The sequence below is a fragment of the Plecotus auritus genome (assembly GCF_963455305.1).
Source record: "Plecotus auritus genome assembly, chromosome: 4".
NCBI lineage: Eukaryota > Metazoa > Chordata > Mammalia > Chiroptera > Vespertilionidae > Plecotus > Plecotus auritus.
The window spans coordinates 103,170,520-103,242,412 of NC_137775.1; the positions used below are offsets into that span (position 1 = coordinate 103,170,520).

A 71,893-nucleotide genomic window follows, 5' to 3' on the forward strand; every position below is an offset into this window, starting at 1 on the left:
CTGTGTGTTCCTTCCTACGTGTTCTTTATTTGTGCTATGTTGTTCTTTATTTCCATTTTCATAGTTACTATATCTTCTCTCATGCTGTTGAGCATCTTTACCATCATTATTCTGAACTCTATATCAGATAAATTTCTTATCTCCATTTCATTTGTCTCTTCTTCAGGAGAATTCTCTTGTTCTTTCATTTGGGGGTTGTTGTTTTTTTTTTTATCTCATTTTGGCTGCCTGTTTGGGTTTGTGACTATGTATCAGGTAGATCTGCTATGCCTCTCAATCTCTAGTGCAGGACAGTGTCAAACACTGTTTCTGACTAATTAGATCAGGCAGATTCAAAGCCTCCAAAGACTGACTCTGCCTGCAGACTTATTTGATTCTGTCTTGAGTAGCCCTCAGGCAATCGTCCACAGGTGTGGCGGGTTTTTCCAACAGGGTGGGGTAATTGCTTCTGCCTAGAGCAGTGGTTCTCAACCTTTCTAATGCTGTGACCCTTTAATACAGTTCCTCATGTTGTGGTGACCCCCAACCATAAAATTATTTTCGTTGTTACTTCATAACTGTAATTTTGCTACTGTTAATGAATCGTAATGTAAATATCTGTTTTTTTTCTGATGGTCTTAGGTGACCCTGCTAGCGGTTCTCAACCTGTGGGTCACAGGTTGAGAACTGCTGCTGTAGAGCCTAAGACCATCGGAAAAGAAAAACCCAGATATTTACATTACGATTCATTAACAGTAGCAAAATTACAGTTATGAAGTAACAACGAAAATAATTTTATGGTTGTGGGTCACCACAACATGAGGAACTGTATTAAAGGGTTGTGGCATTAGAAAGGTTGAGAACCACTGGCCTAGAGGCTAATTGTTATTCTCAGTCTCATAATGCGCCTCAGGAACTCCCCACTGTAGGGCAAGGTGTTTTCCAATACGGTGGGTCCACTGTCTTCCCCAGGCAAAACCACCTGGATAGCAAATGTCAGTCTCTATGTGGTCTCCACTTTCCATCCTTGATTATCAGGGTTCTCTCTTGCTAATCTTCAGTTGATTATTCAGGATTTAAAAAAAATTTTTTTTTATGTAATTCCAGTTTGGTCCTGGGAGCATGTCTGTGTAGCATCCACTTACTCCACTGCCATTTTTCTGACATTTAAAAATTTGTCCCTTTGCCCATTTAAAAAGATTTATATTTAAAATATACGTATTACTGATTTTATAGAGGAAGGGAGAGGGAGAGAGAGACAGAAACATCAATGATGAGATTGAATCATCATTTGGCTGCTTCTTGCACAGCCCCTACTTGGGATCGAGCCTGCAACCCAGGCATGTGCCCTGACCAGGAATTGAACTGTGACCTCCTGGTTCATAGGTCAATGCCCAACCACTGAGCCACGTCTGCCAGGCCTGCCCATTTTTTAATTGGCTTATTTGTCATCCTGCTGTTGAGTTGTATAACTTCTTTATATATTTTGGAGATTATCCCCTTATCAGATGAATCATTGGTGAATATGGTTACATGTACAGTTGGTTCTTTTTCATTATTTTAATGGTTTCTTTTGCTGTGCAGAATCTTTTTAGTTCAATGTAGTCCCATTTTTCCCCCTGTGTTTCCATTGCCCTTGGAGATATATCTGCAAAAATATTGCTTTGAGAGATGTCTGAGATTTTACTGCCTATGTTTTCTAGGATTTTTGTGGTTTTGTGACTTCATGTAAGTCTTTTATCCATTTTTAGTTTATTCTTGTGTGTTGTGTAAATTGGAAGTCTAGTTGCATTGTTTTGCATGTTACTGTCCAATTTTCCCAACACCATTTATTAAAGAGACTGACTTTACTCCATAGGAGACTCTTGCCTCCTTTGTGAAATATTAATTGACCGTGGAGGCATAGGTTGATTTGGGGGCTCTCTGTTCTGTTCCATTGATCTATATGCCTGTTTTTGTACCAGTTCCAGTCTGTTTTGATTACAGTGGCTTTGTAATATAACTTAATATCCTACAACTTTATTCTTCCTTCTCAAGATTTCTGAGGATATTTTGTGTCTTTTGGTTTCATATAAATTTTGTAATATTTGTTCTAGATCTGTGAAATATGCCATTGGTAATTTAATAGGAATTGAGCTGGATCTATAGATTGCTTTGGGTATTATGCACATTTTAATGATGTCAATTCTTCCAATCCATGAACACAATATATACTTACAATTATTTATATCTTCCTCAATTTCTTTCTTCAATTTCCTATAGTTTTCCGAGTACAGGTCTTCTACCCACTTAGTTAAGTTTATTCCTAGGTACCTTACTTTTTGTTGCAGTAGTAAATGGGATTGTTTTCTTAGTTTCTCTTTCTGAGAGTTTGTTATTGTATACTAGAGGCCCGATGCTCAAAATTCATGCAAGAGTAGGCCTTCCTTCCCCTGGCTGCAGGCACTGGCTTCCCTCCGGCACACAGGACCTGGGCTTCCCTCGCAGCCCTGGCTTCATCTGGAAGGTTTTCCGGGAGGACATCCGGTCTAATTAGCATATTATGCTTTTATTATAGATAAATATGCCATCAATTTTCAGATATTAATTTTGTATCCTGCTAGTTGTTGAATTCATTCATTAGCTCTAGTAGTTTTTTGGTGGAGTCTTTGGGATGTCCTACATACAATATCATGTCATTTGCGAATAATGACGGTGGTACTTTCACCTTTCCATTTGGATGCCTTTTATTTCTTCTTGTCTGATGTCTGTGGTAGGATTTCCAACACTATGTTTAATAAGAGTGGTGAAAGAGGTAATTCCTGTTTTGTTCCTGTTCTTAAGGGAAACAAATGCTTTTAGTTTTTGCCCATGAGTATGATGTTGGCTGTAGCTTTTTCATACATGGCCTTTATTATGTTGAGATATGATCCCTCTAGTTCTACTTGCTGCGAGTTTTTATCATAAATGAGTGCTGGATGTTATCAAATGCTTTTTCTGCATCTATTGGTATGATAATGTGATTTTTTTTTTAAATATATTTTATTGATTTTTTTACAGAGAGGAAGGAAGAGGGATAGAGAGTTAGAAACATCGATGAGAGAGAAACATCGATCAGCTGCCTCCTGCACACCTCCCACTGGGGATGTGCCCGCAACTAAGGTACATGCCCTTGACCGGAATCGAACCTGGGACCTTTCAGTCTGCAGGCTGACGCTCTATCCACTGAGCCAAACCGGTTTTGGCGATAATGTGATTTTTATCTTTTATTTGTTTATATGATATATCACAGTTATTGATTTGTGGATATTGTGCCAGCTTTGCATCCTGGAATAAATCCCATTTGGTCATGGTGTATGAGCTTTATAATGTATTGCTAGATCTGATTTGCTAATGGTTGAGGATTTTAGCATCTATGTTCATCAGGGATATTGGCCTATAATTTTCTTTCTTTGTAGTATTGTATCTGGTTTTGAAATTAAGATAATGCTGGTCTTGTAAAAAGCATTTGTATGTCTTCCCCCCTCTTGAATATTTTGGAATAGTTTTGGAAGGATACATGTTAGTTTTTTGAGTGTTTGGTAAAATTAGCCTATAAAACCATCTGGTCCAGAACTTTTGTTTGCTGGCTAATTTTTCATTACTTGTTACTGCTCTATTCAGGTTTTGTGATTCTGCTTGATTCCGTTTTGGAAGGTTTTATGTTTCCAGGAATTTTTCCATTTTGCCCAGGTTGTCCAATTTGTTGGCAGGTAGTTGTTCGTAGTATTTTCTTACAGTCATTTGTATTTCTGTGATGCCAGTTATTCACCTCTTTCATTTCTGCTATTATTTATATGGGTCTTCTCTCAATGTTTTTTGGTGAGTCTGGCTAACGGTTCATCAATCTTGTTTATCTGTTTAAAGAACCAACTCTTGGTTTAATAGATCTTTATTATTGTTTTTTGTTTGTTTTTTTATTCTGTCATTTATACCTGCTCTGATCTTTATTATTTCCTTTCTTCTACATTCTCTGGGTTTTCTTTCTAATTCTTTTAGGTGTAGGGTCAGATTGTTTATTTGAGATTTTTCTTGCTTTTTCAGAACTGCTTTCCCTATGTCCCATAGATTTTGGGTTGTTGTGTGTTCATTTTCATTTACTTCCAGGTAGTTTTTTTTTTTTCTTCCTTGATCTTATTGGTAACCCATTCATTGTTTAATAACATGCTATTCAGCCTCCCTGTGTTTGTGTTTTTTAGTGTGGTTTTTTTATTGTAGTTGATTTCTAGTTTCATGCCATTGTGATCCAAGAAGATGCTTGATATGATTTCAATCTTCTTGAATTTGCTAAGACTTATTTTGTGTCCTACCATGTGATCTGTCTTTCAGAATGTTCCACGTGCAGTTGGGAACTGCTGCTTTAGGTTGATGTTCTGTAAATATAAATTAAATCCATCTGATCCAGGTAGCTGTTGCCTTGTTGATATTTTTGCCTGCAAGATCTACCCAGTGATGATAGTGGGTTGGTTATTCAAGTCCCCTACTATGACTGTATTGCTGCAGATCTCTCAAAGTCCACCAAGAGTTTTTTTAATATGCATGTTTAGGTGCTCCTGTATTGGTTGCATATATGTTTACAAGGATTGTATCCTCTTCTTGGATTGATCTCTTTATTATTATGTAGTGACCTTCATTTATGGCCTTTGTTTTGATGTCTATTTTGTCAGATATGAGTATCTACCCTAGTTTTTGTTTTGTTTGTGTTTCCATTTGCATGGAATTTTTTTCCATCCCTTCACTTTCAGTCTGTGTGACTGTTTTATTCTGGATTGTGTTTCCTTATCCATTTAACTACCCTATGTCTTTTGATTGGAGCACTTAAGCCATTTACATTTAAGGTTATTATTGGAAGGCATTTATTTGTTGTCACTCTTTCTTTATATCTATGGTCCTCTATATATTTCTTTTTCCTAAAGCAGACCCTTTAACATTTTTTGCAATGCTGGTTTTCTAGTAATGAGATCTTTTAGCTTTTTCTGTTGTTGTTTGTTTGTTGGTCTGGGAGGCTCTTTATTTTGCCTCTATTTTAAGTGATATCCTTGCTGGATAGAGTAGTCTTGGATGCCAGTCCTTGCTTTTCATTACTTTGAATACCTCATGCCAATCCCTTGTGGCCTGAATGTTTCTTTGGAGAAATCAGCTAACAGCTTTATGGGAACACCCATAACTGGCTGTTTCTCTCTTGCTGCCTTTGATATTCTCTCTTAGTGTTTAATCTTGCCTATTTTAAATATGATGAATCTTGATGTGGGTCACTTTCGTTTCATCTTGATTGAGACCCTTTGTGCTTGCTGAACTTTGACTTTACTCCACCAGGTTAAGGAAGTTTTCTGCCATTTTTTCTTCAAATAGCTTTTCTATCACTTGCACACTTTCTTCTCCTTTGGGAACCTCTATGATAGGGATAACATATGTTTCTTATTGTCCCAAAGTTCCCTTCAACTATCCTCATTCAAAAAATTTTGGTTTTTTATTGCTCTGATTAGGTGTTTTTCCTACCTTTTCTTCCAAATCACTGATTCAATCCTCTGCTTCAAGCAACCTACTTTTAAATTATATATATTGATTTTAGAGAGGAAGAGAGAGATAGAAACATCAGTGGTGAGAGAGAATCATTGATTGGCTGCTTCCTGCACACCCCCTACTAAGGATGGAGCCTGCAACCTGGGCTTGTGCCCTTACCAGGAATTGGAACAATGACCTCCTGGTTCATAGGTCAATGCTCAACCACTGAGCCACGCTGGCTGGGCAGGTAAGGTATACATTTCCCACTGGTTCTTAATTCACAACTTCTGTCATTTTTCTTTTTTTAAATATTTCTTTATTGATTAAGAGAGGAAGGTTCAGAGAGAGAGCTAGAAACATCAATGACGAGAGAGAATCATTGATTGGCTGCCTTCTGCACAGCCCCTACTGGGGATTGAGCCCGCAACCTAGGCATATGCCCTTGGCCAGAATCAAACCTGGGACCCTTCAGTCCACAGGCCGATGCTCTATCCACTGAGCCAAACCGGCTAGGGCATCTTTTTTTTTTTTTTTTTTAATCCTCACCTGAGGGTATTTTTTTTTTTTCTTCATTGATTTCCAGAGAGAGTAGAGGGGGAAGAGAGAGAAAAAAACATTGATGTGAGAGAGACACATCAATTGGTTGCCTCTACTACACATGAACCTCTACTATTGCTGGGGAACCTGAAACTGAGGTACGTGCCCCTGACCTGGAATTGAATCTGAGGCCTTTTGGTCCACAGGTCAACAATCTAACCACTGAGCAAAACTGGCCAGGGCTCATTTTTCATCCTGATGTAGTTGCCACTAAGTTCCTTGTAGTTTCCATTAAGTTTTATGTAGTTCTAAGTACCTTGAGCATAGTTATAACCATTACTCTGAAGTCTATGTGTAATAAATTGCTTATCTCCATTTCATTTAGCTCTTTTTCTGGAGCTTCTTCCTTTCCTTTCATTTGGGGGTTATTTCTTTGTTCCCCATTTACTAGTAAGCTCTCTCTTTGTGTTTGTTTCTATGTATTATATAGAACTGCTATACCACCCAGTCTTTGTGGGGTGGCCTTATGTATTAAGTGTCCTGTAGGACCTAGTGGTGCAGTCTCTTTGATCTCCTGAGCTGATGCTCTAGGAATGTCCCTTGTGTGGTTTATTTGGGTACTCCTGTTGTCATTGGGTCTGAGTTTTGCTGTTCTGTACATTAGTGGCTCACCTTGTTGTGTTGTATAGGTGCTGACAGAAGAAACAAAACAAAACAAAAACCTACAAAAGACCCCAACAACTACAGTCAAAACAACCACAAAAGAAAAGAGAATTAGGAAAGAGAAAAGAGAACAAGAATAATAAAAAATACAAGAAGAAAAATTGGGGAAGAAAAAAATATGAAAGAATGAAAAGAAGAAAACATAAGTAAAGGATAGGAAAAGGAACACAGTAAAAAAGAAAAGACAAAAATATGGAAAGGAAAAAAGGTAAATGAAAAATGAAGTGAAAGAATGCAAAATAAAAAATAGAATAAGGAAAATAAATAGCCCTAGCTGGTTTGGCTCAGTGGATAGAGCGTTGGCCTGTGGACCAAAGAGTCCCAGGTTCGGTCCTGGTCAAGGACATATACCTTGGTTGCAGGCTCCTCCTATGTTGACTGAATTTGACTGTTTTGTATGCCTGTTCTGGGCCTCCTGGGAGGTACTTAGGTGCTAGCCACTGTCAGAAGCTGTCCACATTTGGCTCTTGGCAATCTGTTTGAAGCTTCAAGTGGCTGCCCCCGTAGGACTTGCTGCACAAGAGTGGCCAACCTGCACTGTACGGTCAGCTTGTTAGCATGGGGCCCAAGGGGATGTCAGGAAATATCCCAAGGCACCTCAGGATCTGCCTTCACCCTCCTCCACCTTCCAGCTGCCTGTCAGACTTAGTCACTGGAAAGGCTGTTTCTGAAAGGGCTTTTAGTGGAATCTGGCAGATGGAATCTCTGGGTCTCTGTGTGAGGGGGGTGCCATTTTGACTTCAGGGAAGATTGTAGGTGTGTTCCCCCATCCCAGAGCCACACATCTAAGTCTGTCCCAGAATATTTCCTTGACCTTGGCAGGGTTGAGCCTCCCAGAGGCCATCATATGGGGTCTGCTGGAAGCCTGGAGTTTCTATCAGCTCTCTCCCATGAGGGGGAAGTGCTAGTCAGGTTCTGAAGACAGTGAGGGGATTGGCCCTCCACCACTGATGCACCCTGAGGCTGCCCAGAGGTGTAGGCCTGGCCTCTGCTGCTGCCTCCTCAGCAGGGGTGGAGGTGCAGGGAGGGGAAAGTGGGATTCCTTAAGGGGGGATAAGCTGTATCCCTGAGGAAAGGGTAATTGCCTTTCCCCAGGCTGCTGCTGCTAGGCGGGGCTTGTGCTTCTCAGGAAAAATGGCTGCTGCTGTATCAGGAGTGGGGATGACCAAGCGCAGGTATCCTGGCAGCTGCCCCACATTTCTCCCCAATGCCTCCTACCCTGTCATCTCCTCAGGTCACTCCAGTTTATACCACCCTCCCTCTGCCAAAGCCCAGGGTGAGTGGCTGAGAATGAAAATCTTGTGCTTTGGTTTTTTTCCTAGGTGGCTTTGTCTTTGGCAAGCTCCGTCTCTCCCTGGTGGATAGAAGCACTGCCGCCTTTCACATATGGATGCTACATGGGTCACTGTTCCTGGCTCTAACACTCCAGACTAGGGGCCTGGACCTCACTCATCAGGAGAATCTTCCCCCACCTCCCCGCAGCTGCGATATCCCTCCTCATGCTTGGCCTGTCGCCCATGGGAGTGGATCCAGCCCCTCTCACAATCCATCCCTTCCTACCAGTCTCAAGATGGGTTCTGCCCTTCCCTTTTTAAAAGTCTCCTATTCAGCCAGTCTGCACTTGTTAATTCAGGATGAATCTTCTCCAATTTAGTTTTACTTCCAGTTTGTTTCTGCGAGGAGGTAGAAGAAAGATTCACCTACTCTACCGCCATCTTGAAATTTCACTTCCTAACTAACTAATTTTGGTGAAACATTGTCCATAGCTTCCTGAGAAGTGGTTGTGTGTCGGAGTACTTACTCCTGAATCCTCCACACTATCCTGGACCCTGCTCACTGCACCAATTGTGAGAGTACTTACTCCTTGATTCTGCTCAACTATGCCCACTGTGTGGTGCACAGGTTGTCCTCTGCCAGGAACTGGAACTTCATGGACGCCAGGGATTAGGCGAAGACATGAGAAGTCATCATTGCGTGTAGGAGAGTCTTTATTGCAGACCAAGTAGCCATTGCTAACAAGGAGCCATCAGACAAAACAGTTCTTCCAAGTAACTTCACAAAGCAGCCCAGCAAACAGGAGCCATTGCTAACAAAGCTGTTTCACAAAGTAGTCCTTGCGAATAACAGTACAAACACAGAAGCCATACCAAGCAGCTGCGCACCGGCTGGTCAACAACACATCTTTATACCAACACAGACAAAAGAGGCTTCTTGCCAAATAGTGACATCAGTATTTAGGTTATAGAAAAGTATGCCTGCACAGTTCACATATTGTAAGAACATCTGGCATACTCTGGACAGGGCCCCCACACTCAAATTGGCCTTGAACATCTGGCGTACTGTGATCAGGGTTCCCACAGTGTGGAAGTTGAATTTTTGAAATGTTAAATATCTGGGAATGTCTCCTACCTTCACACTTGATAGGTTTATTGAGTGTAGGAGTCTTGGTTGGAAAGAATTTCCTTCAGAATTTCAAAGGCATTGCTCCATTGTCTTCTGCTTCCAGTGTTGCTATTGACCTTTGATTCCCAATCCTGTGTGTGTGTGTGTGTGTGTGTGTGTGTGTGTGTGTGTGTGTGTGACCTGATTTATTTCTGTAAGCTTATAGGGTCTTACCTGTGTACTCTTAAATTTCTTGATATGCCTTTACATGATGTCCCCCTCCCATTGTGCTTAAATCAGTGAACTCTGTCATTCTATAAATTTATAACCTAAGTTCTGGGAAACTACCGAATATAACTTTTATTGACTTTTAGAGAGGAAGGGAGAGGGAGAGAGAGAGAGAAACACCTCTATATTAGAGTGAAACATCGATTAGCTGCCTTCCACAAGCACACCGACAGGGGATCAAACCTCAACCTGGGTATGTGCCCTGATGGGGAATTGAACCTGCGATCTTTCAGTGTATAGACTGATGCTCCAACCAACTTAGACACACCAGCCAGGGCCTGAATTATTTCTTGAAGCATTTTCTCTCCATTTTCTCTGTTCTCTCAAACCTATTATCGCCAGCCTTTTTTTATCTTGAATTTCTCTATTGTGTACCTGTGATGTGTCAAAATGTTTAGGCTACAGTAGTGATAAGGTAAGCAGGATTTCTGTACTCAAGAAGTTTAGGGTGACATCAGAAGAATGTCTGTGTGAGAATGCACCTTGTCCTCTCCCCCTGAAATGTTAAGTTAATCAACTATAATTCCACAAAGAAATCCCTGTTCAACACTGACACACATCTGAGAGATCCACACACTGAAACATCTGAAGATGGGCAAGCAGGAATAAATAGGGAGATAAGAAGGTAGGAAAGTGCAGACAGCCCGCAGACACAGCCCTGCAGTGAGAGCTTGCAGGTCAGCCTGGAGAGGTGAGGAAGCCTGTGGTAGCAGGTGCTTCCCTTGGCCAGGAAAAACTCCTGAAGAGGATGGAGGGCAGCCCAACAGGGCAAGCAGTGAGGGAGCAAACAGTGTCTGAGTCAGCAGATGCCTGACAGAGCATGGGGTTCTGCCATGCAGCTCTCCACTGTTGAGCTGAGTAGTGGTGTATCAGACAAAGAAACAGAACCACAGAGCCCTGCCGCCACTTGTACTCCTAAAACTTGCTTCCTGTTGCCCTTCGAGTCAGGTCCAGGGGCATATTATCTGTAAATCAACAGTTATTGCAGTTAGAGTCACTGTTTCCCTCTGTGCCTGATCCCCAGGAGGGTGCTTTGGGTGGGACCCCACAGAGGTCAGGGACCACTATTATGGTGATGGCAAAACAAATCCAACCCCCAAGTAGTGTGGCTGTACTGTATTACGGAACTTGTGGAGGTCAAGACTGGGAGATCACAGAGGTAAAAATCTTGCGATTCAACAACATGACAGGAAAATAGTAGGAAGACCTATTTAGAGAAAGCTGCTATCAACCACATATCTAGACAGAGATACATGCATAGGCAAAGGAGAAGAGCAAATACCATGAAAAAACACACTAATGAGGATGACCAGAAAGAAAATGAAAAATCCCCAGAAAGCAAACTGGAACACATGGAAATGTGTGATAAATGATAGAGATTTCAAGACTGAAGTTCTGAAAATACTCAACAAGATGTGACAAAATACAGAGAGGCAATTCAATGCATTCAGAAAACAAATCAATTTACCAAAGAGCTTGAAACTTTAAAAAAGAACCAATTAGTAATCCTGGTAATGAAGCATACAATTAAGGAGATTAAGAGTGAACTACTGGCCCTAGCCGGTTTGACTCAGTGGATAGAGTGTCAGACTGAAGAGTCCTGGGTTTGATTCCAGTCTAGGGCACATAGCTCAGCTGCAGGCTCGATCCCTGACCCTGGTCAGGGCATGTGTGGAAGGCAACCAATTGATGTGTCTCTCTCACATTGATGTCTCTGTCTCTCCCCAACCCTTCCACTCTCTCTAAAAATCAATGGAATAAAAATATCGTCAGGTGAGGATTAATAATAACAGAAAAGTGAAATACTGAGCATAGAAAACCGAGCCAATATTAAGGAGCTGTATGAGAACTACCTGACTCCATCAGAAAAAGCAATATTAGAATTATAGATATTCCAGAGGAGCAAGAAAGGGAGCAGGGAATAGAGCGTCTATTAAAAAAAATAGTGGATGAGAATTTCCCAAATCTATGGAAAGAACTAGATCCTTGAATCCAAGAAGCAAGCAGAACACCTTGTTACCTCAATCCAAAAAGGCCTTCTCCAAGGCACTTGGTATTAATACTGTCAAAAATTAATGACAAAAAATTCTCAAAGCAGCCAGAAAAAAGAAAGTGACTACAAAGGAAAACCCAATACAATTTTTCAGCAGAAACTACAAGCCAGAAGAGAGTGGAATCAAATATTCAAATATCTGAAAAAGAGAAATTTCCAGGCATGAATAATATATCCAGCAAAATTATCCTTTAAATATGAAGGAGAAATAAAGATGTTCCCAGACATACAGAAACTGAGGGATTTTATCACCAGAAAACCTCCATTGCAGGAAATACTCAAGGGAGTTTATTCTACATGAAACAAAAAACATAAGTTCACAACACTACGAGTAAAATCACCAAAAAACTTACAGCATAAACAGGAATAATTTGTTACAACAAAAACATTAAAGGAGAGGGAGAAAAGTCTGAACTGGCAAAGAAGGATGAAGATCAGATGCACTCAAAAGGGGAAAAAAAAAACTACAGTATAAATTCAAGTTTGTTTTTTTATAAACCTAATGGTAACCACACACACACATTCCCAAATCAGACACATAGCTTTTAAAAAAAGAGGAAAGTGAGGAAAGAAGTATGGAATACCACCAAACAAAAACAACAGACAGAAACACAAAAGAAAAGAACGAATGGAGGCCCAGAGCTACCAGAAAACAAAAAATAAATGGCTTTAGAAAATTATTGATTTATGACCAATAATTATCCTAAAAGTAAATGGTCTGAATTCGCCAATAAAGAGGGCCAGAGTAGCAGAGTGGATCAAACAAACAAACAAAAAAAACCCAACCTCATGCTGCCTACAAGAGACACATCTAAGCTGCAAAGACAAAGGTAGATTCAAAGAAAAAGGGTGGAAAATTATTCTCTAAGCAAATAACATCCACAGAAAAGCAGGTGTAGACATATTTATATCTGATAAAATAGATTCCAAGATAACAAGAGATAAAGATGGACACTTTATAATGATTAAGGGGACACTACATCAAGAAAGCGTAACTCTTCTTTTTTAAAAATATATTTTTATTTCAAAGAGGAAGGGAGAAAGAAACACATCAATGATGAGAGAGAATCATTGATTGGTTGCCTCCTGCACGCCTCCTACTGGGGATTGAGCCCATAACCTGGGCATATGCCCTTGACCAGAATCAAACCAGGGACCCTTCAGTCTGCAGGCCAATGCTCTATTCACTGAGCCAAACTGGCTAGGGCAGCATAATACTTCTTAATACATATGCACCCAACCAGGTAGCACCAAAATGTATAAAACAACTATTCACTAAGTAAAGGGAGAAACAGATCAAAACACAATCATAGTTGGGGACATTAATATTCCATTGACAACTCTAAACAGATTAACCTAGCAGAAAATCAATAAAGAAATATCAGCTTTAAGTGAAATACTAGACCAATGGAGGAGAGATTAAAAATGGTGGCAGAGTAACTGGATGCTGCACAGACATGCTCCCAGGAACAAACTGGTTTTAAAACTAAAATACAGAAAAACTTCTTGAATGATCAATGGAAAACTCGCAGGAGAGAACCCTGAAAGTGGAGACCACATAGAGACTGGTAAGGGGCAGAGGCACGAAAGGGCTGGCCAGGCACCCAAAGACAGCAACTGAAGTCCCAGAGAGATATCTCAGCTGTGGGGGGTTGCCACTGGGAACTCTGGGGTCTAATCCCCAAGCTGGACCCTGCAGCAGAGAGCACCAGAACTGAAAAGGGTGCCAGCATACCATCTGGCTGTGAGAAGCAGCAGGGTTGCTGTCTGCCAGAGAGAGACTGATGAAAATGCAGGCACCCTCTTCAAGGGCCAATGCACAAAATTCCCTGTGGAGCCACCCACCCACCTTGTGCTCCAAAAGAGGGAGGGTGAAGCAGACTGGAGCTGTGAGAGCAGAAGCCAGGGCTGGGGACTCAGAAGGCAGACACCCCAGGTTTCCCATCCTGAGTCATTCCCTCGAACAGTGGAGGACATCTTTCCCACATAGACATTTGCCTTGCCTGGGGGAAGACAGTCAGCACACTCTATTGGAAAACACCTTGCCCTGAGGTCATTTAAGAGATTAAAAATAACAACCTCCAGTCAGAAACAAATGCCCCACCCTGTTGAAAAAACTCTCTCCACACCTGAGGACGTTTACCTGGAGGACAATTCAAATCAGAATCCTGTAAGTCTTTAGGCAGAGGCGGTCTCTGGAGGCTTTGAGTCCATGCCTAATCTAATTAGTCAGAAACAGCCTTTAACACTGTCCTGCACTAGAGATTGAGAGCTGTAGAGGATCTACCCAATACATAGTCACAAACCCAAACAGAAAGCCAAAATGAGACAAACAACCCCAAATAAAAGAGCTAGACAATTCTCCAGAAGAAGAGATAAATGAAGCAGAGATAGACCAAATGGACATAATTGACATTTACAGAATCTTTCATCCAAGAACATCAGAACATATATTCTTCTCCAGTGCACATGGAATATTCTCAAGGATAGACCCCATATATTGGGTCACAAAACTAGCATCAACAAATTCAAGAAGATTGTAATTATACCAAGCATATTCACTGACCACAATTCCTTCAAATTAGAAATCAACTGCAAAAAAGGAAGTAAAACAACCTAAAAATACATGGAGATTATACAACATACTACTAAAAAATGACTGGGTCAATGAAGAAATAAAAGATAAGATCAAAAGATACATAGAGACAAATGAGATTGACAATACAACACATGAAAACTTCTGTGATGCAGCAAAAGCAGTAATACGAGGGAATTTTATTATATCATTGCAGCCTATCTCAAAGAAACCCCAGTAAACAATCTGAAATCACATCTTAACTAGAAAAAGAACAAAAGCAACCCAAAGTCAGCAGAAGAAAGGAAATAAAATTAGAGCAGAATTGAATTGAATAGAAAACAAAAAGACTATGCAAAATATTTATAAAACAATGAGCTGATTCTTTAAAAAATTTAATAAAATTGACAAACCCCTGGCTAGACTCACTAAAGAAAAAAGGGAAAAGACCATATAAACAAAATGAGAAATAAGGGAGGAGAATTTACCACAGACATCATAGATATACAAAGTTTCCTCCTAGAATACTATGAACGACTATATGCCACCAAATTCAACAACCTAGAAGAAATGGATAAGTTCCTAGAATTATATAACCTTCCTAGATTAAATCATGAAGAACTGGAAAATCTAAATAGACCTATCAGTAGTGAGGAAATTGAAACACTTGTCAAAACCACCCCCCACCAAAAGTCCAGGACCAAATGGTTTCACCAGTGAATTCTACCAAATATTCAAAGAATATTTAAAACCTGTCCTTCTCAAACTCTTTCAAAAAACTGAAGAAGAGGCAATACTTCCTAACACATTTTATGAGGCCAACATAACCCTATACCAAAAACCTGGCGAAGATAAGACAAAAAAAGAAAACTACAGACCAATATCCCTGATGAATACAAATGGAAAAATCCTAAACAAAATACTAGCTAATCGAATACAACAGTACATCCACAATTTCATACATCACGATCAAGTGTGGTTCATTCCAGGGCACAAGGATGGTTCAACATACGCAAACCTATCAATTAATACACCACATTAACAAAAGAAAACTGAAAATCATACGATCTTATCAATAGATGCAGAAAAAGCATTTGATAAGATATAATATCCATCTATGATTAAAACAATAAAATAGGAATAGAGGGAAAGTACCTCAACATAACAAAGGCCATGTATGATAAACCTTCAGCTGATATCATACTCGATGTTGAAAAACTGAAAGCTTTTCCCCTAAGATCAGGAACAAGATGAGGATGTCCACTCTCACCACTCTTTTTTTAAAAAATATATTTTATTTTATTTATTTTTTACAGAGGGGAAGGGAGAGGGATAGAGTTAGAAACATCGATGAGAGAGAAACATCTATCAGCTGCCTCCTGCACACCTCCTATTGGGGATGTGCCCCCAACCAAGGTACATGCCCTTGACCAGAATCGAACCTGGGACCTTTCAGTCTGCAGGCTGACGCTCTATCCACGGAGCCAAATTGGTTAGGGCCACTCTCACCACTCTTATTCAACATAGTGCTGGAAGCCCTAGCCAGAACAATGAGGCAAGAGAAAGAAATAAAAGGCACCCAAATAGGGAAGGAAGAAGTCAAACTGTCACTTTTTTGCAAATGACATGATTCTGTGATAGAAAACCCTAAAGACTCCACCAAAAAATATTAAAAACAATAAACAGCTGAAACCGGTTTGGCTCAGTGGATAGAGCGTCAGCCTGTGGGCTGAAAGGTCCCAGGTTCGATTCCGGTCAAGGGCATGTACCTTGGTTGCAGGCAAATCCCCAGTGGGGGTTGTGCAGAAGGCAGCTGATCGATGTTTCTCTCTCATCAATGTTTCTAACTCTCTGTCCCTCTCCCTTCCTCTCTGTAAAATATCAATAAAATATATTTTAAAAAAAACAACAATAAACAAATACAGTCAAGTTGCAAGATACAAAATCAATGTGCAAAAATCATTTGCCTTCTTTTATACTAACAACAAAACTTCAGAAAAAGAAATTTGAAAAGCAATTAATTTTGCAATTGCAACCAAAAGAATAAAATACCTAGGAATAAACTTAACAAAGAATGTGAAAAACCTATATGCTGAAAATTACAAATCATTATTAAAAGAGGTTGAAAAAGACAACAAAATGGAAAAAATATCCAGTGTTCATGGATTGGAAGAATCAATATAAGACACCAAGATGGTGGCATAGGTAAACACTTGAACTTGCTGCCTCGCACAACAACTTCAAAACTACAACTAAAAGACAAAACAGACATCATCCAGAACCACAGGAAGGCTGGCTAAGTGGAAATTCTACAACTAGAAGGGAAGAGAAAAGCACACTGAGACTCAGAGGAGCTATGGAAGTAAAGTGCAGAGTTACGGAGGCCTGCGAGCACGGAAAGGACTGGAAACTGAGTATGCGGCTGGCTTTTTCAATCCGGAGGGAGACATAAGCTCCTGACTGCTCTGAACTCCAGTTCCAGGCGAGACTCTGGGGACCCAGACTCATATGGGGAGAAACTGGACTGTCTGGCATCGGGCGGAACTCGAGGGTGACTTTTTCTCAGAGGTGCTTACAGTGATTACCAAGGGACACTGATACCCAGGGTCCTCTTAGGCAGGGCTGATGGGAAGCCATTGCTGTTTGCTCTGCCCTGAGACCCCACCCCACCCAAGCTGTGCACAGAGGCTTTTGCATATGAACGGTCTAGTCCTTTGAAATCTAAACTTATTTAACAAACTGCAGCTGAGTCAGAGAAACCCAGAACATCCAAAAGAAGGCCCAAGGCCCCACAGCAGCTTGCATTGCTTCACAGCTGGGCCTCATCTGAGCACCTCCAAACCCCCAAAAAAGAAGAGGAATCTGCAGATCTCTCTGTAGCTCCTGCTGGGTGGCCTCAGGCAGAGGCTAAATTAGCACCTCCTTGGAGATCCAAGAGCCAGTGTACCCAGGGGTCAGAATAGGACCATCAGATTACAACTCCTCAGATATATAAGGGACACACTCAGGGGGTAGACACAGTGAGCACCAAAGCCCCACTGAAGCAAGTCTTGCCTCATAAGGGTGTCTCCAGCACAGAAGTTCTCCCATCGTAGACACAGCTGATCCTCACAGCCAACTGGCCTGGAGGACAATTCCTCCCAGTGATACCAACAACAATCAAGGCTTAACTACAACAAGACTGTGCACACAGCCCACAAAGGGGTGCACCAAGAGTGTCCACCTCAGGTAACTGGGGAGGCTGAGCCACTGGACCCTATAGGACACCTAGCACACAAAGCCACTCTATCAACTCAGGGAAGCAGCCAAAATGCGGAGACAAAGAAACAAGTCACAAATGACAGAAATGGAGGAAAGCAAACTAATGGATATAGAGTTCAAAACCATGGTTATAAGGTTTTTCAAGAATTTTCTAGAAACCGCCAATAAATTTAGTGAGACCCTTGAGGATATGAAAAAGGACCAACTAGAAATTAAGCATACACTGACTGAAATAAAAAATAATATACAGAGATCCAACAGCAGACTAGAGGATTGCAAGAATCAAATCAAAGATTTTAAATACAAAGAAGCAAAAAACACCCAACCGGAAAAGCAGGAAGAAAAAAGAATCCAAAAATATGAAGATAGTGTAAGAAGCCTCTGGGACAACTTCAAGCATACCAACATCTGAATTATGGGGGTTCCAGAAGAAGAGAGAGAGCAAGATACTGAAAACTTATTTGAAGAAATAATGACAGAAAACTTCCCCCACCTGGTGAAAGAAATAGACTTATAAGTCCAGGAAGCACAGAGAACCCCAAACAAGAGGAATCCAAAGAGGACCACACCAAGACACATCATAATTAAAATGCCAAGAGCAAAAGACAAAGAGAGAATATTAAAAGCAGCAAGAGAAAAACAGTTAGTTACCTACAAGGGAGCACCCATACGATTGTCAGCTGATTTCTCAACAGAAACTATGCAGGCCAGATGGGAGTGGCAAGAAATATTCAAAGTGATGAATAGCAAGAACCTACAACCAAGATTACTCTACCCAGCAAAGCTATCATTCAGAATGGAAGGGCAGATAAAGAGTTTCACAGATAAGAAAAACCTAAAGGAGTTCATCACTGCCAAACCAGTATTATATGAAATGCTGAAAGGTATTCTTTAAGAAGAGGAAGAAGAAGGAAAAGGTAAAGATAAAAATTATGAACAACAAATACATATCTATCAACAAGTGAATCTAAAAAGTGAATAAAAAATCTGATGAACAGAATAAACTGATGAATATAATAGAATCAGGGGCATAGAAGGGAGTGTACTGACAATCCTCGGGGGGAAAGGGGTATGGGAGGTGTGGGAAGAGACTGGACAAAAATCGTACACCTGTGGATGAGGACAGTGGGGCGGGGTGTAAGGGCAGATGGTGGGTGGGAATCAGGTGGAGGGGAGCTATGGAGGGAAAAAGAGGAACAATTGTAATAATCTGAACTATAAAGATTTATTTTTAAAAAGCATATAGTTAAAATAGTCATATTACCCAAAGCAATATACAGATTTAATGCAATACCCATCAAAATCTCAATGTCATTTTTAAAATAAATACAACAAAAATCATCAGATTTGTATGGAACCACAAAAGACCCCAAATAGCCAAAGCAATCCTGAGAAAAAAGAACCAAGCTGAGGTATTACACTACAAATTACACTACAGAAATGTCGTAATCAAAACAGCATGCATTGGCAAACACAAAGACACACAGATCACTGGAGCAGAACAGAGAGCCCAGCTATAAAACCACATGGACATGGACAGATGATTTTCAACAAAGGAGCCAGAAACACACATGGAGTAAAGACAGTCTCTTCAATAAATGGTGCTGGGAAAACTGGAAAGCCACATGCAAAGGAATGAACCTGGATTACAGTTTGCCCCCATGTACAAAAATTAATTCAAAATGGACCAAAGACCTTAACATAAAACCCAAAACAATAAGTTGCATAGAAGAAAACATAGGTACCAAACTTATGGACCTTGGTCATAGAGAACATTTTATGAACTTGACCCCAAAGGAAAGGGAAGTAAAGGCAGAAATAAATTATGTCAAACTGAAAAGCTTCTGCACAGCAAAATAAACTAACAACATAATAAAGAGGCAGCCAACCAGATGGGAGATGATATTTGCAATCAGTAGCTCTGACAAAGGTTTAAATTTCCAAAATATATAAAGAACTCATAAAACTCAACACCAAACAAATAACCGAATAAAAGCAGAGGCAGAGGACCTGAAAATACACCTCTCCCAAGAAGACATATGAAGAGCCAATAGATATATGAAAAGATGTTCAGCCTCACTGGCCATTAGGGAAATGGCAATCAAAACTACAATGAGATACCACCTCACACCTGTTGGAGGGGCCATTGTAAGAAGACAAGCTATAACAAATGTTAGAAAAAAGGGAACCCTCATTCACTGCTGGTGGGAATGTGGACTGGTGCAGCCACTATGGAAAGCAGTCTGGCGATCCCTGAAAAAATTACGAATAGAGCTACCATAGGACCCAGCAATCCCTCTCCTGGGTATATGCCCGAAAAACTCGAAATCACGTCACAAAGATATATGCAGCCCTGTGTTCACTGAAGCATTATTCACGGTGGGCAAGTCATGGAAACAACCAAAGTGACCCATGATAGAGGACTGGATAGAGAAGATGTGGTCCATATGCACAAAGGAATACTGCTCAGCCATAAGGATGAAATAGTGCCATTGCACCAACATGGATGGCCTTGAGAACATTCTGGTAAGTCAGAAAAAGCTAAGAACCATATGGTTTCATTCAGATGTGAGGTATAAAACTGAAACTCGTGGACACAAACAGCAGTGTGGTGATTGCCAGAGGGAAGGGGATAGGGAGAGAAGGGGGTCCTAATATGAGGTGACAGGAGAAGATTTGACTCTGGGTGGTGGGCACATGGGCACTATACAGATCCTGTAACATAGAAACCCACACCTGAAACCTCTATGTTCACGTTGACCAATGTCACCCCAATCAATTTAATTTTAAAAAGTAGTTTCTATTCTAGTGGAGAGTGAGAGACAGTGAATTAAAATAAAATAGTAATTGCATATGCAAAGAACTCAAATAGGATTGTGATGGATAGTGACCAGTGTTTTCTTTATAATGGGTGATCAGAAAGGATTTCTCTGAGAATGTGGCATTACAGCTGAAATCCAAATGAGAAGGAAGGTCTAAGATCACACCAGCCAGAATGAATGGCAACGTCACACTAGGACAGTACGTGTGCAGAGGCAGCAAGTCCACAGTGCACTCGCCAGGGGGGAGAGGGTGGGCGAGTAGAGGCCATGCTGCCTGGAGCAGGCAGTGATGCTTTCCAGGTGCTGTGGCAGCGTTAGAAGCAGAGGAGTAACGGTTCAGCTCAGTCAGCAAATGTGAGCACCTGTTGGGTGCCAGGCACCGTCCCGTGGCATGTGAGATGCATCGCTGTTAGTTTTGCTTTGTTTTTAGTTCCCTTCTCGAGGAGCTTACTGTCTAGAAGGGAAAGGCAGACAATAAACATAGGAAATACAAAATATATAATATGTTAGAAAATAAGCACAGTGGACAAAGAAATACATGATCTTTGTTTAGGAAGTGTCTGCAGGGTGTGAGAGGAAGCTGGGGTCTGTAGAGCAGGCTTTGTCTAAGTCAGGTGAGAGATGGCTGCTTTAGACCAACTGATAGGTGAGGTGGAGAGAGACAGACACATCTGTGATGGATTCGGAGGGTTGAGTCAATAAGACTTGCTGATTAGATTGAAACAGAAATCACTGATAACTCCTGGATTTGGGTACATTCAAGGAGATGAAGATGAAAATTAAGGATGGTTTGGGAGTATGTCTGAAAGCAGCAGAGGTAAAAGTCAACACTTCCCTTCTGCTTGTGTTAAGTATGTAAGTGTGGGGCATCTAAAGGTGACATCAAGCTGGGAGTGGGCAACAAGAATGATAAACAGACTGGAACAGACATGTTCGGGGGCGGTGCTTGCCTCACGGAGGTGATGGGCTGGGGCCCAGTCGAGCTCACGGACTGGGACAAAGTGGATCGAATGAAGGTTCTGGAGAGATCAGGAGCAGTTTTGGAAAAAAGCAGGTTGAAGGATGAAAGGGTGACAGGAGTTGGGCAGGTGTATTTTTTTCATCTCAATATTTATACTCCTTATTTCTCTTTCTTTAATTACCTAGGGCCTTCAGTGCCAAGTTGAATGGGAGGAATGATAGATCCGTCTTGTTCCTGATATTAAGGTGATGCTCCTGTTTTTCAGTTAAAATTATGAAGTATGTTAAATTCAAAGCTAGTGTATGGTTTTGTAGTATATGCATTATAAGGTAAGAAAATTTGATCCCTACTTTCTTAAGCATTTTCATTAAGAATGAAATATTGACTTATATGCTTTTCTATTTCTATAGAAGTGGTCATATTTCCCCCCACCTTTAATCTATTAATGAATGACTGATGATTTTATATATATATATATATATATATATATATATATATATATATATATATATATATATATATAGTTTCTTGATTTCAAAGAGGAAGGGAGAGGGAGAGAAAGTTGGAAACATCAATGATGAGAGAGAATCATTGATCAGCTGCCTCCTGCACGCCCCCTACTGGGGACCGAGCTTGCAACCCGGGCATGTGCCCTTGACCAGAATCAAACCCAGGACCCTTCAGTCCCCAGGCTGACGCTCTATCCAGTGAGCCAAACCAGCCAGGGCTTAATTATATTTAATGGTTATAGATTTATTTAGGTTTCCCCTGTCATCATGTCAGTTTTGGTAAGTTATATTTTATAAAAAATTGTCTGTTATGTCTCTGTTTTCAAAGTTATAGACAAAGTTATTCCCATTTTTTTTCAACTTATTGAGTTAGACATTTAGTTTGATTTGGTTAGAAATTATTTTAATGCCACAATTTTCCTCCAGCATGCATCTAAGACGGTAAATTTCCATGCGAGTAGCACTGTGGGAGAATTGAAGTCATGGTCACAAGACCCTCTGGTGCTGTGCCCTTGGAGAGGTAGAGCGCCATCCCCTGCGTCTGGGCGGGAGCTGGCGGCCCTGAACTAGCAGAGCCCTGTGGGGTGAGGGCCCGAGAGCTGGCAGCCGAGGGCCAGCTCCAGGCCACGCAGCTCCAGCTGTACCTCCAGTGCTGCCTGGCGACTGCCTGAGCCAGAGCCTCCCAGCTGAGCGCTCGCAGGTTCCGGACTCACAGCACCAAAGGTAATGAAGGTTCGTTGTCCTGGGGTGCCGCACGCGGGTGGCTTGTTGTGATGGAGTGACCGCTAACTACTGCAGCTGCTTCCAACGGCACCCAAACGCTGTCCAGGTTCCCACTGTCTTTCAGTTTTAATTTTTTAAAAATTTATTATGATTTCAGATTTGGTTCATGAAAAATTCAGAAGTCTGTATTTAAAATGTTGTAAATGTATAGGCTTTGAAAATTATCTTTTCAAAAAAATTTATTACATTGTGGTCAGCGATCTTCATTTGCATGGTTGATACCTGGGAATCACTCAGACACAGTGTGTTAGGGAAGCTCTGCCACGCCCCACTCCATCATGCCTTGTGCACCCAGGGTACAGGGGGCTTGCAGTGCCTTTCTGATTAATAAAAATTTCACAAGCACTTATGCTTTAGAAAGTATGTTTATCCAAATATTATTACCCGAGCAATTATTATCAAGCAAGGAAATCACTTCACAAAGCAAACGACTTAGAGCATCCTTTTTATTGGTTCTGCAGAGCATGGTCTGCAGTTCAGGAATCTTGACAGAACCGTTTTTTTCAAATAACATTTGCAGGAACATTTTATGATGACAGAAAACCGAACAGAGTGGTTATAGTTGAGTTGCCACAAAACTCTGCCCACAACTGATATTCTTGTTGAGACCCTTGGGGGCCACCTTATCTGACCAGCAGGAGAGAGCGCACTCCCTGTGTGGGGCTGATAGTCTCCAGGCAGCAGCTCAACTCAGGGCAGCCAGGCCCAGCCCTGGGCCTGAATGGGAATGCTGCGGGGCCACAGGAGGAGAGCACTAGCTGGGAAGCTTAGCAACTTACAATGGAAGAAGGAGATGGGAGAAAGCTTAAACAGAATAGGGGCAGGCAGCGTTTGCTTTGAGGGTGACACCGATGTGCCTTTACACCTGGGTCTTGGCCATTTTTTGCTATGTGTTCCATGAACGCTCAGGAAGACTGTTTTCACTGAGTTCAGGGTAATGCGTGCCCATTAGATGAATTTTATTTTCTTATTCAAATACTAGAAGCCCTGCGCACAAATCTGCACCAGTAGCTCTCTGCGGGGCCTGGCCGCTCTGCGCCCGCTGCCCAGAGGCTCTCCACAGCCCAGAGGCCCATCCACGGCTGGGAACGGAATGCTTGCCTCGTCGCCATGGCTGCTCATACTGCCCGCTCTCAGCGGCCACCCCCCTGGGACTGGGGGACTCTGGAGGGGCTGAGAGGACTTGGCGCTGCCATCTTTTTGACAGAGTGACGGTTAATTTGCATATCACCCTTTTATTAGATAGTATGCTAAGTCTTTATTAGAGGAGTCTTATTTTGTGGTTCAAATATACTTTATCCTTAAAAATATTTATCTTTAAGTATCGATCACAGAGAGAACTCTGCTACTATGGTTACTGGTTCATCAAGGTCACTAGCACGGAACTGCTCTGCGTGCTGCAGCTCTACGCTGCTCGTTTCCACCAGGTGTTGCTCTTACAGAGGCAGTGACCCTCCTTCTCTCACCAGTAACACTGCGTGCAATAGAGTGTGCCTTTTGTGACATGGTCACACTGACTTCCCCCTTGTCACTGCTTACGTGCACCTGGTGCTTGGCTTCTTTTGCCTCTGTCAGTCTCCAAGTTCAGAAGAGAGGAGGCGAGGTGGGGCTGGGCCCTCCTGCTCGGGTTGACTCTGCTGTCCTACAGAATAAGCACTGAGCCCTCACACCCTCCCCTCAGGGCTTCTGCAGCCTTTCTTCCTTCACACACTGGCTCAAAACGTCCTCCTCCCAGCCCCCGCTTCATCATCACCTCAGGAGCCCACTCTTGCTCATCATGCGTCCTCGCTAACTGAACTGGTCTCTCTGTTTCAGCCTTACCCTGAGTGTGCGTCCTGCCTCCAGCAATGAAGGGACCAGGCCTTGTGAGTCACCACCAGACCTGAGGTGAAATGGGATAATAGAATCATCATCACAACTGGCACAGTTTATTGGGTTCTTTGTGTGAGCCTGGACCATGTTAAGCATTTTGCACGGGTTATTTCTTATCTTTGCAGCAGCCTATGAGGGAGTGCTATTATCTCTGTGTTTACAGAAGTTACAAGACTTGCCAAGGTGGAGGAGCTGACACTCAAACCCAAGACCAGCTGACTCCAAAGCCCATGACATGAGCAGAGTGCATGGGCAGGGTGGCCAGCCTTCTGGGTCTGCATCACGGTAACCCATCTGGGAGGATAGAACCTGATAACCAAAGTCCCTCCCCTTAGGAATAATCCCCACTTCCCTGCCTACCTCTCTCTAGCACCTTCTGGCAGCAGCGGCCCTTTCCTATGTGAGGTGGCTGGTGACTCTCACTTGTAGAAGCTCATCTGCTGGCTTCAAACACTTCTCCTCCAGTCCCCTGACCTGGGTTCCAAGCCGGGTGACCTCCTCAGTGACCTTTGAGATTACGTGTCTCTCTCCTTCCGGATGCGCTGCTCCAGCTCACACAGCCTAGCCACCTGGAGACACTGATGCAGCCTCTCAAAGCAGCTTCCACCTGCTGCTCTGGCTCCAGTCTGCGTCTGTGAGGCCTAGAGACAGAGGTGGCTGCACAACAGTCATCCCTAGGCTCCCACTGATGAAAAGGAACAGAGAGTGATGTTCCAAGACTCATTTTCCTAATACACTCTGTGGCACAAGCAGGCAGGGCTCAGGATAAACTACCAGCAGCAAGGGCTGTGGTCTTGTTTTACCTAGAGACTAGAGGCACAATGCATGAAATTTGTGCACTTGCGGGGGGGTGGTCCCTCAGCCTGGCCTGTGCCCTCTTGCAGTCTGGGAGCCCTCGGAGGATGTCTGACTGATGGCTCCCATGGGAAGTGGGCTTAAGCTGGCAGTCAGACATCCTTAGTGCTGCCACGGAGGCAGGAGAGGCTCCTGCCACCACCACTGTGCTTGCCAGCTGTGAGCCAGGCTTCTGGCTGAGCGGCACTCCTCCTGTGGGAGTGCACTGACCACCAGGGTATAGCTCCTGCATTGAGCGTCTGCTCCCTGGTGGTCAGTGCATGTCATAGTGAGCAGTTGGGCGGCCTTAGTATATCATTAGCATATTACGCTTTGATTGGTTGAACAGCCAACTGGACGACTGTACACTTAGCATATTAGGCTTTATATAGGATTCTAAAAACAATGCCACCAGGGAGATCCAAGATGGCGGCATAGATAAACACCTAAACTGCTGCCTCGCACAACAATTTCAAAACTACAACTAAAAGACAAAACGTCTATCACCCAGAACCACGGGAAAGCTGGCTGAGTGGAAGTTCTACAACTAGAAGGAAAGAGCAAACAGCATTGAGGGGTGCACAAGCGCTGAAAAGCTGAGGTATGGAGACACACCACTGAGTGCACTGGAGTTCGAAGTGAAAAACGTCCAGTCCCTACCTCTAAATAGAACATTCCTGAAGGGTGTTGGCCACATATGGCTAAAATAAAGACAGGCAAAGGCACACAGTGAGAGAACATAGTGAGAGGGGACACAATAAGAGGGGACAGTGAGAGGACACAGTGAGAGGGGACACAGTGAGAGGGGACGGTGAGAGGACACAGTGAGAGGGGACAGTGAGAGGACACAGGGGATACAGTGAGAGGGGACACAGTGAGAGGACACAGTGAGAGGGGACAGTGAGATGGGACAGTGAGAGGGGACACAGTGAGAGGACACAGTGAGAGGACACACAGTGAGAGGACACAGTGAGAGGGGACAGTGAGAGGGGACACAGTGAGAGGACACAGTGAGAGGACACAGTGAGAGGGGACACAGTGAGAGGGCACAGTGAGAGGGGACAGTGAGAGGGGATACAGTGAGAGGACACAGTGAGAGGACACAGTGAGATGGGACACAGTGAGATGGGACAGTGAGAGGGGACACATTGAGAGGACACAGTGAGAGGGGACACATGGAGATGGGACAGTGAGAGGGGACACAGTGAGGGGACAGTGAGAGAGGGGACACAGTGAGAGGACACAGTGAGGGGACACAGTGAGGGAACACAGTAAGAGGACACAAAGAGAGGACACAGTGAGAGGGGACAGTGAGGGGACACAGTGAGAGGGGATACAGTGAGGGGGACACAGTGAGAGGGGACACAGTGAGAGGACACAGTGAGAGGGAACACAGTGAGGGGACAGTGAGAGGGGACACAATGAGAAGGGACACAGTGAGAGGGGATACAGTGAGAGGACACAGTGAGAGGACACAAAGAGAGGACACAGTGAGAGTGGACAGTAAGAGGGGACAGAGAGAGGACACAGTGAGAGGGGACAGAGAGAGGACACAGTGAGAGGACACAGTGAGAGGACACAGTGAGAGGACACAGTGAGAGGACACAAAGAGAGGACACAGTGAGAGTGGACAGTGAGAGGGGACAGAGAGAGGACACAGTGAGAGGGGACAGTGAGAGGGGACACAGTGAGAGGGGACACAGTGAAAGGACACAGAGAGAGGACACAGAGAGAGGACACAAAGAGAGGACACAGTGAGAGGGGACAGTGAAAGGGGACAGTGAGAGGACACAGTGAAAGGACACAGTGAGAGGACACAGTGAGAGGACACAGTGAGGGGACACAAAGAGAGGACACCGTGAGAGGACACAGTGAGAGGGGACAGTGAGAGGACACAGTGAGAGGACACAGAGAGGACACAGTGAAAGGGGACAGTGAGAGCGGACACAGTGAGAGTGGACAGTGAGAGGGGACAGAGAGAGGACACAGTGAGAGGACACAGTGAGAGGGGACAGTGAGAGGGGATAGAGAGGACACAGTGAGGGGACACAGTGAGAGGGGACAGTGAGAGGGGACAGAGAGAGGACACAGTGAGAGGACACAGTGAGAGGACACAGTGAGGGGACACAGTGAGAGGACACAGTGAGAGGACACAGTGAGAGGGGACAGAGAGAGGACACAGTGAGAGGACACAGTGAGAGGACACAGTGAGAGGACACAGTGAGGGGACACAGTGAGAGGACACAGTGAGAGGGGACAGTGAGAGGACACAGTGATAGGGGACACAGTGAGAGGGGACAGTGATAGGGGACACAGTGAGAGGGGACAGTGAGAGGACACAGAGAGAGGACACAGTGAGAGGACACAGTGAGAGGACACAGTGAGGGGACACAGTGAGAGGGGACACAGTGAGAGGGGACAGTGAGAGGACACAGTGAGAGGGGATACAGTGAGGGGGACACAGTGAGAGGGGACACAGTGAGAGGACACAGTGAGAGGACACAGTGAGAGGACACAGTGAGGGGACACAGTGAGAGGGGACACAGTGAGAGGGGACAGTGAGAGGACACAGTGAGAGGGGACACAGTGAGAGGACACAGTGAGGGGACACAGTGAAAGGGGACAGTGAGATGGGACACAGGGGATACAGTGAGGGGGACACAGTGAGGGGGACACAGTGAGAGGGGATACAGTGAGGGGGACACAGTGAGAGGGGACACAGTGAGAGGACACAGTGAGAGGACACAGTGAGAGGACACAGTGAGGGGACACAGTGAGAGGGGACACAGTGAGAGGGGACAGTGAGAGGACACAGTGAGAGGGGACACAGTGAGAGGACACAGTGAGAGGACACAGTGAGAGGGGACAGTGAGAGGACACAGTGAGAGGGGACACAGTGAGAGGGGACAGTGAGAGGACACAGTGAGAGGGGACACAGTGAGAGGACACAGTGAGGGGACACAGTGAAAGGGGACAGTGAGATGGGACACAGTGAGAGGACACAGTGAGATGGGACACAGTGAGAGGACACAGTGAGAGGACACAGTGAGAGGGTACACAGTGAGAGGACACAGTGAGATGGGACACAGTGAGGGGACACAGTGAGAGGGGACACAGTGAGAGGACACAGTGAGAGGACACAGTGAGAGGGGACAGTGAGATGGGACACAGTGAGAGGACACAGTGAGATGGGACACAGTGAGAGGACACAGTGAGAGGACACAGTGAGGGGACACAGTGAGAGGGGACACAGTGAGAGGGGACAGTGAGAGGACACAGTGAGAGGGGACACAGTGAGAGGACACAGTGAGAGGACACAGTGAGAGGGGACAGTGAGAGGACACAGTGAGAGGGGACACAGTGAGAGGGGACAGTGAGAGGACACAGTGAGAGGGGACACAGTGAGAGGACACAGTGAGGGGACACAGTGAAAGGGGACAGTGAGATGGGACACAGTGAGAGGACACAGTGAGATGGGACACAGTGAGAGGACACAGTGAGAGGACACAGTGAGAGGGTACACAGTGAGAGGACACAGTGAGATGGGACACAGTGAGGGGACACAGTGAGAGGGGACACAGTGAGAGGACACAGTGAGAGGGGACACAGTGAGAGGGGACAGTGAGAGGGGACAGTGAGAGGACACAGTGAGGGGGACACAGAGGGGACAGCTTTGTCTGTAGGGACAGGGGAGGGTTTTAAAAAGCAAACAACATTTACAGTGTGCCTCTTAAGAGGAATTTTCCGTTGGAAAAGAGGAGGGGAGGAGAGGACCTAATGGTAATTTTAAAAAAGGGGGAGGGAGAGAAAGCAGTCTAGGAGGAAGGAACTCCATGAGAAAAGTATTGGAAGCAAGAAAGAGTAAAGAGTTCAGAGCACAGCGGTGCTCAGGGCAGCGTGCTGGCACCTCCCGTCTGGGAAAGGCAACTGAGAGCTGAGTGCTGGGAGGCAGGGACTGTGCAGGGCCTTGGCCTTGGGCGCCTGGTGGCAGGCGAGGGCCAGCAAGGACAGGACTGCGTTGGAGGACGTGCAGGCGGGGGCAAGAAGGGGGGCGCGGTGTGAGAGCCTGGTATTGGTAGCCGTGGGGATAATTCAGTTGGAGCCCTGAGATGCGGGAAGGGGTAATGTCCCCAAGTGCAGGTGGGCTGCGGCTGCGCCTTCCCCTCCAAGAGGAGAGCAGTGCTTGCAGGGCGTCCCTGCCCCCTGCCCTGTGTCAGGGCCTTGGAACCCAACCCCATTTCCAGTCTGAATCCTGGACGGCCAGGCCCCAGCCCCTAACCGGCAGGAGATCCTCCTCTGCCCTGAGGGAGACAGGCCATGGCTCCAGCTCTTTGTGCCCCATCAGCGTGGGTCCTGAGGGCTGGAGCGCCCAGGGGGCAGAGGGACCAAGTCCCGCCCGGCAGCCTTGGGTCCCTGTTCACCCAGACCCATTCCCTTCACGGGGACACTCACTGCCCTGCCCTGATGGGCAGCCCCACCCCCTCCCCCCCAGCATACCCACCTCAGGAGGAAGCCCACGCGGGCCTGGTGGGCGCTGCCTTCCCGGCACACAGATCTCCTCGCCCAGCTCCCTGCAGGTCTCCCCAGGGGCCCAGAGGAGACAGAGCAGGACCCTGCTGGCGCCGGCCCACGTGGGAAGCCGGGAAGCATCAGGGCAGAGGTGTGTCCACAGCTGGCAGTGGCTGCATCCTTCAGGGGCCCCTGGCAGGCAGGGCAGGCAGCCTCCACTCGGAGGGGGTTGGAGGCATCCGGGTGCCTTCCCAGCCGTCCACTCCAGCCTCTGCTTCAGACGCACAGTGTCCCTTTCCCTGAAGTGGAGTCTGTGTTACATGAGTCATGGAGGGCAAGGGCGTCTGCGCAGGGAGGCCACCGGGCTCCTCCTCTAGGGCTTCCCAGAGCCCTGGCCTCCCCCTGGCCTCCCTCTGGACTCCCTCTGGTCTCCCTCTGGTCTCCCCCTGGCTTCTGCCCTGGTCTCCCCCTGGCTTCTGCCCTGGCCTCCCCCTGGCCTCTGCCCTGGCCTCCCCCTGGCCTCTGCCCTGGCCTCCCCATGGTCTTCCCCTGGCCTCTGCCTTGGCCTCCCCATGGCCTTCCCCTGACCTCTGCCTTGGCCTCCCCATGGCCTCTGCCCCCAACAGCTGGCCCACTCTCAGAGGCCCCTTCACTCCTTTCCGCCCTTCTGCTCCCTATGGTGGAGAGCACACATGCCCAGCGGCAGGGAGTCCCTCCCTTGACCGGGTGGGTGGGAGGCCTGGGCTGTGCAGGTGGGAGCATAACCCTCTGGCTGGCCCACCGAGAACCGAGTCCAGCCCAGTTAGGGGTGAGGGACTCGGGACTCAACCTGTGCGGGAGGGGTGTGGGGGTAGGTCCTGGGCGACTGCTCTTGGACCCTCCTCTGCCCTACTTTTTTTGCCTCACCTCACCTGCCCAGACTGGTCTCTCCTAAAGTCCTAACCCCACCCCCAGCACCAGTGTCCCAGGAGGCCTGGTCACAGGCACTGCATTGACTGCAGGTGGGAGCAGAGGAGAGGCACACACGGGATGCATGCTGGTAGACTTGAGAACACAGTCCGTCAGAGATCCGCACGCTCAGTCACATTACCAACACTTGATTTCACGTTATTATACCCAAACTGCTGAGAGCCCTGGGGGAAGGTATGAAACCTCCATTTTACAGAAAAGGGCGGGCTCGGAGCTAGAGGGCGCACACCCGCGGGGCCACCCAGGGGGCCTGCCCACTTCAGCCTGGGCTCTGCCAGCCTCCCCGCCCACAGCCACCCAACAGCCACAGTTCTCCACCCAGGAACCTGTGCCTCTGAGCCCACGAAACCCTCATTCTCCCCCTGCCCCCGCCCTGCCCGCCAGCCCCACCGACCACGTGGGGCCCGCGGACACTGAGGTGTGGCCCGTCCCAGTGAGACGTGTGGTCTGACCATATGCCCCAGATTGAATGAAATATCTCATTGCTCACTTGTATACTGTTTCAATGTTAAAGTAATATTTGATGCTAAGTAAAATATTAAAATCGCTTCGCTGCTCACGTTTTATATTATGGCTGAGGCTGCACACGTAGCTCCCGCCGCACTGTATTGGACAGCACGACGGAGACACCGATCTGAGCAGGGGGCAGCCCTTCCGCGCCGCGGGGAAGTGCACGCCGAGCCCAGCCAGCACCCGAGAGCCCCGCGTCCAGCAGGCAGGAGGTGAGGCAGACCGGCTCCAGGAGGGTGCGGTCGGCTAACTCAGGCTGCTCTGCGGGCTCTTCCTCCCCCACAGCAGCCCGCGGGCTGCGGCAGCTGGCGGGCAGCCGGGCACAGCGCCTTATCTGCGCCCCACACTCGCCTGGGCCGGCGGATACCCCCCATCTCCCGGGCACAGCTGGCCGCGGGCAGGGGGCTGGGTGGCACCGGCTCTCCCTCTGCCCCACAAGAAGCCTCTCCGCCGTGCGCTGCGGAGACACCACTCCTCCTGCGTGACTGTCCTGTGCCCTGAGAAGCGAGGCCATCCCTGGAAGGCCGGGATCCACCCCCTCGCAGGTTCTCCTCGGCCCCAGGAGGTGTGTCTCTCCTTTGGGAGGAGAGCAGAGCCCTGGCCACCCGAGGCGCAGCGGCCGCGCCTGTGTGCGTGTGCGTGTGAGTGTGAGTGCGCGTGTGCGTGTGCGTGTGCATATGTGGGTGCACGTGTGCGCGTGAGTCGTCACTGCTCTCCCAGTCCTTCCTCCTCAGCCCAGCAGCATGGCCGCGGCCACCCCGGTGACCAGCCTGGAAGAGGAGGTCAGCTGCCCCATCTGCCAGGGAGCCCTCAGGGAGCCGGTCACCATCGACTGCGGCCACAACTTCTGCTGCGGCTGCCTCACGCGGTACTGTGAGACCCCGGGCCCGGCCGAGGGGGCCCCCGCCTGCCCGCTCTGCAAGGAGCCTTTCCGCGCCGGCGGCTTCCGGCCCAACTGGCAGCTGGCCAGCGTGGTGGCGAATATCGAGCGCCTCAAGGCGGGGTCCCGGCCGGGCGCTGGGGACGCCTGCCCGGAGCACGGGGAGAAGCTCTACTTCTTCTGCGAGGAGGACGAGGCGCAGCTGTGCGCGCTGTGCCGCGAGGCCGCGGAGCACCGTGCCCACGCCGTGCGCTTCCTGGAGGAGGCGGCGGGGCCCTACCGGGTAGGAGGGGCCGCGCCTCCCGGGCGGGTCTGGGCTAGCTAAGGGGGTCGGAACGAAGCTGGGGTAACTTGGGCCCCTGTGGAGCCGGCACTGGAGCCAGGCGGGGTGCGCGCGCCGGCGGGGAGCGGAGCTTGTCTGTTGCGCACCCACGGCCACGGCCACGGCCACGGCCACGGCCACGGCGGAAGAGGAGCTGGGTGAATGCTGGCTGCTGGGTGAGTGACAGGTGGAGTGGTGTGTCTGCAGAGGGAACGAATGACGCATGAATGGTGTGGCCTGTGTTCCTGTTTGTGTTTAAGGTGTGTGCGCTGTGTTTGGGCGAGGTCTAACCGTCTGAGTGTTCATGTTTGTGAATAACTTGGTGTTTGTATATATATACAGGTTAAGTAAATATCTGTGATATGTAATTTTATCTGTCATTAAAGGAGTGTGTGCTGGTTTTATTGTCTGTGTTTTGTTTTTAGTATATGTGTCCGATCATTAGTCTTTTAAAATAAATATTGTTGAGAGTATTACATATGTCCCCTTCCCCCCCACCACCATTGACCCCTCCAGCCTGACCACCCCCCCACCCAGGCCTTCACCACCCTATTGTCGGTGCCCATGGGTGATGCGTATATGCATACAAGGTCTTGTTGATTACCTCCCACCCACCCACCCTCCCCCACCTTTCCTCTGAGATTCCGCACTCTGTTCCATGCTTCCATGCCTCTGGATCCACTCTGTTCATCAGTTTATTTTGTTCCTTAGATTCCACATATGAGTGCGATCATGTGACACTTGTCTTTCTGTGCCTGGCTTATTTCACTTAGCATGATACTCTCCAGGTCCCTCCATGCTGTATCAAAGGGTAAGAGAGTCTTCTTTTTTACGGCTGCATGGTATTCCATGGTGTAAATGTACCACAGCTTTTTATCTGCTTATCTGTTGATGGGCACTTGGGCTGTTTCCAGATCTTAGCTATTGTAAATTGTGCTGCTGTGAACATAGGGGTGCATACATTCTTTCTGATTTGTTTCTAGTTTCTTGGGATATATTCCTAGAAGTGGGATCACTGGGTCAAATGGCAGATCCATATTTAATTTTTTGATGAAACTCCATACTGTTTTCCATAATGGCTACACCAGTCTGCATTCCCACCAGCAGTGCACGAGGGTTCCCTTTTCTACACATCCTCACCAGCACTTGTCATTTGTTGATTTGTTGATGGTAGCCATTCTGACAGGTGTGAGGTGATACCTCAGTGTCATTTTAATTTGCATTTCTCTGATGATCTTTGACTTTGAGCATTTTTTCATATGTCTCTTGGCCATCTGTATGTCTGCTTTGGAGAAGTGTCTATTTAGATCCTTTGCCCATTTTTTAATTGGATTTTTTGTCTTCCTTTTGTTAAGTTGTATGAATTCCTTATATGTTTTGGATATTAACCCTTTATCAAATGTGTCATTGCCAAACATGTTCTCCCATATAGTGGACTCCCTTTTCGTTTTGTTGATGGTTTCTTTTGCTGTGCAGAAGCTTTTTATTTTGATGTAGTCCCATTTGATTATTTTCTCCTTAGTTTCCACTGTCCTAGGAGATGTATCCATAAACATATTGCTACGAGAGATGTCTGAGATTTTGCTGCCTCTGGTTTCTTCTAGGATTTTTATGGTTTCTCGATTTGCACTTAAGTCTTTTATCTATTTTGTGTTTATTCTTGTGTATGCTATAAGTTGGTGGTCTAGTTTCATTTTTTTGCATGTATCTGTCCAATTTTCCCAACACCATTTATTGAAGAGACTGTCTTAACTCCATTGTATGCTCTTGCCTCCTTTGTCAAATACTAATTAGGCGTAATGGCTTGGGTCGATTTCTGAGTTCTCTGTTCTGTTCCATTGATCTATATGCCTGTTCTTGTGCCAGTACCAGGCTGTTTTGATTATGGTGGCTTTGTAGTATAACTTGAAATCTAGTATTGTGATTCCTTCAACTTTGTATTTCTTTCTCAAGATTGCTGCCACTGCCGAAACCGGTTTGGCTCAGTGGATAGAGCGTCGGCCTGCGGACTAAAAGGTCCCGGGTTCGATTCCGGTCAAGGGCATGTACCTTGGTTGCGGGCGCATCCCCAGTGGGAGGTGTGCAGGAGGCAGCTGATCGATGTTTCTCTCTCATTGATGTTTCTAGCTCTCTATCCCTCTCCCTTCCTCTCTGTAAAATATCAATAAAATATATATATATAAAAAAAGAGAGATTGCTGCCACTATTGAGGGTCTTTTTTGATTCCATATAAATTTTTAGAGTATTTGTTCTAGCTCTGTGAAATATGCTGTTGGTATTTTATTAGGGATTGCATTGAATCTGTAGATTGCCTTGGGTAGTATGTACATTTTAATGATGTTAATTCTACCAATCCATGAACACGGTATATTGTTCCACATGTTTATATCTTCCTCTATTTCTTTTTTCAACATCCTGTAGTTTTCTGAGTACAGGTCTTTTACCTCCTTGGTTCAGTTTATTCCTAAGAATCTTATTTTTTTGTTGTTGTTGCAATGGTAAATGGGATTGTTTGTTTAGTTTCTCTTTCTGAGAATTCATTATTGCTGTATAAAAAAGCCATCAGTTTTTGGGTGTTGATTGTGTACCCTGCTACATTGCCAAATTCATTTATTAAATCCAGTAGTTTTTTGGTGGAGTCTTTAGGGTTTCCTATGTACAATGTCATGTCATCTACGAATAATGAGAGTTTTACTTCCTCATTTCCAATTTGGATGCCTTTTATTTCTTCTTCTTGTCTAATTGCAATGGCTAATACTTCCAGTACTATGTTGAACAGGACTGGTGAAAGCAGACATCCCTGTCTTGTTCCTGTTCTTAGGGGAAATGGTTTTAGTTTTTGCCCACTGAGTATGCTGTTGGCTGTAGGTTTGTCATAAATGGCCTTTATCATGTTGAGATACGTTCCCTCTAGTCTCACTTTGCTGAGAGTTTTTAACAAAAATGGGTGTTGGATTTTGTCAAATGCTTTTTCTACATCTATTGATATAATCATGTGATTTTTCTCTTTCAATTTGTGTATGTGATATATCATGTTTATTGATTTGTGAATACTGTATCAGCCTTGCATCCCTGGAATAAATCCCACTTGGTCATGGTGTATAATCTTTTTAATATATTGCTGGATGCGATTGCTAATATTTTGTTGAGGATTTTAGCATCTATGTTCATCAGGGATATTGGCCTGTAATTCTCTTTCTTTGTAGTGTCTTTACCTGGTTTGGGAATTAGAGTTTGGAAGTGTTCCTTCCTAGTTCATTAGTCTTTGATGATGAGAGTTCTATATATATTTTCAAATTTACCTATATGAACATTTATGTGTGTATACTTGGTCTAGCAGTGGTTCTCAACCTTTCTAATGCCGTGACCCTTTAATACAGTTCCTCATGTTGTGGTGACCCCCAACCATAAACTTATTTTTGTTGCTACTTCATAACTGTAATTTTGCTACTGTTATGAATCGTAATGTAAATATCTGTGTTTTCCGATGGTCTTAGGCAACCCTGCTAACGGTTCTCAACCTGTGGGTCGTTGGGGGTACCACAACATGAGGAACTGTATTAAAGGGTCGCGGCATTAGAAAGGTTGAGAACCACTAGTCTAGAGCAAGCAATTTAAAATAGCCCACTGATTGATTTTGTGACATCCATGTTTCTTCTCCCCTTCAGAATCATACACAGAAAATTGATTCCATTTGAAAGGGAGGGTTGTTTGGGTTTGCTCCCTTCTGGGCATGCGAGAAAGTTAGAATAATTTCAAGGAGGGCGTATCAAGCTCAGGACAGGTCCCACTTACCAAAGGCAAGAAATCAGGTATTCCCCCTGAAGAAGGAAAGTCTCTGGTGGAACACCAAGGTGCAGCTTGTGTTGACACGGGATAAAGAGCCAATCCCTGATCAAAACTCTTGAAGGACAGAAGCCAGAGGAAGACAGCCCACAGAGAGGGGCTCTGAAGGACAAGTAGGACCCAGGCATGGCCAGCTGAGGGGCCCTGCCTTCCTGGAGGCAGAGGGTGGATGAGACGACAACCATAGAAGCCACTGTTCCCACCTTCAATACTGTGTGCTCCTTCTCTCCAGGAACAGATACAGACATGTCTTGAGTGTCTAAGAAAAGAGGCAGAGGAGATTCAAGAAATTCAGTCAAGAGAAAATCAAAGGATACACTTCCTCCTGGTAGGACTCCCCCCTTCCTGGCCCCTCCCTTCCCCTCCTCTGTGCCTCACAGTGTATGAGTTTTGATGTCATTAGAGTTTGAATCCCGACTCTGACACTAAGTAGCTCTATGGCTTCTAGCAACTCTCTGTTCTGTGTATTTCTCTGTGAAGTGGAGGTTAAAATTTTTCACTACCTCACGGAATTTCTATAAAGACTGCAATGAGATTGCGCCTGTAATGCAATTAGTGCCGTGCACATCGTATGTTTTTTGCAAAAGGCAGGAGGTAGGGTGTCCTCCGCCTTCCCCGAGGCAACGCTGGGCAGCTGAGCAGGTGGAAAGGAAGCCCACTGCCCTCCCACATCTGTCAGGGGCTCTGATTTTACCACTGAGCCATGGAGGACGTGGCCAGGAGAGAGATGGGAGTGAACTAAGGAGAAACAAGGAGGAGGAAGAGGAGAGGAGGGAGGAATAACTTCCTGCTGGCTTCTCCTCTGGTCCCCAGACCCAGGTGGCCACCAGGAGACAAAGAGTGATCTCTGAGTTCGCACGCCTGCGCCAGTTCCTAGAGGAGCAGCACGGCGCCCTCCTGGCCCAGCTGGAGGGGCTGGAGGGGGACATCTTGAAGCAGCGGGATGAGTTTGACACACTGGTCACTGGGGAGAGGAGCCGGTTCAGCGCCCTGATCACGGAGCTGGAGGAAAAGAAGGAGCGGTCAGCCAGGGAGCTCCTGAAGGTGAGGCCCCGCCCCGCCCCGCCGGCCTGGCCTCCTACTCTCCCGCATCTTCACTCTGTCCAGCCTGTTTCCTTCACTTTGCGTCTCATCCCCAGTGCAAGATGGGCCCCTGGACCAGAGGTTCTGAGTTCTAGTCCTTGCTTCCCTGGTCTCGGTCTGTCCATGCCACCACCCACCTCACAGGGCTTTGTGAGGACCCAATGGTAAATGCCAGGGGAAGTAGCACTTTGAAAAGCATCAAGTACTATGCACACGAGTGTCGGCTGCTCCCTCTGCGCAAACTGTCCTCTGAGCCACTGCCCCCCACTTAGGACGTTCTTCCCGGCCTAGGGCCTAGCTCATGCCCTCCGGCTGGAGGAGGGAGATTGGGTCTCAGCAAAGCATCAGAAAGGCAGCCCCGGAGGGAGGCCAAGGTGGGCTGGCCTGCTCTAGCCAGCAGGGTAGCTCGCTTCACCCTCTGGAGCTGTAGCGGGAGGGCTGTGCAGGGGAGGCTTGTGAAGCCCAAATGCCATGGCTCTGTGGTCTGGGGCCTGTTCATGTCCAGGGCTAAGAGAGTGGTATTTCTGGTTATAAGAAAAGTGGGAGGAGGAAGGTGGAAACTGAATCCCTGCTTTCTCTCTCTCTCCTCGTAGAATATCAGGAGCACTCTAATAAGGTAAGTGATATAGTTCTCCACACACACACACACACACACACACACACACACACACACACGCCCGGGTAGTGCCATGCAAGTTTACCGCACTCCCCCAGGGTGAAATTCACATGCACTTTCACTTACGCAGACGCATTCCCATATGCAGCCAGCACTCTGCGGCCCAAGAGCCGGCAGTGGAGCCCACCCTGTGGGAACTGGCACCTCCAGGCCCAGTGAGAAGGTGCGTGCTGAGTCTGGAGGTTTCATGAAAGTGGAGAGTCCCGATGCTGCCATCCTGTGCCCTAGATGTGAAGCCAGAAAGTGCCGGAAACCAGAGGCCGTGTCCCCTGAACTGGGCCAGAGGATCCGGGACCTCCCCCAGCAGGCCCTTCTGCTGCAGAGGGAGATGAAGGTGTTTCTGGGTAAGCGCTCCCCAGGCCTCCACACACCCCACCGCCCAGCACCGCCTCTCCTGGCGAGACTTGTGCCCTTCCAGTGCTTTGGTTCCCTTCTTTGCAGATCTTTATAAAAGCTGCTCATTGGGGTGATGTGACAATGAAAGTAAATAATAAAGGCGCCGATTTCTGGAAAAAAATTTAACTGGTTTGGAAAACACAAATCTGGTCAATTGGCATTACACAATCAGAAAGATAATGATTAGGAAGAAAAATTCCCCCTTTGCGACAGCATGAATGGACCTGGAGAACATTATGCTAAGGGAATAAGCCAGTGGGAAAATACAAAAGTACCGTGTGCTCTCACTCCTGTGTGGAATTCAGTGAACAAACTGAACTGCCAAGCAAAATAGAGACAGACTCAGAGCGCAGGCAGACAGCTCCGGTGGGGGAGGGGCGGAGGGAGGAACTGAGCAAAAAAGAGGGAGAGAACTGGACACAGACAACAGTGTAGAGCGGAGGAGGTGGAAGAGGGCATAGAGGGGATAAATGGTGATGGAAAAATAAAAATTTTAAAATTAAATAATAAAAAGATAGTGATTAATAAAAATCTATCATTCTCAATTATTAAAACCCCCACAGATGCATTTGTGGCTTAAGTTTTTTATGATGAACACTGATAATTAATAATCAGCATGAATCTCTCTGCCCGTGGGAGCTGACTTTGCTCCCTCTCTCCTGGCCGCCTGCCTTGTGCTCTGGGTCTGGGGCGCCGCCCAAGGCTGTGCCTTTTCTGGAACAGGGAGTGGGAGGAGAGGATATGCAGGGTCTGACTTGAGAGTCAGGAATTGGCTCTGTCAACACCCTCCCCACAACACCATGAATGATGCCACCGATTTCTAAATGACCCACCCACAAAAGTGTCCCCTAGAAGAGCTCTCCCCAAAGTTCACTCCATGCTAGTGCCCCCAGGGGCGGGCAGCAAAAGCAGTTTTACTCTCATCAAAGACTGACCTAGGTCTGTCCCAGAAATTTCCAAGCAGAACGAGAAATAAGTTAGCCCACGTGTCTATCCACTAGGTAGCTATTCTTGAGCACTTACTGTGCCCCAGCACGAGGACAGAGGCCCGCGAGGGAGAGGGACCAGCAGGCTCCCAACCAGCACACCCCTGAGAGCTTATTAAGACACCCGCATTCTCAGGTCAACGGGTCACCTGGGTCAGAAACCAGTCTAGGACAAGCTCAAGTCTAGGTCAGTGGCGTCAGGTTCCAGCGCTCATTCTTCTCTGCCCCTTCTCTACTCTGGGCCTCAGTTTCTCCATCATTAACTGATCTATGTTTTTTTGTGAGACTAATATACTCGCATCCTGTTTTATTTCCTCTTTACAGAAAAACTCTGCTGTGAGTTGGACTATGAACCAGGTAAGCATCCTACCACTGGATGGGAGGGATAGAGGAATCTACAAATGAGAAGGAAACACACAGAGACATACACACCACCTACCCCACCGCCGAGGCTCCTGCTGTCTGCAGGTGGCCAGGGGAGAAAGATTACATCCCAGTGGGAGGAGGCACCTCGGGAAAGGCCTCCTGGCCAGGGCAGCTTTGATCTGGGCGTAGATCACACTCTTAGAGCAGCCACTGCCCCTACCCCTTCGCAGCGCAGGCGTTGGAAGGAGGGCAGTGGTGGGGGACGAAATGAGGAGGGGACCCCACTTAAGGCTGTTATTCACTATCAGCCAAGGCCCGAGGAGCCGCGGAGTCTCTGGGCAATGCACATGTCTGATTTGGCCACTTGGTCTCCATTTCTGGACAAAGTCACAGGATGCAGGGGTCAGCAGAAGCTTTGTTTAGCAAGTGGTCCCCAGACCCCGGCGGTTTTAGAGGCAGGACGAGTAACCTGCGGGGGCGGGGCCTGGAGGAGCGCAGGAGGGGATGGGGTTCGGGGGAGGGAGGGACAGAGAGGGAGGGAGGGCCAGGGGCGGGGCGGGGCGGGGCGGCCGGCCGGCCAGCCAGGGGACAGGGCTGAAGTCCTCGGCAGACTTGTAGGGCTTCCACGTGCGATCACCTGCGGACCTTGTTAAAAATACAGGTCCCGGTTCATGTTCCGGGCGGAGCCTGAGGGCCTTCTAACAAGTCCCCGGCCCAGGCGCGGCCTCAGCCCCAGCGGCTGGTGGTAACAGTGCCACAGGGGGCTGCAGAGGGACCCCCGGCCTCTCTAGAAGGAGTTGGCGCATCCGCTGACGCCGGTCCCCTCGGCCCCCCACAGCCCGCCCCTCTCTGGACCCCCGGACCGCCCACCCCAAGCTGCTGCTGTCGGAGGACCGCCTGCGGGCGAGCTTCTGCTACAAGTGGCAGCGCTCGCCCGACAGCCCCCAGCGCTTCGACCGCGCCACCTGCGTCCTGGCCCGCGCGGGCTTCACGGGGGGGCGGCACACGTGGGTGGTGCGCGTGGACCTGGGCCCGGGCGGCAGCTGCACGGCGGGCGTGGCCCTCGGGACGCTGCAGCGGAAGGGCGAGCTGTGCCTGCGGCCCGCGGCGGGCGTGTGGGCCGTGCGGCTGGCAGGCTGCTGCGCCTCGGCGCTGGGCGCCTTCCCCACGCGGCTCGCGCTGCGGGAGCAGCCGCGCCAGCTGCGCGTGTCCCTGGACTACGAGGTGGGCTGGGTGACCTTCGCCAACGCGGCCACGCGGGAGCCCATCCACACCTTCACGGCCTCCTTCACGCAGGAGGTGTTCCCCTTCTTCGGCCTCTGGGGCCGCGGGTCCAGCTTCTCCCTGAGCCCCTGAACGAAGCCCTGGAACAGGCGTGGGGCGGGGGGGCGCCCCCGGGAGATGCGGCAGACAGGGCGGCTGTGGGTGAAACAGCGGAGCCGGGACGCGGGCCAGGACAAGGCGAGTGCCTCCGACCTGCGGCCCCGCGCTGCGCTCCGTGCCTGGCGGATGGCCAGGGAGTCGGGGACTAACCCTAACCTACGGGGCGCCCGCGGAGGCCGGAGCGCACGCCCCACCACGTGCGCTTACGCGGGCGGCTCCCCTTTCTCTTGTTCTCTCCCCTAAACATCAGGGTTTATTGGCCCGTGACCTCAGGAAACACTCACTGTGCTAACGGGAACCCAGCAGGGGCAGCCATTGCTGATATGACAATAAAGAGGAAAATGAACTAAAAGCCCCGACTGCCGGAGCGTGTGGTCTCGGGGAAGCTGGGGGGAGGGGGGGGTTGCGTGGGTGACCTGGTCTCGGGGAAGCTGGGGCTCTGCGTGGGTGACCTGGTCTTAGGGAAGCTGGGGGGCTGCGTGGGTGACCTGGTCTCAGGGAAGCTGGGGGGCTGCACTGGGGTGATCTGGCCCCGGGGAAGCTGGGAGGGGGGCTGCGTGGGCGTGGCTCCCTGCAGGGGCTGCGGCTGAGTGCCGTGCGAGAGGAGGGGCGCGCCTGGGGTAAGGGGTGACGGCCCTCCCAAGCAGAGGCGCTGCCACCCACCCGACCCCGCTCCGCGCCTCCCCCTCTGGTGGCGTCACTTGGGCGGAGGTGAAGGCGGGCCGCAGTGGGAGTGGGACCAGGAAGGCTCGGCCAGAAGCCAGAACCCCAGGACCAGTCAACCCTGGGGAACTCTTTTCCTGGGCGGCTGGTCACCACCTAAGGGCAACGGAGGGAAGGAGGTGGTGGGGAGACGGTCCCCGGTAGCGGGGCTGCGGGAGCGGGAGGAGCCGTCCTCACCCTGGTGCTGGGGACGGAGTCCCGGCTTGTGGCCTCGAACCCGCGGAAAGGCGGCGGCTCCGCGCTGGGTGGGAAGTGACAGCGAGGGGCGAGGCGGCAGGAGGAGAGGCAGGCGGGAAGCCCAGAGCCGGGCGCCGGGGGTGGGGCCGCGCGGAGCCAAGGAGCCGGTGAATGCGGGGGGGCCGGGAGCCCGCCGGGGCTGACGGGGCAGGGTCTGGCGTTTGGAAGCGATTCGCGGTGTCCCAAGGCGGAAGTTTACATCGTAAGCACAATAACCATGTCTCAACACATTTTATCTTCTGTCTTGTTGGCATTGTCTGCTGCTTCAACGTCTTCATGGACAAGCTCTTTAACATGGTCTGTCTGTTCCGATCAGACACAAGCGGGCGCGTTCTCCCAGCTCCGCGGCGCACGGGAGGGAGAGGCCGGCCCTGCAAGTCCTGCCCCGTGGCCCCAGCTCCGCAGGTGGGAAGGTGTGCGGGCCAGGAGCAGGGAGTGGGAACCGGAGTGCTCCCCTGGTCGCGTTCGGTGTTCCAGATCATCCGGGCGACCTGCGAGGAGACCTGCCGAGGCGGCCCTGTGCTGGCCTGCTGTAAAATTGAGTGCGTTTGGTGCTTTGCTCAGCAGAGGTCACGTGGCTGGGATGACCACGGCTGGGTTAGGGTCTTATTCAGAGGCAGGTACCGGGGTCCTGCTGGCCGCGCCCCACAAGTGACTTGGATAAGAAGGACACTTAGTTTCTGACACCGAGACATAAAGCTGCCGCGTAAACTTGCTCGCGTTGGCAGCTGTCCGTGAAGTTTGCCGCCTGGGGTGTGGAATCAGCCGGGGGGAGTGGGTAGGCCCCTGAACACGATGACTTCGGGGTAAGGCAGCTCCGCTTCCAGAGTCTGGACTCAGGCTCCGCCCCGGGAGAGGCTCCGGCCCAGAGGCCCAGCGGCCCTGGCCTTTCCGCATCTCCATCCGGAGGAGGGCGCACCATCTGTGACGTCAAGGCGCCCCTCACTGCAGCGCAGCCTGCATTGTAGCAGCTCTTTCCGTAAAGAGAGTGGAGACACGCTCAAGTTAGTTCCCAAATAGGAAAGTGTATTCTAAGAACAGACTATGTAAGTAAGGAACTATGTAAATGAGGGAAATAAAATTTTCCATCGTTGGCCAGGTCTCGTGGGCAGCTATGGTTGGGGTGGTGGGGACACGACCAGGTCTCAAGTGAGAACTGGAGATTTAGAAATGTTAATAAAATAGCAAACACATTGAGAGCTCACTATTGCCTAGTCACTGCAATAAGTATTTTTTAAAATATATTTTATTGATTTTTTTACAGAGGAAGGGAAAGGGATAGAGAGTTAGAAACATCGATCAGCTGCCTCCTGCACACCTCCTACTGGGGATGTGCCCGCAACCAAGGTACATGCCCTTGACTGGAATCGAACCTGGGATCCCTGAGTCCGCAGGCCAACGCCTTATCCACTGAGCCAAACAGGTTAGGGCTGTGATAAGTATTTTTATATGTTAGCTCATTTAATCCTCACAACAACCTTATTATCAATATCCCCATTTCTGCGCAAGAGAGCTGAGACGTGGAGGTTGGCTGGCTGGCCCGAGTCAGCGGGCAGCGGCCAGCACAGCTGTGGCCCCCGCTGTGCACTGGGCACCGCACCTTGGGATTCGGATGGTGTGGCCCCAAACCTGAGCTCATGACCATCATGCAGCACCAGCTCTGCGTGTCCAGGAACTGGGAGGACAGGAAGGTCCACGGAAACGCAGAGGCAGGGCTATCCGGTGGCCACTCGCAGCCGGGCCACAGCCCCTGGCTCAGCACTGTGCCACGCAGCTCACCCACCAGCTGCTCTGCCCGCCCACGGGGCCACTTTGAATTTCCTAGAGAAGCTGCTGTTCTGTGAATCATCACTGTCCCTCTTTGATAAGACCTTTCTCAGCAGGTCAACTCGTTGGTTGACTGGCCAACTACCTGCTGGCCAGGTTCCCGCCCGCCCGGCCCAGTCAGGCGGCCACATCCGCAGAGGACAGAGGGGCTGCGGCACCTGCAGAGTCTGACTGGCGGAGAGAGGCCCTCGGAGCTTGCCGGCCTCCTTCCATGCCTGGAAGGACAGTTCAGGTCGAACTTTCTGCATGTTCACCCCATGTAGGATGCAGGAACTATGAGCTGTCACCCCCAGAGCTGTTCTTTACTTGGCTATCATCTTGTTAGATCTGGGTCTCATTTCTGAACATCTTCACTGGGCTCTTTCTCCTCCAGCCTCTCCCGGCCCCACTCCCGGCCCAGCCCACCTGGCCCCAGAGCCCACACTGGTTTCCCTACGCACCCCTGTTCCTATTCTCCAGACTCAATGCTGAGGACTGTGTGCGGTGCCACTGCCTGACGTTCTGCGTGCCTCAGGTCTTCCCATCCTGGAACATTCCAGACCAACCAGTCAGTCTTCTCGTATTCCCATGGCTGGGCCATGGCTTTTCCCACCTCCTCACTCCTTTGTGGAGCTTTCCGGGCCTGGACGCTCTCATCTTTCTCTCCTGGTGTCCAGGCCCATCGCCCCACAAAGCTGGCCTGACTTTCTCGCCCTCACCCGTGTCTCTCCTCTGAATCCCCACAGCACTTACAACTGTGACACTTAATTTAACTGTCATACACTCCCTTGTTAGTCCATATGTGTTTGTCTTGGTCCCACAGCTAGCCTGTAAGCTTCTGGATGGAGAAATAGAACAAGAAGCTGGAATTGCATCTGAACATGAATAACATGTTAGGTACTGCAGCACACACAACATCCCATTCTCCTGCAAGCCCAGGCCTCAGGTGCCTTATCTTCATGTTGAGGGGACACTGAGGTTCGCCCAAGGCTACAGAGAAATTAGGTGTCAGGACCGAGATGAAATATAAGCCACACTTTCCTCACTGCTCCCCCCTCCCACGCAGCACTTCCTTGGGGCCAGGTGTTATTCCTTACATCCCTCTGCGCCAAGCATTTCGCAAGGGCTCAGCACATCCCAGTGAGAACTTCCCTTTGTTACACATGGAGCATCAGGAAGTGGCCCTCAGACTTCCTATTAATTCCTTCACGCACCCACTTAAGGAATTTCACTGGGTACCATCTAACTATGAGCCGGGCACTGTCTTAGACGCGGACACACAGACAGAGCTCTGTCCTCACTCGCCCACATAATTAATGTACAAATGCACTAGCTAGCCATTGCTCCGTAAAAATGACCACACCTTTAGTGTCTCAAAATAACATACATGTATCACATGACTGTGTCTGTGGGCCATACGTCTGGGTCCTCTGCTAGGATTTCACCGGGCTGCAGCCAAGGTGTCCACTGGGCTGGACCCCATCCGGAGGCTCCGCTGGGGAGAAATCCACCTCTGAGTTCCCTTAGGCCAGTGGTTGGCAAACTGCGGCTCGCGAGCCACATGCGGCTCTTTGGCCCCTTGAGTGTGGCTCTTCCACAAAGTACCACGTGCGGGCGCACACGTACAGTGCGATTGAAACTTCGTGGCCCATGCGCAGAAGTCGGTTTTCGGCTCTCAAAAGAAATTTCAATCTTTGTCCTGTTGATATTTGGCTCTGTTGACTAATGAGTTTGCCCACCACTGCCTTAGGCTTTGGCAGAATTCATGTTCTTGCAGCTGCAACACCAAGGGGCCCTGCTTCTCGTTGGCTGAAGGCCGGAGCTGCTCTCAGCTCCTTGGGGTTGCCGCTGGCCACAGCGCCACTGCCCCTGGCTTTCCCAACCTTACAAGGGCAGTCTCAAGGGGAGTCTCTGAGGTGCCATCCCCTCCCTTTGCCTTATGCACGCCTGGAAGCAGCTCCCAGGCACTGCTCACTCCCAGGGGAGGGGCCGTATCTCCCCACCCCCCCATGAGCACCAAGACGGGAGGAGCCTGGGCCCCTGGAGTGTGTCCCCACAGAGGTGAAAAGCGCCCCCCCCCCCCAAAGGAGTGGTGCCGACAGGCGCTGCTGGAGCTCAGCAGGAATGTTTCTTCCAACAGACCTGTCGCTCCCGCTCAGTGCCTCAGTGCGCTGCTCCTTCGAGCAGATGCCCCAGGTGACAGGAGGCTCCTTTCACCTGAGATTGTGTGAGACGGCCTGTGCCCCGGGGAACCTTGGGAGCCACAGCATGGGAGCAGTGGGCTGGCTGTGGGATGGAGAAGGGGTGGTGCTCAGGAGGAGCTGCGCGGCCCAAGGGGAGGCTGGGCAGGTGGGCGGAGGAGAGCGAGGAGGATGGGGGGTCTGAAGCAAGGTAGCCGGGATGCACAGGTCAAAGCTGCTGAGAAAGCTGGAGGAGTGGCCCGTGACCCTTTTCTGTGACCTCTGGGAAGTGCTCCTAGAAACAAAGACGTCCTTCAGCGTTGACTGCTGAGTCTCCCACAGTCATGCGGTCCAAAGGCACAGAAGTTAGAGGAGCAGTGGGTCTCCTTGACTTTGATGAAGCTGCGTGTGTGTGCATGTGTGTGCGTGTGGGTTTGCATGTGAAAGCACATGTGGGGAGAAAAACACCCTGCAATCAAGTAGAAAAGTTTCTGTCACTATGTTATCTATACTAATAATAGCCTGGGTGGCATCACGCCCTCACACATCATGCCCTAATGTCATCACAAGATGGCCATGCACTCAGTGGAGGCGGGGCCTGGCAGCCACTCCGCATAATAAGACCTGGGGGTCCCACGGCTCTGCGCAGCGTGGAGAAGGCCAGTCCTGGTGGAGCAGGCAGGTTGTGGCAGGGGAGGGCAGTTGTGGGCGATCAGGCTGGCAGGGGAGGGCAGTTGTGGGTGATCAGGCCGGCAGGGGAGCAGTTAGGGGGCGATCAGGCTGGCAGGCAGAAGTGGTTAGGGGCAATCAGGCAGGCAGACAGGCAAGTGATTAGGAGCCAGTGGTCCCAGATTGTGAGAGGGATGTCTGACTGTCCGCAAGGATCGGGCCTAACCCAGCAATTGGACATCCCCTGAGGGGTCCCAGATTGGAGAGGGTGCAGGCTGGGCTGAGGGACCACGCCCACTCTGCACAAATTTTGTGCACCAGGCCTCTAGTTCTTGTATAAAGGCTTTTGAAAAAATTACCCATTGCTTTCCCATCTTTGTCCATTAAATAGACTCATGCTCCTTACCCCAGGCAACACACTTCTCAGGCCTGTTTTAGGCAGAATTTTACTTTCCCTTCCCCCTGGGGGCAGGTCGGGCCTCCACTGAGCCCACCCTCACCCGCAGGCTGAGGCCCAGCAGAGTCTTACTACTGCACCTCAACCAGTGAGGCCACTGCAGAGAGGCCTCAGGGGCAGCCACACCAGGCCTGAGACCTCTACATCATAATGCAGTGTCTGGATGGGCCACTGTGTCCCTGAAGCTAAGAATAGGATGGTTTAAGGATGTATGTTTTAAGGATTTGAAAGTTAGAAATAAATTATTTCCATTTCTAAAAAAAGTTGCTTTCAGGTTTTTGATAAACTATGAGGGAAGCAAAAGAAAACAGAGCCCACACTGATGTCACATAGGCCTTCAGAGAACGAAGGCGGAGCGGGTCCCAACGCCACACTCAGCACCCCCCTCCCCCAGGCTCACAGCTCAGGTGCCCGCCCAGGTCAGGGTGAGGCCCCAGGTCAGGGCGCAGCCAGGAGCTCAGCGCAGAGACTGCGCGTACACAGACCACACTTACAAAAGAATTTGAAAGAAAAGGTAGCGCCTAAATCCCAAGGAGAAGGAACAGAATCTGTAGAAGGTGGTGTTGAAAACACTGCCTTATAATAGAGAAAAATAAAGCCAGTTCCCACCTCCAACCATCGTGAAGGTAGAAGGTCTAGATGGACTAAAGGCCTACGTGGGAAAGGGGAAAATACAGTTAATAGAAAATAACGTTAGAGGATAAATTTGTGACCAGGAGTAGGGGGAAATGTTTTTTAAAAATCTTCAAAAGCATAAGCTATGAGGAATTACTTAATTTGGTTCCCTTGGAATTAAATGTGCTGTTCAGTGACCACACATGGACAAAACTGACAAAGAAATGACGGAATAGGGGCTGTAGCTGCAGAGTCTGAACCAGCGAGGGGTGTGCTGTGAGCAGGGAAGCCAATGAGAAGGCAGGAGCCCAAGAGAAAACCTGCACCGCCGGTCACTCACCAAGCAGGGCTCTACAGGCTTGCCAGGGGTCACGAACAGGAAACTCACATAACGAAGCATGTTGGAACTGACCAGCTTACTGGAGATTAGACAACCAGCTGGCACCCAGGGGCAGGGAGATATGTGTGGTCATGAGGGGGTCCGGCAGGCTGGCCTACACCCAGAGTCCTGTTTCTGAGTAAATATCCCAGAGAATCCCTCTCCCAGGTCCTGGGAGGGTATGCAGACGACAGCCCTGTCGCAGGCGCAGAGGCGCTGGCGGGAAGTGCGGGCTTCTGACCGTGGCTGTGGAGCAGAGCGGTGGAGGGTGCCAGCCTTGGTTCTGCGGGATTTCTCACTGCACGGTGGGTGGGCATCCCTAACCCTGCATTGTTCAAGAGTCAGCTGTATATGGCACACGAAACATGGACAGGTTGTAAAAACGTGGTGGTGTGGAAAAGCAAGAAATAGAATGAGGCTTATAATCTTGTTAATTCCATATACAGGCACACAATACAGCAATATGTGTTTTACTAAACCATCTGCAAGTAAAAAGGCAACAAACACTTTAAATGGTGCCCAGGGAGGGGGAGGAACGGTGATTATATGCAACCATCAATTGAAACAGAAAAAGGATTTGTGGACTAAAGATAAGGATGCATTATTAACTGAAAACTGTGTTTCATTAACTAAATCCCACCTCAGGTCAAAAAAATTTTAGGAGATTTTGTTGTTGGTTGTTTATGGGGAATATTTTTAATTGTCATTTTGGCCTTGCTCCTCTCATAAACTCTTAAAAACATATTGCTTCAGGAAGAGTCCCACATCACTGGAAATCTACAGGTACCAGCTGGGGTTGGAGAAGATGACTTTGAAAGTTCTGACCCTGAGATTCTGTGAATAAAATCAAGGTCAAGGTACCTGGCCGGTAGCTCAGTTGGTTAGAGCCTCGTCCCTATACGCCAAGGTTGTGGGTTTGATCCCGGCAAGGCACATACAAAAATCAACCAATGAATGCATCAGTAGGTGGAAAAGAAAATCTCTCTCTCTCACTTTCTCTCAAAATCAATTTTAAAAATTTAAAATTAAGGCAAAGGGACTATCAGTGAGAGACCAGCAAGAACAAGGCTTCAGCAAGCAGAGGAGGCAATAATGTCACCAGGAAGTTATTAAACATTTGTCACCTCACAGGGCGTTGACATTGCCCAGCGGAGGGAAGCAAAGCCCACAGGGAGGGCGGTCTCCTGGGCAGAAGGGCTGGGTGGGCTGGGGAACTGCTGTGTGAGCACCAAAGCTGGAGTTTCACAAAGCTCAGAGGACCTTCACCTTGCTACCCTATTCTACTCTCTCCTGTCCTCACAAATGACCTTCCTGCATTTGCGTTCGTTCCCCCTAAATCACGTCCTCATGGCCTCTGGCTCTGCAGCCACCTCTCATTTCTCACCCCTGTTTTGAAGCTTCTCTCCATCATCGCCTGCTTCACTGATACAGCTCTCCCCGCGTGCCCCCGCCCCACCAGCCCCCGTGGACCTTTCTGAGGTTGTTTCCTTGGCCCTTTTCCATCTCTAAACTCTGTCTTTGCAGAATTCCCAAACCAGGTCTTTCTCCCAACAGTAAGTGCCGTGTTTCCAGCTGAGAGTGAAGACTCTCCAATGCCCTATTGGTATCTCAAAGTCAATCTGGAGAAAGCAAACTCATCATCGCCTTCACCACCCTCCTGTGCAACCCACTCCCCTTGACCTCCACGCTTCTGTCCTCCAGCCCGAAATCTCACTTTCCTCTTTCGCCTGTGACTACTCTCTTCAAGGCCGCTTCTCATCACCAACGACAAAGCCGAACTGCAGCCCAGTGTCCAGGCTCTTCGTGACGAACCCAGGCTTACATTTCCACTGTTTGTCACCTCTCCCCGCTCCCTCTTGGCTCTTCACTAGCCAAACAGAATTGCCTGGGAGTTCCTGAACACCCGTGCCGCCACGCCTCCTCACGGCTCACTTTTCACTTCCCTCTGCCAGGGATGCTGTCCGTTTCTGACTGTCAAAACCAGACCTATTCCTAACATCCATCCCAAAGCCACAGTCCTCGCTTCTGGTGTAGTTCAGTGATTTTCCACCTTTTCACCTCATGGCACATAGACGAATTACTAAGATTCTGTGGCACACCAAAACATATTTTGCTGATCTGATAAAAAAAAAATAGGTATGATTTTGATCATTCACACTGGACAGCTATTGTTTGGCTGTTGTCATTTTTGTTATTTGATAATCTAATGGAAAAGAGTCAGTGCCTGAAAATAGTCAGGTGTTATATGCTTTAAAATTTCTTGCGGGCCCTGGCTGGTTTGGCTCAGTGGATAGAGCATCAGCCTACAGACTGAAGGGTCCCAGGTTCGATTCCAGTCAAGGGCACATGCCTGGGTTGTGGGGTCGATCCCTAGTTGGGGGTGTGCAGGAGGCAGCTGATCAATGATTCTCTCTCATCATTGATGTTTCTATCTCTCCCTCTCCCTTTCTCTTGGAAATTAATAAAAATATATTTTAAAAAATTTCTTGTGGCACACCAGTTAAAATTGCTGGTGTAGTTTAAAATTTAATAAAAAGTTTAAAGTCAACTACAAACATTGTGTAAATGAAAAAGGAGGCAAAGATAACAATAAAGATAAATGCATGAACTAATAAAAGAAAACACTATTATTTATAACTAGGGGCCCAGTGCACAAATTCGTGCACCTTGAAAGGAACTGTGGGCCGCGAGGCTGCGGTGGGCACAGAGGTGGGTCTGGGCCCATTCTCCGCGCCCCCACCCGGCCCCTCCTGCTGTGGTTGCCAGTCCCCTGTCTGCCGGCAGCCCTGCTCCCACCACCAACGCTCTCACACACTGATGACACCGAGTGGTTGGGGCTGGTGCCGGGCGCCGGCAGCGGGTGCAAGCAGCGGGTGCAAGCAGCGGGCAGTACCATGGTGCACGGGAGCAAAAGAATTTTCAGTAACCACCAGAGGCTCACCTCGATGACAGCAACCGGTGCCCTGCCTTGGTCTGGCATCCCTGCTCACCTGCTCCACCATCCCGACCGCAGCCCATGCTCACCATGTTCCACGCTCTGCTGCCTGCTGCCAATGCCTGCCATGTTCCGCACACCCCCTGGTGGTCAGCACACGTCATAGCGACCGGTTGTTCAATTGTTCGGTTGTTCCGCCGTTCGGTTTATTTGCACATTAGCCTTTTATTATATAGGATATTTAAAACAATTAAGGCAAAGTTCTGTTTTTAAAAAATATTTATTTATGCTTTTTGCAATAAAAGAATATTCAGTGGGTGCATGTCATGTGATGAAGGCACTCATTAGAATTAAAATACAAAATTTTACAAACTTATTTTCCTAAAATGTTCCTCAGGGGAGAAAAGACAAATTGAAACAGGGAATAGTTCAAAACCTGTTTTGTTTTTTTAAAAGTTTCTGATCCTAGAGCAGCGGGAGCCGGGATCCGCGCTCTGCAGGAAGTTGGGAGGACAGCACCTGCGCCTCTGCTGCGTCATGGGCCCCCTTCCCCGGGCTTCAGCTTTCCGTTATGGCAACAGAGCCATCATACCCCGCTTTGGCTCGAGGCGCCTGGCCCCCCAGACATGCGGACCCCACTGGCAAGCGAGGCGGTACCCCGAAATCGGCGGGCGGCACGCTCTGCTTCGTGTCCCTCTCACATCAGGTGGCCGGGCACATGTACCGGAAGGACAAAGTGGGTATCTTGCAACATCCAGATGGCACAGTTTTGTTTTTTTTATTTTATTTTATTTTCATTATTTCTTTTTTATTAAGGTGTTATATGTGTACATATCTTACCATTGCCCCCCCACTCCCATACATGCCCTCACCCCCCAGTGTCTTACGTCTATTGGTTATGCTTATATGCATGCATACAAGTCTTTCAGTTGATCTCTTATCTCCCCCACCTCTCCCTAACCTTCCCGCTGTAATTTGACAGTCTGTTCGATGCTTTACTGCCTCTGTATCTATCTTTTTATTCATCAGTTTATAATGTTTTTTATTATCCACAAATGAGTGAGATCATGTGGTATTTTTCTTTCATTGACTGGCTTAGTTCACTTAGCATAATATTCTCCAATTCCATCCAGGTGCCTACAAATGGTAAGAACTCCTTCTTTTTTTATGGCAGCATAGTATTCCATTGTGTAGATGTACCATAGTTTTCTGATCCAGTCATCTGCTGATGGGCACCTAGGCTGTTTCCAAATCTTAGCTATTGTAAATTGTGCTGCTATGAACATAGGGGTGCATATATCCTTTCTGATTGGTATTTCTAGTTTCTTAGGATATATTCCTAGGAGTGGGATTACTGGGTCAAATGGGAGTTCCATTTTCAGTTTTTTCAGGAAACTCCATACTGTTCTCCACAGTGGCTGTACCAGTCTGCATTCCCACCAGCAGTGCACGAGGGTTCCTTTTTCTCCGCATCCTCGCCAACACTTGTCATTTGTTGATTTGTTGATGATAGCCATTCTGACAGGTGTGAGATGGTATCGCATTGTCTTTTTGATTTGCATCTCTTGGATAATTAGTGACTTTGAGCATGTTTTCATGTGTCTCTTGGCCTTCCTTCTGTCTTCTTTCAAAAAGATTCTATTTAGGTCCGTTGCCCATTTTTTTTATTGGATCATTTATCTTCCTTTTATTAAGTTGTATAAGCTGCCTGTAGATGTTGGAGATTAAACCTTTATCAGTGATAACATTTGCAAATATGTTCTCCCATACAGTGGGCTTTCTTGTTGTTTTGTTGATGGTTTCTTTTGCTGTGCAAAAGCTTTTTATTTTGATGAAGTCCCATTTGTTTATTTTCTCTTTGGCTTCCATTGCCCTAGGGGCAGTATCAGTGAAGAAGTTCTTTCAGCATATGTCTGAGATTTCTCTGCCTGTGGATTCCTCTAGTATTTTTATGGTTTCCCATCTTATGTATAAGTCCTGTATCCATTTTGAGTTTATTTTTGTGTATGGTGTAAGTTGGTGATCTAGTTTCATTTTTTTTGCATGTATCTGTCCAATTTTCCCAACATCATTTTTTGAAGAGACTGTCTTGACTCCATTGTATGTTCATGCCTCCTTTGTCAAATATTAATTGCGCATAGTGGTTTGGGTCGATTTCTGGGTTCTCTATTCTATTCCATTGATCTATATGTCTGTTCTTGTGCCAGTACCAGGCTGTTTTGAGAACAGTGGCTTTGTAATACAGCTTGAAATCTGATATTGAGATCCCTCCTACTTTATTCTTCTTTCTCAGGATTGCTGTGGCTATTCGGGGTCTTTCTTTATTCCAGATAAATTTTTGGAGAGTTCTTTCTAGGTCTGTGAAATATGCCATTGGTATTTTAATGGGGAGTGCATTGAATCTATAGATTGTTTTGGGTAGTATGGACATTTTAATGATGTTGATTCTACCAATCCATGAACATGGTAGGTTCTTCCATCTGTTTACGTCTTCCTCTATCTCTTTTTTCAGTGTCCTGTAGTTTTCCGTGTATATGTCTTTTACCTCCTTAGTTAAGTTTATTCCTAGGTATCTTAATTGTTTTGGTGCGATGGTAAATGGGATTGCTTTTTTAGTCTCTCTTTCTATAAGTTCACTATTGGTGTATAGAAATGCCAAAGATTTCTTGGCGTTAATTTTGTAACCTGCTACATTGCCGAATTCATTTATTAAGTCTGTTAGTTTTTTGATGGAGTCATTTGGGTTTTTTATGTACAATATCATGTCATCTGCAATTAAGGACAGCTTTACTTCTTCTTTTCCAATTTGGATGCCTTTTATTTCTTCTTCTTGTCTACTTGCAATGGCTAATACTTCCAGTACTATGTCAAACAGGAGTGCTGAGAGTGGGCATCCATGTCTTGTTCCTGTTCTTAGGGGAAATGGTTTTAGCTTTTGCCCATTGAGTATGATGTTAGCTGTGGGTTTATCATATATAGCTTTTATGTTGAGGTATGATCCTTCTATTCCCACCTTGTTGAGAGTTTTTATCAAGAAAGGGTGTTGGATCTTGTCAAATGCTTTTTCTGCATAAATTGATATGACTATGCGATTTTTATCTCTCAATTTGTTTATGTGATATATCACGTTTATTGATTTGCGGATATTGTACCATCCTTGCATCCCTGGGATAAATCCTACTTGGTCATGGTGTATGACCTTTCTGATGTAGTGCTGGATCCGATTTGCTAGAATTTTGTTGATGATTTTGGCATCTATGTTCATGAGGATATTGGCCTGTAATTCTCTTTCATTGTGTTGTCTTTATCTGGTTTTGGTATTAGGGTGATGCTGGCTTCATAGAAGGAGCTTGGAAGTGTTCCTTCCTCTTGAATTTTTTGGAATAGTCTGAGGAGGATAGGTTTTCGTTCTACCTTGAATGTTTGATTAAACTCTCCTGTGAAGCTGTCTGGCCCCGGGCTTTTATTTGCCAGAAGCTTTTTGATGACTGCTTCAATTTATTCCATAGTTACTGGCATATTGAGCTGTTTAGATTCTTCCTGATTGAGTTTTGGAAGGTTATACTTTTCTAGGAATATGTCCATTTCCTCCAGGTTGTCCAGTTTATTGGAGTAGAGTTGTTTGTAGTATTTTTTTAAGAATCCTTTGTATTTTGGCGGGATCTGTTGTTATTTCACCTCTTTCATTTCTGATTTTGTTTATTTGGGTCCTCTCTCTTTGCTTCTTGGTGAGCCTGGCTAGAGGTTCATCAATTTTGTTTATCCTTTCAAAGAACCCGCTCTTGTTTTTGTTGATCTTTTGTATTGTTTCTTTGGTCTCTATGTCGTTTATCTCCGCTCTGATCTTTATTATTTCCTTCCTTCTGCTTACACTGGAATTTTCTTGTTGCTCTTTTTCTAACTTTTGAGTTATAGGGATAGGTAATTTATTACCATTTTTTCTTGTTTTTTTGCAGTAGGCTTGTAGAGCTATGAACTTCCCTCTCAAGACTGCTTTCGCTGTGTCCCATAGATTTTGGATTGTTGTATTTTAATTGTCATTTGTTGCCATAATGTTTTTTATTTCTTCCTTGATCTCTCTGGTAACCCAGTCATTGTTTAATAGCATGCTGTTTAGTGTCCATGTGTTTGATTTCTTTGGATTGTTTTTATTGTAGTTGATTTCCAGTTTTATGCCACTGTGGTCTGAGAAGATGCTTGATATGATTTCTATCTTCTTGAATTTGAAGAGACTTTGCCTAAGTCCCAACATATGGTCTATCTTTGAAAATGACCCATGTGCACTTGAGAAGAATGTATATTCTGTGGCTTTGGGGTGAAATGTTCTGAAGATGTCAATTAATTCCATCTGGTCTAGTGCGTCATTTAGGATTGATGTTTCTTTGCTGATTTTTTGTTTAGAGGATTTGTCCAGTGGTGATAGTGGGGTATTAAAGTCTCCTACTATGATTGTATTGCTGTCAGTCTCTCCCTTGATATCCTCCAGGAGTTTTTTTATGTATTTGGGTGCTCCTGTATTGGGTGCATGTATGTTTACCAGAGTTATTTCTTCTTGTTGGATTGCTCCCTTTAGTATTATGAAGTGGCCTTCCTTATCTCTTGTTATGTCCTTCACTTTGAGATCTAATTTGTTAGATATAAGTATTGCTACCCCAGCTTTTTTTTCATTTCCATTCGCCTGGAACACCTTTTTCCATCCCTTCACCCTTAGTCTGTGTGCGTCTTTTTTTCTGAGGTGGGTTTCTTGTAGACAGCAGATATATGGGTCTTATTTTCTTATCCAATCCGTTACCCTATGTCTTTTGATTGGGGCATTTAATCCATTTACATTTAAAGTTATTATTGGTAGGTACTTATTTGTCACCATTTTTATTCTTTACCCCTGTGTTCCTTCTTCACTTCCTATTTCTTTTTTTTTTTTTTAACAGCAGACCCTTTAGCATTTCTTGCATTGCTGGTTTGGGGTAATAAATTCCCTTAGTCCTTTTTTGTCTGTGAATCTCCTGATTTCACCTTCAATTTTGATTGATAGCCTTGCTAAGTACAGTATTCTTGGATTCAGACCCTTCCTTTGCATGACTTTGTATATTTCATTCCATTCCCTTCTGGCCTGATGAGTTTCTGTTGAGAAATCAGTTGCTAGTCTGATGGGGGTTCCTTTGTATGTAACTTTCTGTCTCTCTCTTGCCGCTTTTAAGATTCTTACTTTGTCGTTGGTGTTTGCCAATTTAATTATAATGTGCCTTGGTGTCGGTCTTTTGGGGTTCATTTTGCTTGGGACTCTGTGAGCTTCTTGGATTTGTGTGGGTTTTTTCTTCCCTATATCAGGGAAATTTTCTGTCATTATTTCTTCAAAGAGGTTTTCTATTCCTTCCTCAGCTTCCTTTCCTTCTGGAACCCCTATTATGCGGATGTTGTTTTGTTTCGTGTTGTCCCAAAGTTCCCTTAGGCTCTCCTCCTGCCTTTTAATTTTTTTTTAAAGAAGTTGCTCTACTTGGGTATTTTTTCCCATCTTGTCTTCTAGCTCACTGATGCGGTCCTCTGCTTCTTCTAGTCTACTCTTGATGCTTTCTATTGAGTTCTTTGCAGCAGCGATGTCATTTTTCATTTCTTCTTGGTTCTTCTTCATTTCCTCTTGGTTCTTGCTCATATTGTCGAATTTGTCTTCCATTCTTTTCAGCCACCTTATGACCATTTCTCTGAATTCTTTCTCTGGAAGGTTGCTTGCCTCCATTTTGTTTACTTCCTTTTCTGGTGATGCCTGCTTTTCTTTCATATGTGGGCTGTTTCTTTGTCTCCCCATGGTCTCTCTTCTCCGGATGTCTGGTTATGTAGTTCTCTCTCTTCTGCGTTGATTTAAATGCACAAAATACAACACAACCAGGTACAACACACAAGGCACTAAACAGAAATGTATTCACGATATTGATAACCTCCAATAAAGGTGACCACCAGAGAAAGGCAAATTAGGGGATAGGAGAGGGAAAAGAAGAGGAAAAAGAAAGAGAAAAAAAGAGTGTCAAAATGAAATTGGGAAAAGGAAAAAAAAGTAAGATAGACAAGAAAGAGACTAAGAGAGAAAGGGGAACAAACTATATATATGGGGAGAAAACTCCAATAGAACAATCACTAATCCCAGCAAATGTCAGCAACAAGTACCTGGGGATTAATACAAACTACAACACCAACTAATATCAAGTGAGGCAAGGGAAAACAGAAGCAAAAAACAAACAAAAACAAAGCAAACAAAATAACAAACAAACAAAAGAATAAGCAAAACAATCTCACAAAAAAAGCATAAAAATTAGATATAATCAACATTCAAGCAAACAACAACAAAAGGACAGAGAGAAAAACAACTTTTTGGATAGTTAAGACAGTGAAGAGAGAGGTGTGTATGGACTTGGAGCAGGGGATTGGAGATTAGATATATAAGTAGGGTGAAATTTTAACAGGGGGTAAACAGAAAGAATAGGGAAAATCTAAAGCAGGAAAGGGGTTAGATAAACAGGACACCAAAAGGGGAAAGGTTAGGAAGAGAGTGATGGCATAAAGGTAGAGTTGAGATAGAGTAAAACGATGCTAAAGGAAAGATGAAAATAGAATGTAGAACACTAATCCCAAAGTAAAATAAAGAGAAAATAAAATGATACTTTAAAAAAAAAAAGGTAAAATAGTAGTAGTAATAATACTGATTGAAAATAAAAATGTAATAATTAAAAAGGTAAAATCAAGTGAGGAAAAAAGAAAAAAGTTAGTTTCTTGAGTAAAAGATGAAAAAAATGAAAATAAAAAAATAAAAATAAAAAATAAAACAAATAAAATGTGCAGTAGTGAAGGTCATTCACTTCCTCTATTGTTCTGTTTGGCACGCCTGTTTCTCAGTCCGGACAGTATTGCAGTTCCCTGCGTTCCACTGCTCCTCAGTGTTGTAAGCCAGTCCATTTTTAAGCAGGCCGTGTGTCTTAATTTCTCATATTCCTTTATTTTTGATTACACAAGAGTCAATTTGTGATTCAGCCCCTGGGTGGCAGTGTTTCTGGATTGACTTCCGGATCTCTTTGGCCTCTCTAGCCTGTATTTACATCCTTCTTTCCCTGTGGCACTCAATACCAGTTTGTGGAAGTGGGCTGCCTCAGAGCCGGCTCTCCGATGGTCACTCCCTGCTCTGATCCCCAGGTTCCAGAAAAACAATTTTCCCCTGCAGTCTCCCAGGGTGTCCCCAGCTGGGTGATCCTATGTATTGGGCTTAGTAATCAGAAGCAAGGATTTGAAGAGGGAAAAGCCCAAGTGTGCGAACAATGGGTCTGCGCAAGTCTAAGCAGCCAGCACACCTTTGAAATTCTTAGGCTGTCCCTGGACGTCAGATCAAAATGGGTTGCTTTTTAGAGAGCCCTTCTGTTAGCAGCTCTGAGGACCCCCTTCCACATTCACAGATCACGCCAGCCCCAACAGCCACGGATTTTTCTAGGCACAGACTTCCCTGGTCCTCCAGCTCCCGCAAAACACGTGTTTCTCTCTCCCGCCGGGACCAGAGACCTCACCTTATCCCAGGCGAAATCTGACCTTTCCGTGGTGGAGTGTAGAGCTCCTCTGAATCCACGTGTTTGTGCCAATTGGGGACCGGTGTTCTGGGGCTCGCAGCTGTTCGGTGGGTGCTGCAGTTGTGGATTCTCAGGCTTCCAATAAGCTCCACTTTCCCTTTCAAGATGGCGCAGTCTCCGTGTCCGAGCCCGTAGCTCCGGGAGGGGACCCAGCTGCAGTGGGGGCTGCCCAGTCAGGGGAACCCCGTCTAGCAGTCCCCCACCTTCTCCTGGAATTTAGCTGTCCCTTAACTTGCCAACAAACACTCCTCGTGCGACCCTCAGCTGTTCTTTCTTTCTGCTCTGGGACAAGTCTCGGAACACGTCTGTCTATTCCGCCGCCATTTTTCTCCCCCCCCCCGCCCCCCAGATGGCACAGTTTTGAAACAGCTACAGCCACCTCCAAGGGGCCCAAGAGAGTTAGAATTCTATAATATGGTTTATGCTGCTGATGGTACTGATGGTGTTCTTTTAGAGCTACGAAAATATTTGCCAAAATATTACGGCATCTGGTCACCTCCCACTGCACCAAATGATTTATACCTAAAACTGGAAGATGTGACCCATAGATTTAATAAGCCCTGTATAATGAATGTAAAGATAGGGCGAAAAAGCTATGATTCTTTTGCCTCATCTGAGAAGATTCAGCAACAGGTCAGCAAGTACCCATTAATGGAAGAGATTGGGTTCTTAATGCTTGGCATGAGGGTTTATCATGTTCATTCTGATAGCTATGAGACACAAACCCAGCATTATGGAGGAAGCTTAACAAAAGAAACTCTAAAGGAAGGAGATCCATGTTTTTCAGAATGGATTCTGCTTAAGAAAGATGCTGTTGCTGCCAGTATTCAGAAGACTGAGAGAATTCTGCAGTGGTTTGAAAGCCAGGAGCAGCTTAACTTTTATGCAAGTTCATTACTGTTTGTTTATGAAGGTTCATCTCATCCAACTACTACAAAATCAAATGACAGAATTTTGGCAGAAAAGTTTTTGTCCAAAGGACAACTCTCGGACACAGACATACTGGAGTACAATAATAACTTTCGAGTGTTAAGTTCCACAACAAATGGAAAAATAGAGGCTTCAGTAGCCAAAAGCTTGTCCAAGATGTATGCTCGTCACAGAAAAATGTATTCAAGAAAGCATCACAGTCAGACTTCATCGAAAGTTGAAAATATAGAGCAAGACAATGGGTGGAAAGCTTGTCACAGGAACATTTAAATGGAAATGTACTTTCCCAGCTGGAAAAAGTTCTCTACCACCTTCCCACTGGTTGCCAAGAGACTGCGGAAGTAGAAGGGCAAATGATAGATTTTGCTCATGTTTTCCCTAGCAACACAATAGACGAGGGATATGTTTATGGACTGAAGAATTTAATTACTGTACTTCAGAGTATTTTGGACAATTGAACCCTTTGCTGCAGTCTTTTTAAGGGGTGAGGCAATCATTGTGAAGAGCAGCAGTCCGTATCTCTGCACTTGTAATGCTATGTAAACTATTTGTATTGTGAGTCTACATTTTATTTGTCTTTACACTTTTGGTAGAAGGGTTAACTTTTTTATAATCTTACTCAGGAAAACTAATTATTTGTTCATTAGAAAACTATGAAGAATAAAGAAACTTTGGAATGTTAAGTAGTACATGACTTAAACATCTATTTGGCTCAAGCAAAATGCAAAACATTCAGTCATTAAGAGTTTATTTTTCTGTAGCCAGTTTATCATGAAATCTCTGTCCACCCAACCATGACAATGAGCCATATCTAAACTCATTACATTTATGAGAACACTTTCAAAACTCTAGAAAGCACAGGTTGATGTCCTTAGTATTACTTTTTGAAGTTATTAAAACTGGAGAAAATTCTACTTCAGAAATAAGTACTGTTTAGATTTTATATTAAAGTTTAGACCAGCATATCTAAAAGTGCTTCTTAGTGAAATGACTTTGAATTATTTTATTCCAAAAGCAAATTTTCCCTTTTATTTTAATTTATTACTCATATTTCAACATGTTATACTTCATGAAAAAGATAATTGAAACAGACAACAACAAAAATCTTGAAATTAAGGGTGCTAATAATTATTCTTGCCAAGGCAAGAAGAGACAAGTTACTTGGAAGAAACATGTTTTTCTTTTAAAATTTTTCATTTGTGGGCAAATTGGAATATGGAAAGATTGTACTTACTATGCCCCTTACACTACATTTTGCTATTGTGAGGCTTTAGACTGTATTCAACTGAATAAAAACTTTTTAAATTTTATTTTGACAGTATAATTTACTGTTTTATGATTTTCAAGATTATGTTCTCCATATCATCTCTATAATGTCTATCAAATTTAAAACATAACTGAAGAAAAAATTAATTTTCGGGGATTGAAAGATGGCGACCGGCAGGAAGGTAGGGAGGGAGAGACTGTGAGAGAGTGAGGGTACCATAGAGGAGAGTGTAGACGTGTGTGGTGTGTGTGTGTATGAGCTAGGGACAGTTAGATTCTGCAGGTCCTCCAAGGGGCTGCCAAACGGGGCAGTCTTAGACGGCAGAGCCCCGTGCACAAAGCAGACACTTCTGGGCAGCCAGTGTGGGCACAGGGACCACACAATCTTGAGAAGCAAGACTAGGATCCTGGCCTCAGCACCACCCAGTCATGTCTCAGACACAAACCAGGACCCAGCAGCCACTGGGGACAGAGAACTGCAACCACAGCTTCAGACCAACAGACAACAAGAATCCAGACTTCCCAGCCGCAGATTTCTGTGAGTCAAAGAGCCTATCCCCCTCCCTGTGGGATCATGGATAGTGCCATAGTAACTGATAGACTCGCCCCTCGCTTGGGCTGCAATGCCCCTACAGGAATTTGAGCTTGGGAGCATGCGCAGGGACTGCAGTGCTGCTATGGGAATTTGAGCCTGCACACACACAGAGACTGGAATCTGCTCACCGCAATGCAATCGGGTGACCAAACCCGAAGCCCACACATGGCGGCAGTGCCACCTGACTTCGATTATGGGCAAGTGCACATTGAAGTCTGTTTTCCACAGCGCATACAGAAGTCTGTTTTCCACAGCGTACACGGAAGTCCGTTTTCCACAGAGCACACGGAAGTCTGTTTTCCGCAGCACACACAGAAGTCTGTTTTCCGCAGCGCAGGCACACCACGGTGCTACTGTGAAACCCAGTCCTCCATGGTGACCAGGACCCAGATTCTCCCGGCAAGAGGCAGCACTGAGCACCACTGACTTGACTCTGTTTCTGACTGTGTGCACCTGGGATCCCTGACTCACAGCGTATTCACACTAAGAGCCAGTGACTCCAATTCTTGGTGCATGTGCACACGGGGACCCTGATTCTCAGCGAGAAGCCGCACGAGGCAACAGAGACTCTGATACTTGATTCTTGGTGCAGACACAGGGGAACTCTGACTCCTGGCATGTGCTAGGGGACTCTGATTTTTGGCACACACCAACAGCACAGTGCAGGTGGGGTCCCTGATTCTATGTGCACACACGAGACCACACTGAACGCTGGTAACACTGACCCTGGGTGAGCCTGGTTCCCACCAACCCATGGCAGCCACATGTCCTAGTATCAGAGCACTTCAGTGACACTCGGGTGGTGAGAAGCTCCCACAGCACACGGCACAGGTCCACACAACTCAAAGTTTGAACCTTCTGGTGATAGTCAGAATGGGGAGATGACACAATCTCCAGAGGAAAGAAAATGAGGAGTCGCCAAGAAAGGAAATTAGTGAAATTGAAGCATGCAACATGATAGAAAAAGAATTCAGAGTAATGGTGGTGGAATTCATACATCGGATGGATGAGAAAATAAAAAACCTGTGCAAGAATCAGGAAGAAATGAAAAGTGATATAGCTACAATCAAAAACACCATGGAAGGTTTCAACAGTAGACTAGAAGAAGCAGAGGACCGAATTAGTGAGTTAGAAGATCAGGTACAGAAATAAGCCAAATCTGAACAGCAACTGGAGAAAAAAATTAAAAAGCAGGAGGAAAGCCTAATGGAGCTTTGGGACAACATGAAACGAAGTAACATACATATAATAGGGCTGCCAGAAGGACAAGAAGAGCAACAAGGATTAGAAAATCTATTTGAAGAAATAATGACAGAAAACTTCCCGGATATGGGGAAGAAAAAAGTTACACAAGTACAGAGAGTCCCAAGCAGGATCAACCCCCAAAGACCCACACCAGGACACGTCATAAATACAATGGCAAATGTTAACGACAAAGAGAGAATCTTAAAGGCTACAAGAGAGAGACAGAGGGTTACCTACAAAGGATCCCCCATCAGATTATCAAATTATTTCTCAACAGAAACACATCAAGCTAGAAGGGAATGGAAGGAGGTATACAAAGTGTTGCAAAGCAAAGGACTGAATCCAAGAATACTCTATCCAGCAAGACTATTAATCAAAATTGAAGGGGAAATCAGGAGCTTTGCAGACAAAAAAAGGCTAAGGGAGTTTATCACCACCAAACCAGCAATGCAAGAAATGCTAAAGGGAATACTGTAAAAAGAAGAAATAAAAAGGTACAAAGGAACACAGACACAAAAATAGATATGACTACAAACAAGTGTCTTTCAGTAATAACTTTAAACGTAAACGGACTAAATGCTCCAATCAAAAGACATTGAGTGGCTGAATGGATAAAAAAAACACGACCCATATATATGCTGTCTACAAGAAACCCACCTCAGAACAAGGGACTCACACAGATTGAAAGTGAAGAGATGGAAAAATATCTTTCAGGCAAATGGAAATGAAAAAAAAAAAGCTGAGGTAGCAATACTTATATCTGACAAAATAGACCTCAAAGTGGAGGCCATAACAAGAGATAAGGAAGGCCACTTCATAATACTAAAGGGATCGATACAACAACAGGATATAACCCTGATAAACATATATGCACCCAACGCAGGAGCACCCAAATATATAACAAAACTCCTGGAAGATATCAAGGGAGAGATCGACAACAATACAATCATAGTAAGGAACTTTAATACACCACTGACATCACTGGATAAATCCTCTACACAAAAAAATCAGCAAAGACACATAATCCTTAATGACTCACTAGATCAGATGGACTTAACTGACATCTTCAGACCATTGCATCCCAAAGCCATGGAATATATGTTCTTCTCAAGTGCACATGGGACATTTTCACAAGCAAAGTCTCCCCAAATTCAAGAAGATTGAAATCATACCAAGCATCTTCTCAGACCACAATGCCATAAAATTAGAAATAAACTACAATAAAAACAATCCAAAAATCTCAAACACTTGGAAGCTGAATAGCATGCTATTAAATAATGACTGGGTTACCAATGAGATCAAAGAAGAAATTAAAAGCATCCTGGAAACTAATGACAACAAAAACACAACAATCCAAAATCTATGGGACATAATAAAAGCAGTCCTGAGAGGGAAGTTCATAGCTCTACAGGCCTACCTCAAAAAGCAAGAAAAAAAATGGTAGCAAATCATCTAACTCTACAACTCAAAGAATTAGAAAGAGAGCAACAAGGAAAGCCCAGAGTGAGCAGAAGGAAGGAGATAATAAAGATCAGAGCAGAAATAAATGACATAGAGACCAAAAAACAAACAAACAAACAAAAAACAATACAAAAGATCAATGAAACCAAGAGCTAGTTCTTTGAAAGGATAAACAAGATTGATGAACTTCTAGCCAGGCTCACCAAGAAGCAAAGAGAGAGGACTCAATGAAACAAAATCAGAAAAGAGAGAGGCAAAATAGCAACAGACCCCACAGAAATACAAAGGATCATTAAAAAATACTATGAACAACTCTACTCCAACAAACTGGACAACCTGGAGGAAATGGACATATTCCTAGAAAAATACAACCTTCCAAAACTCAATCAGGAAGATTCTAAAAATCTCAATAGGCCAATAACTATGGATGAAACTGAAGCAGTCATCAAAAAGCTCCCGGCAAACAAAAGCCCAGGGCCAGATGGCTTCACAGGGGAGTTATACCAAACATGCAAGGAAGAACTAAAACCTATCGTCCTCAGACTATTCCAAAAAATTCAAGAGGAAGGAACACTTCCAAACTCCTTCTATGAAGCCAGCATCACCCTAATACCAAAACCAGATAAAGACAACACAATGAAAGAGAATTACAGGCCAATATCCCTCATGAACATAGATGCCAAAATCATCAACAAAATTCTAGCAAATCAGATCCAGCACTACATCAGAAAGATCATACACCATGACCAAGTAGGATTTATCCTGGGGTTGCAAGGATGGTACAATATCCACAAATCAATAAACATGATACATCACATAAACAAATTGAGAGATAAAAAATCACATAATCATTTCAATTGATGCAGAAAAAGCATTTGACAAAATCTAACACCTCTTCTTGATAAAAACTCTCAGCAAGTTGGGAATAGAAGGATCATAACTCAACATAATAAAAGCCATATATGAAAAACCCCCAGCCAGCATCATACTCAATGGACAAAAGCTAAAACCATTTCTCCTAAGAACAGGAACAAGACAGGGATGCCCACTCTCACCACTCTTGTTCAACATAGTACTGGAAGTACTAGCCATTGCAATCAGAAAGAAGAAGAAATAAAAGGCATCCAAATTGGAAAAGAAGAAGTAAAACTGTCCTTATTCGCAGATGACATGATATTGTACATAGAAAACCCTAAAGACTCCATCAAAAATTATTAGACTTAATAAATGAATTTGGCAATGTAGCAGGATATAAAATTAATGCCAAGAAATCTATGGCATTTCTTTACACCAATAGTGAAATTATAGAAAGAGAGACTAAAAAAGCAATCCCATTTACCACCACACCAAAAAAATTAAGATACCTAGGAATAAACTTAACTAAGGAGGTAAAAGACGTATATGCAAAAAACTACAGGACACTGGAAAAAGAGATAGAGGAAGACATAAACAGATGGAAGAACATACCATGTTCATGGATTGGTAGAATCAACATCATCAAAATGTCCATACTACCCAAAGCAATCTATAGATTCAATGCAATCCCCATTAAAATACCAATGGCATATTTCACAGACCTAGAAAGAACTCTCCAAAAATTCATCTGGAATAAAAAAAGACCCTGAATAGCCACAGCAATCCTGAGAAAGAAGAATAAAGTAGGAGGGATCTCAATACCAGATATCAAGCTGTATTACAAAGCCACTGTTCTCAAAACAGCCTGGCACAAGAACAGACATATAGACCAATGGAATAGAATAGAGAACCCAGAAATCGACCCAAACCACGATGCCCAATTAATATTTGACAAAGGAGGCATGAACATACAATGGAGTCAAGACAGTCTCTTCAACAAATGGTGTTGGGAAAATTGGACAGATACATGCAAAAAAATGAAACAAGACCACCAACTTACACCATACACAAGAATAAACTCAAAATGGATAAAGGACTTAAACATAAGACGGGAAACCATAAAAATACTAGAGGAATCCACAAGCAGTGAAATATCAGACATATGCCAAAGGAACTTCTTCACTGATACTGCCCCTAGGGCAATAGAAACTAAAGAGAAAATAAACAAATGGGACTACATAAAAATAAAAAGCTTTTGCACAGCAAAAGAAACCATCAACAAAACAACAAGAAAGCCCACTGCATGGGAGAACATATTTGCCAATGTCATCACCGATAAGGGTTTAATCTCCAGCATTTACAGGAAACTGATACAACTTAACAAAAGGAAGATAAACAATCCAATAAAAAAATGGGCAACGGACCTAAATAGACACTTTTCGAAGGAGGACAGAAGGAAGGCCAAGAGACACATGAAAACATGCTCAAAGTCACTAATCATCAGAGAGATGCAAATCAAAACAACAATGTGGTATCATCTCACACCTGTCAGAATGGCTATCATCAACAAATCAACAAATGACAAGTGTTGATGAGGATGCGGAGAAAAAGGAACTCTTTTGCACTGCTGGTGGGAATGCAGACTGGAGCAGCCACTGTGGAGAACAGTATGGAGTTTCCTCAAAAAAAAACTAAAAATGGAACTCCCATCTGACCCAGTGATCCCACTTCTAGGAATATATCCCAAGAAACTAGAAACACCAATCAGAAAGGATATATGCACCACTATGTTCATAGCAGCACAATTTACAATAGCTAAGATTTGGAAACAGCCTAAGTGCCCATCAGCAGATGAGTGGATTAAAAAACTGTGGTACAGGCTGTTCTCTCCTCCTCCCCCTGCAAGACAGCCCGGCTGGGTCCTCCTTCTCCTCTAATCCTGGTTTTTCTATCTCGCTAGTTAGTGTGGAATAAACTTCCTCTCTTAACATATCTTAGTCTCCGACTCCGTTTCCTGCCCCTCAAACCTTACATTTGGTGCCGTGAAACCCGGGAGGGGCGAGCATTCCATCTGACCATTCACGGTCTGGGATGCCCCCCTCTCCTCGTGGCTCAGGATCTTCCTGCCTCTCCCCCCCGGCTCGGCAGCATCAGTGGTAAGTCCCAGCCCATGTTGATTTCTGGTGGTCATTTTTCCGGCGTCTCTGTCCATAAACCGCGGCCCGCATCAGAGATTGCCTTCCGGGCATAGCCCTCCGGGCCCCTCCAGGAGGGCTTCAAAACCTGGGGAGGCAGCCGAAACCGGTTTGGCTCAGTGGAAAGAGCGTCGGCCTGCGGACTAAAGGGTCCCGGGTTCGATTCCGGTCAAGGGCATGTACCTTGGTTGCAGGCACATCTCCAGGGGGAGGTGTGCAGGAGGCAGCTGATCGATGTTTCTCTCTCATTGATGTTTCTAGCTCTCTATCCCTCTCTCTTCCTCTCTGTAAAATATCAATAAAATATATTTTAAAAAAAAAAAAAAAAAACCTGGGGAGGCATCAGAGACGTTCCTGTCGCCCCTGGTTCTCCGGCCTTTTGGCCTCCGTCCGGATCCTGGGAGGTAGGGGAGACGTCCCCTGCTGTCCCTCGGGTTCCCCGTCTGTAGCCTTGGCTCAATGACTGGGACGCTGGTCCTTAGCCTCGGCTACTGATCCCAGGTTTTAGTATGGGTAATCAAAAATCTAAACCGGATCCTAGCACACCTCTAGGGTGTCTCCTCACCAATCTGGCTAAGCTAGGTCTGTCCCAGGATCTGTGTCCTAAACGCCTCATTTACTTCTGTAACATGGCATGGCCTCAGTATGAATTGGAATGGGTCCAGATGGCCCGAAAATGGGACTTTGGATTTTACCATCTTCACTGACCTCAGTAATTTCTGCCAGCAATCCGGGAAGTGGCCCTTCGCTCCCACCCCTCACTTTACTCCTCATGTTCCACTCATCAGAACCTCCTCACAAAGTCTTCTTCACCCCCTCAAACCGGTCCTCAGCCCCTTTCTCTGTCTTTTGACTCTTTTGACCCAGCCGATCTTTCATTTCCACCTCTCCCACTCCTACCACACCGCCTTCTGCTTCCTCTTTCCCTCCTCCTCCTTCTTCACTGTGGCTGCCCCTTTCCCGGCAGGTGGCCATCGCTGCGGGAGCTGCTGTCACCGCCTCGGGCCGCCAGCCGAGCAGAGGCTGCCGCATAGAGCCAGAGCCACCCACCCGCTGCCCCGCTGGCCGCTCCAAACAGCTAAGTTAGATTTCTGTTTGTAGAAATTTTGGTTTGCTCTTCCCTTGTGTGTTGTGAGCAGTCGCCATGTTGGCCGCATGGCTTGCTGCTCCCATGGGGCCACCATCTTTTTTTTTTTTTTAATAAATCTTTATTTAGATTATTACAATTGTTTCTCCTTTTTCCCCCCATAGCTCCCCTCCACCCAGTTCCCACCCCACCTTCTGCCCTTAACTCCCCCGCACTGTCCTCATCCATAGGTGTATGATTTTTGTCCAGTATCTTCCTGAACGCCCCCATACCCCTTTCCCCCTGAGAATTATCAGTCCACTCCCTTTCTATGCCCCTGATTCTATTATATTCACCAGATTATTCTGTTCCTCAGGTTTTTAATTCACTTGATTTTTAGGTTCACTTGTTGATAGATATGTATTTGTTGTTCATAATTTTTATCTTTACTTTTTTCTTCTTCTTCCTCTTCTTAAAGAATACCTTTCAGCATTTCATATAATACTGGTTTGGTGGTGATGAACTCCTTTAGCTTTTTCTTATCTGTGAAGCTCTTTATCTGCCCTTCAATTCTGAATGATAGCTTTGCTGGGTAGAGTAATCTTGGTTGTAGGTTCTTGCTATTCATCACTTTGAAAATTTCTTGCCACTCCCGTCTGGCCTGCATAGTTTCTGTTGAGAAATCAGCTGACAATCATATGGGTGCTCCCTTGTAGGTAAGTAACTGTTTTTCTCTTGTTGCTTTTAATATTCTCTCTTTGTCTTTTGCTCTTGGCATTTTAATTATGATGTGTCTTGGTGTGGTCCTCTTTGGTTTCCTCTTGTTTGGGGTTCTGTGTGCTTCCTGGACTTGTAAGTCTATTTCTTTCACCAGGTGGGGGAAGTTTTCTGTTATTATTTCTTCAAATAGTTTTTCAGTATCTTGCTCTCTCTCTTCTTCTGGCACCCCCATAATACTGATGTTGGTACGCTTGAAGTTGTCCCAGAGGCTTCTTACACTATCTTCAACTTTTTGGATTTTTTTTTTTGCTTTTTGCTTTTTCGGTTGAGTGTTTTTTGCTTCTTTGTATTTCAATTCTTTGACTTGATTCTTGTGTTCCTCTAGTCTGTTGTTGGGTCTCTCTATAATATTTTTTATTTCAGTCAGTGTATGTTTAATTTCTAGTTGGTCCTTTTTCATATCTTCGAGGGTCTCGTTATATTTATCGGCCTTTTCTAGGATATTCTTGAAAAGCCTTATAACCGTGGTTTTGAATTCTATATCCAGTCGTTTGTTTTCCTCCATTTCTTTCGTTTGTGATCTGTTTCTTTGTCGCCGCATTTTCACTGCTTCCCTGAGTTGGTAGGGTAGCTTTGTGTGCTAGGTTTCTTATATGGCCCAGTGGGTCGGCCTCCCCAGTTAACCTGAGGTGGACACTCTTGGTGCACCCCTTTGTGGACTGTGTGTACAGCCTTGTTGTGTTAAGTCTTGATTGTTGTTGGTATCACTGGGAGGAATTGACCTCCAGGCCAGTTGGCTGTGAGGATCGGCTGTGTCTACGCTGGGAGAAGTTCAGTGCTGGAGACAGCCTTATAGGATTAGACTTGCCAAATTGCAAAAGCCTCTGTGCTCAGCTTGGATGGGGTGGAGTCTCAGGGCAGAGCAGACAGTGTTGGCTTCCTGTCAGCCTTGCCTTTGCACGCGCGCGCCTCCACACCTCTGCCTTCCCTGGCTCCCGAGCCTCCGCCCGAGAGTCCAGATTCCCCCCCGTAAGAGCGTGGGTCCCCAGGGGATCGCCTGGAACTGGGGTTTAGTGCAGTCAGAACTGGGGTTCAGTGCAGTCAGGAGCTTCCGACTCCCTTCTGCTAGGGAAAGCCTGTGGCAACCTCCGCAGTCTTTGTGCGCACTGGCGCGTGCGTCTCCAGACCCCTGGCCGCTGGGGCTCCCCCGGGTCTCCCCGGGTCTCTGAGTCTCCAGGTGCCTTTCTCTCTACCTGACAGTCCAGACTCCCCTTGTATGAGCCTGGGTCCATGGGGTTTCGCCCGGAACTGGGGTTCAGTGCAGTTGGAACTGGGGTTCAATGCATTCAGGGGCTTCCTTCCCGCTCCCGCCAGAGAAAGTCAGCCAGGCTCTCAGCCGCCTTTCCTCTCTGCGCGCACAAAGACCCTTTGCTAGAGGCCTGGAAACAAGCTGCAGGGCCTGCTCCCTCCTCCCCCTGCCTTTTATACTTAATGGAAGGTATGTTAAAAGAAAGAAAGAAGTTCTAAAGTTAACTGTTGACAAGAATTGTAAAAGGACCCAGATGAGCAGGTATCCCGCCAACTCACCTGGATGGTCCTGCCCCAGGGGTTCAGAGACAGTCCTCATCTGTTTGGCCAGGCCTTACCCAGAGACCTCCAACAATGCTCATTAGAACCCAGCACTCTTCTCCAGTATGTAGATGATCTCCTTCTCTGCAGCCCCTCCCTGGACATGTCTCAGAGGCATACAGCTGGCCTCCTCAACTTTCTAGGGGACAAAGGATACCATGTGTCCCCTGCCAAGGCGCAACTGTCGGCCCCCACCGTCACTTACTTGGAGATCTGTCTGAAGCCCAATTCCCGAGGACTGACAGTTGACCAAACGCAAGCAATAGGAGACCTACGGCCTCCCACTTCTGTGGAACAGATCTTGTCCTTTCTAGGGCTGGTAGGATTCTTCTGCCATTGGGTCCCAAACTTTGCTCTCCTAGCTAAGCCCCATACCAGGCCGCTAAAGAAACACCAGTAGGCCCCCTCTCCTCACCATCCCTCATTCGCCAGGCTTTTTCTAAGCTCCGGGATGCCCTTCTGGCATCTCCCCCTCTCTCTCTCCCAGACATCTCTAAGCCTTTCCAACTATTTACTGATGAAAGACAGGGAATAGCTATGGGGGTCCTCACCCAGCCTCTAGGGCCAGCCTTAACCCCTGTAGCCTACCTGTCAAGACAGCTTGATCCCACGGTTTGGGGATGGCAGCCCTGCCTCCGAGCTCTGGCTGCAGCCGCCGCTGTCACCAAGGAGGCCCAGAAGATCTGCCTCCAGCAACCCTTACAGGTCTTCTCCACCCATAGACTACAGGATTTTCTGTTCCACCGATCCTTATCTCTCCTTGCCCCTCTCGCATGCAGGAACTCCATCTCCTGTTCCTCGAGAATCCTGACATCTCCCTGACCCAGTCCCCAGCCCTGAACCCAGTCACTCTCCTTCCCACTACCTCCACCCAACCTGCAGCAACGCACTCCTGCCCCGAGGTCATTGAGGCCCTCACTCAACCTAGGGCAGGACTCTAGATTTTCCTCTCTCTACTCCTGACTTAACTAAACTGCACATACCCTACCGCCCACAATCATCGGGTAAGATCGAGAGGGTCAACAGCCTCCTTAAAGACAATCTAACTAAACTCTCTCTAGAAATTCACAGCTCCTGGCCGGACCTCCTGCCCATGGCCCTGACCGGAATCTGGGCTACACTATGGAGCCCCACCTTCTTAAGCCCTTTTGAACTCCTATATGGGAGACCCTTCTTGCTCAACCATTGTCTCCCTACTGACCCTCCTCTCCTGGCTACTTATCTTCCATACCTGCCCTTACTCAGGCAACTGCTCCGGGAACATGCTGACAGGTTTCTGCCCAGGCCAGAACCAGCCG

General features: G+C 46.6%; 1 protein-coding gene, 1 long non-coding RNA gene and 1 pseudogene across 4 annotated transcripts; all 3 read left to right on the forward strand.

Annotated features, from left to right (window-relative positions):
* The first annotated feature begins 20,483 nt into the window (after positions 1-20,483).
* On the forward strand, positions 20,484-25,889 carry LOC308246903. 2 transcript variants are annotated; one of them, XR_013960437.1, is made up of 4 exons: positions 21,289-21,349; positions 22,040-22,336; positions 24,212-24,283; positions 24,394-25,889. It is a non-coding gene; the product is annotated as an uncharacterized lncRNA (long non-coding RNA). The 2 variants fall into 2 exon arrangements; XR_013960436.1 differs by having other exon boundaries at positions 20,484-21,349; positions 24,212-25,889.
* Positions 25,890-31,833: 5,944 nt separating this feature from the next.
* On the forward strand, positions 31,834-41,370 carry LOC308246221 (tripartite motif-containing protein 10-like; the record flags this gene model as incomplete). The annotated part of the gene is made up of 7 exons (XM_080664181.1): positions 31,834-32,253; positions 36,371-36,466; positions 36,952-37,182; positions 37,815-37,837; positions 38,126-38,241; positions 39,604-39,636; positions 40,484-41,370. 7 exons carry the CDS (start codon positions 31,834-31,836, stop codon positions 40,999-41,001), a joined length of 1,437 nt encoding a protein of 478 aa, XP_080520307.1. The 3' UTR covers positions 41,002-41,370.
* A 10,230-nt stretch (positions 41,371-51,600) lies between these two features.
* Positions 51,601-60,021, forward strand: LOC308246611 (inositol polyphosphate multikinase-like; annotated as a pseudogene). The gene is made up of 2 exons: positions 51,601-51,787; positions 58,983-60,021. The product of its transcript is annotated as an inositol polyphosphate multikinase-like (transcript).
* The last annotated feature ends 11,872 nt before the right edge of the window (positions 60,022-71,893 follow it).